Source organism: Stegastes partitus, unplaced genomic scaffold (genome assembly GCF_000690725.1).
Source record: "Stegastes partitus isolate 25-593 unplaced genomic scaffold, Stegastes_partitus-1.0.2 Scaffold351, whole genome shotgun sequence".
Taxonomy (NCBI): Eukaryota; Metazoa; Chordata; class Actinopteri; family Pomacentridae; genus Stegastes; species Stegastes partitus.
In genome coordinates, this window is record NW_007578082.1 from 555,537 (window position 1) to 627,625 (window position 72,089).

The 72,089-nt window shown below is 44.2% G+C and overlaps 1 protein-coding gene across 3 annotated transcripts; it reads right to left on the bottom strand.

The window, feature by feature from the left end:
* Positions 1-8,997: 8,997 nt before the first annotated feature.
* On the bottom strand, positions 8,998-58,674 carry runx3 (RUNX family transcription factor 3). 3 transcript variants are annotated; one of them, XM_008284220.1, is made up of 8 exons: positions 58,416-58,668; positions 57,959-58,069; positions 37,877-38,118; positions 37,016-37,172; positions 35,477-35,581; positions 22,749-22,895; positions 16,797-16,871; positions 8,998-12,293 (listed from the first exon to the last, which is right to left on the bottom strand). In XM_008284220.1, exons 2-8 carry the CDS (start codon positions 58,014-58,016, stop codon positions 11,812-11,814), a joined length of 1,266 nt encoding a protein of 421 aa, XP_008282442.1. In that variant the 5' UTR covers positions 58,017-58,069; positions 58,416-58,668; the 3' UTR covers positions 8,998-11,811. The 3 variants fall into 3 exon arrangements, with proteins under 3 accessions (XP_008282442.1, XP_008282444.1, XP_008282443.1); XM_008284222.1 differs by lacking the exon at positions 22,749-22,895 and having other exon boundaries at positions 58,416-58,674; XM_008284221.1 differs by lacking the exons at positions 57,959-58,069; positions 58,416-58,668 and adding an exon at positions 47,922-47,961.
* Positions 58,675-72,089: the final 13,415 nt, after the last annotated feature.

A 72,089-nucleotide genomic window follows, 5' to 3' on the forward strand; every position in this document is an offset into this window, starting at 1 on the left:
CAGAGTGTCTCCTTTACTCGCCAGCAGCCATGAAGGATGCTATGACATTTAGCTTTAACACTGGAAGAGGAAAGCAGCAGTCGGAGGATGATGAGGGGGGATATATTGATTGCCCTTTGTTGCTCTTTCATAGCCTGTGTGCATGGTTTGTGTTGGCTAAGCCCTCTAGCCTAATGGCTTTTAGACTTCCATTAGGTCGTTGCAGGCAGTGTGGTTTAAGTAAGTAACAAAAGGCTCTGTCAGAATGCTTTAAGCATTAATAAGACAGTCAGTGTTACTTCTCCGGCCTGCCAGCTCATCAGGAACGCACAAGTGGAGATGTCGAAGCCAAAAGACTGGTTTACTGTTGTCGACTTGAGCGTTTCTTTGGCTACGCTGTTCCTGGTAAGCCCTGAGCTGGATTAACTTTTAGACTTGAGGGAATTTGTTTGATTGAGCAGTGAAAGCTGCGGCTCACTCACCCCTTAAACTTGCGGTGTCCTGGACATTTGTGCCGTAAAAGTCCTGTCTTGCACTGACAAACGTGAAAAAGAGCCAGGGGCTCCGAGCATTCGCTTAATGAGGAGAGACCTATGGCTCGATACCGAGAAAGAGGCTCAATAGAACTGGGGTTAGAAGTGCATTGTTTGGTGTTGTATGGCAACAGACCCTGCAGGCCTCGACCGCCGTGAAAGGCAGCATCGGTTGGGTTGGAGGAGTTTTTTTGTCTGTTGTTGAGCTGTTTTCTGGTTCTGCTTTTAAAGCCATCTTGTTTTTATAAAAGTTGTTTATTAGGAGCAAGGTCCTTCTATTTGCGGAGAAAGGCGCTGTGGCCCACACTGTTTCAGATCACTGTATTTATTAAGTAGATCTGGCTTTGATGGTGCACACACTGGCTTTATGATATGCGATGAGACTTGACACAAATTGTCAGATACACTGAAATACATGCGTACATATTACTTTGATTCTTATGCAACAGTCTGTGGCCGCATGCTGTTTCACTGACCCGTCAATCCCAACAAAGCCCTCTACTTTCTGCATATTGTGTGGCGTGTTTTCCCCCTGGTCTGTCTGTCTGTCTGTCTTTTATGCCACGGTGGCTCTGCAATCCCTCAAAGTCCTGGGCTTTAATGCATCAGTTACCATATTTTTCCACCAAGATGACTGTCGCTTGCCGGGAAAGCTGCGCATGGTGTATATGTGCGTGCATGCACTTGTGCCATTTTTGGACCCTGTGTTCTCTCTGCACCAGCTCTACGGAAGCCCCCTGGGTCCATTTCTTCTGCGGCTGGACCACATAGCCCAAAATCCTGCTTTGGTTGGAAATGCGTCTGTCTTTTTCCAGCCATCGTAAAGAAGACAAACTCCCCTGCTGTCTCCCCATCCTATATTAACGGGCTGTGTTTGGCTGCGGACTCACCATAACGGGTTCTTTCTGGGTTGCTGCTGGTTACAGTAAAAATCAACACCTCTTCCACCCCAGACTGAGACGTTTCAACGTGCAGATCCAGTTTCCCCTTCGTCCATTTGGCCTGCTCAGTCATCAGGAGGTGCGTGTGTGCATAGTGCCTATAAGGACCTCTAACTGTCACCTCCAAGGGCAGTTAATTAGCTTGAAATCTTGAGGACCTCAACTTCAGTCGATGCTTTGTAGACAAGATGTAATCTGACTCTTAGATTTTGCAGTATTAAAGTTAATGCCATTATGTTTTGATACTTGCAAAGCTTCCTTACGTTCTATACTTTGATCTTTATCTGCCCTTATACCCGTGCATTGGTTGGCAACTGTTGTCCAAGATTCCCTCTTCGCCAACCGTGCCACTCGAGCCATATTTCAGGGGTGCTCCAAGACAAGGGCATGTCTAGCGTGGCTTCTTGTCGACTTGCTGCTCTCTGGTCTGTCAACCAAGCAGAGAAACAATAGAAGGCCTGAACAATGGGCTGGCTGCAGATCAGTAGAGGCCCACTTGGCCTCTCTGAGACGTTACGTCTTATTTCCTTTTTGATTACTCACGCCTGCCTGATGAGCGCCGCGCTCACACTCCTCTCCGTCTGCCTGACTATAAGAGAATTCACAAAGAAAAGACTTTTTGTAGGAGACTGGTTTTGATTTGGAGGCTGGAATGCCTTTGTGATAATGTTGCAAGATTTGTTGGCAGGGGTGTGATAGATGTGTGTGAGACAAAAAGAGAAAAGTTGTGGTGTTATGACGCGTGCATTTTCCAAATATAGTCAAACTCAGGTATCAGAGATTTCTGAGTGTTGGGTGGTTGTGTGTTGGAGTGTTTTTCTTTGCTGATTTATGTCAGTTTCCACTGATGGGGCTCCAGGATATGCTCATAAACAGCCTTTAAACGAGGGAATAGTAGTGCTGGTCAAACTGTATTGCCACCCAAGCGTGCGGCTCGCCTGCTGCAGGCTGGGTTCCCGTTGCCTTGGCCCTCTCTAGCTCCTGCCACTGCCTGTCCCCCACCCCTCATCACCAGGCCGGAGGTAGGAAATCAAACCAATTACGGGTTGTATTTAAAGAAAATTGGAGCAGGGCCGGAAAAGTGGGGGCATTTCCAAAAACCACAAAAGAAAACTGCAGGGCCACTCTTCGGCAAAATACAGGGCGGCTGGAGCCGAGTGGAATTCAGAGAACTCGAGGGGAAATCTATTGTTTGATGCTTTTATTGTATAGGCACCGTTTGTGTCCTCTATCCATAAAACATTTCAACCCAGTCGTCTACCTCACCAGCCAAACACAAAAAAACTCTAGAATTCCTTTCAATGTCTATCTGTTTCTGTGTCCACCTCGGTGAGAGAGATTGATGGCTTTTGCTCCCTGGTGGATGCGTTTGATGGATGGTTTTTAAGGACCGACTGTGTTTATGTTCAGGTCTGCTGTGCCCTGCTGTGAGTGCCTTGCCAGAAGGCCGCACCTCGTAATGTGGATGAATCTGCCAAGACGTCCCAGAACCCAAATCCTCCTTGGCGTGCTTTGCTGCTGCAGCCCCTGCTGAGGTACAGTACACGGTCTCATAAAGCACAAACACCTGTAGGCTTCACGAATATAGTACATATGTGCGCAATCCTTTGGCCAGCGTGTGTCATAGTCTGAAGAAATCTTTACAGCCCAAAAGCTTGTCTGGGATCAGTTGTGTAATTGCCACCTCCTGATCTGATGCATTCTCTCTGTTTTACCTCTCTCTCTCCCTCTGTCTGTCTCTCTCTGATCCTCCTCCTCACTGTCATCTCTCAGGAAAACCCCCTCATTACCAGGCCCCAAATGTAAATGCTTCATTTTCCATCACCCCACAATCCCTCTTTGTTCCATGGCCCATTTGGCTGTTATATCTCAGCAATTATTCCTAAATCTGAATGCTCCCTAACAGACTTCTCCAGATACTTGAAAGATGTTTTTTCTTCCTTCATCTTCCTTTGTGCCTCATGGGCAAAAACAAAAGCAAAAGAAATCAAGGTGTCTGGTGTCTGCAGGCAGACGTACATGCAGCATTTCATCGCTTCGTTGTGTGTAAACCACACACACACTCATACACCCTCGTACCCAAAGACATGCCCTTTTTCACAGGTGCATGCATAGAAAACAAGAACAGCACACCCACACGCAGACAAACAGTTTACTTCACATGCACAGACCATAAAGAGTGTAAGATGAGCTCCCATTAAGGATGAAAACAAACCAGCGAGTGGGAGGTGTCCCCTGAGGAAGTCCACAGTCGCTATAGTGGAACCATGGAAGCATGGGAACTGGTTAGCAGAGGCCTGCAGGGCAGCCACGGCCAGACACGGGGGTGTGTAACGCTGCCACACACACACTCTGCAGGCAGGAGACAGAAACACCAAAGCAATGGCTTCAGTCACCTCACCTGTCACACAGGAACAGTGGCTCACACTTTATTGGGTGTCAGCAGCAGTTTGATTTGTTCATACCTGGCTTTAATTGACGTGATGATGTTTGGCAATCAAAGTGTCAACACAGAAACAACAATAAAACTGACTGCTAAGGAAAGAGGGATGATATAAGAAGTGTGATGACAGACTCATTTTGTGAAGCTATTGAGTGTAACGAGGAAAATGATGCTTCAATGCTGTCGCTCTCACTGCGAGCTGACAGTTTATAGATTGGAGGCAGTGGCAGGATTGTGACGCTTCAGTGGTTTTCTGTGATTCCTTTACAGGCCTCGCTGGCGAAAGGATATTAGTCATGTAGATTGGTAGCCAGTGCCAGAGCGACATTGACTTTCACTGTGGCAAAGAAGTATCAAACAGAGGTAGGACTTTTCTGCCTCCATAGCAGACAGTGGGAACAAGAAAAAGAAGGGACAGTGCAGCTTTTTATGACCATTCACATTCCCACGTGATCCAAAACAGACTTGAGCAATCTTCCTCGGTTTACTCTCTGCTAGTGCACATGGATGAAAAAAAGTACGGCAGATAGAAAGATACTAAGTGTGTATGTGAACCACCAATTTAGCGAGTTCCCCTGCTCAAGTGAACAGAGACCTGGTCCACAGGGATCCCTGTTTCCCTTTCTCGCCTTCTTGTTTCTCCCCCACCCAGGACCCCACCATGATTTTGGGGGGGGGGGAGTGCCTGGCAGAGAGCTACAGTGTGTTGTATGTGTGTTTTGTGTGTGTGTGTGTTTGCTCTGTGTGCGTGTATGTGTGTATGTTAATTTCCTGTTTTATAGAGGAAACAGTGTTCGCATGTACTGATCGTTATTCTGATTTTCTCTGTGAGAAAAAAGGACAGAAAAAAAAAAAAGGGGATTGTGTCAATTCTCATGAATCTGTATGGGAAACGGCAAGCATTGTTTCTGGAAAGCTGCCCTGCTCTCTTAGTAAAAACATATTCTGGTTCATTGCTATAGTGCAAACGCAATGTCAGAATCTAACTTTGAAAAGCATGTCATTTCATTATTCCAGTCAGCGAAAAATCCTAAAACACTACAAGCTATTATCCTCTCATATCAAATGTTCAGCTTTTCTCCCGAACAAACTAATCAAATTAAAGCCATATTGGTTAGACACAGAACGCTGTGGTTATTATGCAACGAGAAGAATGTAAATCCAAGCCATTAGGACATCTAAATGAAAGCTAGCTGCTGTGGTCTTAGTCAGAATACCCTCTAACCATGGTCTGGGCCACAGGTCCACCATGCAGTGGTCTGTTGGGTTTCTATAAAGGCCTTCTTCTGGTTTTGACTCATTTACATGTCTTGGCTTCCTACGATGAGATAAGTGAGGAAGGACGACTCAGCCGGAGTTTACTCAGAAGATTGTTTGTAGTGCTTCCCTCTTATCAGTATCATCAGGACGCTTTTTTGTCTGAGTACGTCAGTGAATGACTCTGCACGTGAAATTCTTTGAATTGCAGTGGTGAGAAAACATCACATACAGTCATCAGCCACTTCTTCAAAATCTAATGCAACCCCTCTATGTTTATTCATGAAACCACTAAAAACTCATCTCTGGTAACCAAAGGTACGTATTTAAAAGTTGTTGTTGTTGTTGTTGTTGTTGTTTTTGTTTGTTTTTTTAAAAATTAGAAATAATCCTTAAGGCGTAAAATAGTTGCTTAGAATGACAAGGATGTAAATCTACACAGTTATTTCCTTTATAATGTACAGATACATGAAGCCTCTCTCTATATCCACTTCCCCCCATTCAGTGCAGCTCAGGCGCACCAGCTCACCTACGACTTTGCTCAAACACTGTAAAACTACTGGACTCTACACCATGGAGAGTTTTAACGTTGATAATACTGGTGTAATTCAGCCATACATGTTTGAACCAGAAACTAATTCTGAATAAAATAATGATATAGACAGTAGTGTAGTCCCACCCTGCAAAGTTAACTGGATTGGTTCCTTAAGTTTGTTCTACATGAAACTCTAGAGGTCGTAATCCTTGTTTTTGTCATCAGTGCATTGCAATTTCAAGGAAATACTCAGCTATGGTGCTCACTACTCATTTTGCTCATGATTCTAGCATGAAAAACATCATATTGGCATGTTTATAAAATAAAAACAAATTCAACAAAGGGTAAAAAAAACTAATTTTCATAAAATAAAGTGAAAATGTCAGTCCCAAATATTCTAAAACCCAAAGTAAAAACAAAAACACTCTCAACTGAGATGATGGAAACATGAAATATTTGGATTTTTTTGCTGGAAAAAAGTGACGTAGATGATTTAATTCTTTTTATTATATTGTATCATATTTGCAAGTCGTGTTTAATCAAATAGACCAGTTGTTTCATTAGACATTTAAGCGTGGTGAATCTTGCAGCTGCTGAGAAGAAACAGCTGAAATGTACTTCTGCATTTGTTTTTTGGAGATCTGATCACTTAGAGGCCACGCAGCCGTGACCTTCATTTTATGGCGGCAGCTCTGTGGATGGACGTGATAGCGAGTGGGCTCCTCTGGGTCTTAGCGGGAACCCGCTCCGAGCCCCGTGGAGAGGTGTCCCACTGTGGGAACTGGGAGCTGCCTGGTGTATCGTAACGAAGAGCAGTCTCTGAAGACCCGGCATGGATGAGAAACTACCTTCACTGGGATTCCTCTGAACTGGAAGAGCCCTCCTTCTGTCCTTCTTCATCTCTCCCTCCATGTCCCGTTCTGTTTCAGCGAGGCAGCGCGAGTCATCTGTGTGAGAACTGTTGCATCACAGCTCTCGCGGTTTCTTAGCCCCTGGCCCCTGTGTTTCTCGGTCAAACTGTGGGAACCCTGATCTTGGACGGTAGCCTCTGTTCCCACCACCAGGCTGGTTAGAAAATAGACTTCTGGTCATGTACCAGGCACCCAAACCAAGCCGGTTCTAACCCGCTCCTTCTCACGGGTTCGGGGGAGAGGAGGTCAGCGGCTGCAGAAGAGGCCCTAATGGGTTTCGTATGCAGGTACCACAGCAGCGACACGGGATACTGTGTTCATGAGAAATGAGAGGGTTTTAATGATTCTGTGCTCCTTCCAAAACACTCCCTCTCTCCCTTCTGTGTTTCTCGCCGTCTCCTGCTTCTCTGTTTGCTTCTCGCTTTAATCTCTCATCTTTCTGATTGAGTAAAGATAAGTGAGGGATGAAGCTTGATTTTGTCAAACCTAAAGACACTGTGCTGTTTTTCATAACAAACGAACGACAAAGTATTTTCCCTTCAATGATTCTCATTGTTTCAGTTTGTCTTTCCTATGACTTTGACCAATTATGCCTCCGGTTCTTTTTTTTTTTATATTTCATCCACTTAAAAAGCAATTTCGTATGTGGTCCTGTAAACCAATTCATCATGCCTTTGACTGCAATTACATCCAGACAAGAAGCCCCATCCGAGCAAACATTTCCCCTCTTTCCTGGAGAGTTACAATTTTCGGAAGAAGGAAGTCATAGCGGGGAACAGAGAGGAGATGAAAAAAGCAGCTCCGCTCGAGTACGTCCGTGGCAAAGACGGAGCCAGATGAGAGCTCCTCTGCTCCCCACATGTGGACGAGAAAGTCGGGTCTCAGAGAGTGTGTGAAGACAGCTGGAAAATTCCCCTGAGCCTGGCCTAATTGAAAGCTTATCATCTTCTCTTTGTGCTTCCTGAGCGGTGGGGAGGGGAGAGAACGGCGAGGGTGGTGGTGGGGGGGGAGAGCGATGCCGAGAGTAAACTCTGTGATGAGACCTGGAGGTAATACTGACATACACTCGCACTGTAAAGTGGAGCTCAGACTGTCTGGGGTGGAGGCTGGTGTGAGATCTGTCAGCAGGGGGATTGTGTGTGTGCGAGGACTTGTGTGTGCGTTGAAGTGCTTTGAGTGTGCAGAGTTAATTGAATGCAGTGTGTATCGAGGCTGCGTGTGTGCGTCCTGAGGCTTTGTTGTTCTGCCAACGCTGCCCCCATAGAAGGCCTGACGCAGACACACACAGCAGAAGCCATACAGAAGGAAAGAAAAGGAGGGAGCTGAATAGAAGATAAAAGAGACAAAGGAGGCATAGATGCAAGAGAGTATAAACAGGGAAAATAAAAGAGCGAAAATTAGTGAAAAACAAAGTGAAAGCCCTTTCATGGTACATCAACAGGTGGCATTAGTTTAAGAGTCAGGAATATTGTGTTTCAGGTTAACCACATCTGAAATCAGACCACCCCGCAAGGTAGCATCTCAAGTGTTTAATCTTGCGGCTCGCCTTCAGATGGGCCAAGCAGATGCCATCAGCGCGGCATAAATTAACAACCACGTAGCCGGTAAAAAAAGAGGCAGCCGACATTCCAAACCTCTCCTGTATTGTTTTTAACAAGTGACAACTTGCCGACGTGCGCTAACACGGAGGCTGCCAGGGCGGTGTAGGATTCCTGAGCGGCGCTTTATTTACGCTCTGGGTACCACCGTGTTGACAGCCGAGGCATTTTCAAACCTCTGAGAAGTGTGGGGTAATTGCCAGCGAGAGTCTCACTAATGGGAGAGAAGAGGATGATTATCAGGGGGTTATTGGGAGCAAACTACCAATGAGCTGCGAGGGCTGGGAGATCGAGGCGCTGGCATGTTTGGTATTTTCTGTACGAGATGAAGTTTGAAGAACAGAATTTGCTGGATCAGAATGTGCTGGCATTATATTGAGTCCCATGAATGTTTATAGGTTTTTTTTTTTTTTTTTCTTTCTTCCCTGCTCTGTTCATTTCTCAGCTGATGTGATGTGTCTGGGTTTCTGGACGTGAATTATACACTGTGTCTCCATGTTTTCACTCTCAACACCTCCCCCTGTTAAACTATAAAAGACCTCGCGAGCCAGACTTTTGAGCATTGAGTTTCAAAATTAGAGAACTAGTATTGTTTTTATAGTAAGGCGAATAATTTTGAAGGATGTGGCCGTAAATACTCCCGACTAAGTCTAACCTTGGGTGTGATGTTTCTCAGAAGGGACCTTTTTGAGCTAAAAGAAAAATGATGTGTTTTCATAACTCCCTCCTGGAGGTCCTTCAGTTAGAATAAAACATCTCATAATTTTCATGAAATAAAACACCAACTATAAAGACAGAAGTGAGACACATGTTTTTTAATTAAAATGATTAAAAACTACATTATCCGCAAACTTTACAAGCACTCAGTATGGAAGCATTAAGGATATTATTACATACATAGATGAGACTTTTTTAAATTAACATATCCGTTTCAGATGTACATGCTTTGAGCATAAAAGAGAAGTGAAAACAGCAAGATGAATTAACATTTTTGGTATATGAAAATGAGAAAGGGATTCTTTTAAAAAGACACAAAATTAAATGTAACATTGTGCTCTTTCATCAAATAGACAATAAAATACGATTCACTTGTACATTTTTGGCTTCCTAGTTTTGCATAAACAATGATATCAAAGAGTCAAGACACGATTGATCTTTCCCATCGTTAACGTCCAGACAGTATTACAGGCAGTTGTGAAGATCTTTGGTTTTTTTCGTTGAAGGAACCACATAAATATCAGAACACGTGGTTTCTCTAGCTGCATGATGTTTGCCCATAATAAAGTCGGGTTTCAACCATATACAGGTTTCAGAGGCGTGAGCAAGGAAACTAAATATGCTTTTCCTCGAAACCAAAGGCAGATAGGAATGAAACATTGTTTGTCAGTGATTGTTTCAAAAGGAGGAATAAGGCAGACAGTCAGCAAAACACCTTGCATACCTGTTTTTTTTTTTTTTTGGTTTGTTTTTTACCTGAGCTACAAGAGCTAGCTTCTTTGGATCATATTTCACTTTGAAATTAAACCTCACTTGTGTAGCAACTGAACACCCGTCTTCCAGAGTCCTGAATGCTAATCATCTTCCTTCTTGTGAAAGTTTTACCTTGTAAATATTAGACACCTGATACCTAATGTAAATACTTTGGCGCAGATCACGCCGAGACGATCTGTGCAGGCGTATGAACTATTGGCAGAGCCACGAGCCCCTGGCACCCGGCGATCACCGGTAAATTAAAAAAAAAAAAAAAAAGAGTCGACAGAATCAGGGCCACAAAGGCTTCAAAGCGCTCATTGATTATTCAGAACAAAGGGACCTGCGCGCAACAAGGGAAGGTTTTTTGCATAACTGCCCTCGGTGTCGGTAAGAAGACACCACTCTGACCCCACCTCCACCCTCTATCCCTTCATCCTCACCCTCCTCATCCTCCAGGGATCACACGTGTAACTGCAGGGGGAAGGCCCTCAGGACAGGGGGGGAATGTGCACACACACCTGTGGAGCAGGAATGTGCGTGTGTGTCTAATCATGAAATCATGTCTTTGGTAAAAGGACACTTTTAAGTGTGTTCAGCAAACATATGTGCAGGGATATTTGATATTTAGTTCTGCACACTTTCAGATATTTGTAAATACATAACCAAAAAAAAAGAGAGAAATGAAAATTCAAACATAGTGCAAAAATTAAGCAAATGGCTTTTTTTTTTCTTTTCTTTTTTTTAACGCAGGAAGGCAATTTGGAAATAGTTTAAAGGATTATGGCTCTGGATATACCATAACAGAATCTGCTGGGCATGGTTCATTTGGAATAAAGGTTTTTAGTGCATCAAAGCTACATTGGAAGGCAAAATAATTACATTAAAGGTTTGTTTTTTTTATAATTTAGTAGCAATATATTACACAAATTCCAAATTTATACTTAACAACAAAACATGGTATATATACTGTATATATATTTATATAAAAAAAAAGGAAAGTCAGAGAGAAATGCTTAAGGATTCGGGGTATATGCATACATTTCCTCAAAATTTGGCTCAAATAAATATCAAAAGTAAACCGTGTCATCCAGTTCAAAAATACCAGACTAGGACCTTTTTTTTTTTTTTTCTTTAGAAAAGGGCTTGAATAAGAAAATTTAAGGAAAAAGTAAAGAGTAGACACAACAGGACTCCAACATTCCTGCAGAAAACAAACACAATAAACCCCCCTCTGCTTTAGTCTTTTACATTCCTCATAATATCAGCCATTGTCCCGTCGAAACGCGATACACCGATGACACAGCAGAGGAGAATTCATTTCTTAAACATGTGACAGATAAAATGCTTTTTCGCTCGACGATGCGGTGTCGCAACATCCACCGCATACTGTAGCACCAAAGGCTAATGTGTCCATTCTGGATAATAAATTAGGCAATAAGGTACTGCATAAGTACTGTGAGCACGTGAAACAGCCCTGGATGCAACCGATGATGTTTTCACACCAATCATTTTTTTTGCAATGTTCAAATTTTTTTTTTTTTCTTACAGAAATTAAAGCTTAAAAGGACCGATTTGCTACAGCAGTGCAGCCATGCCTCTCGATGTCGGAGTCACTCATCCAGCCCGACTTCTCCTTTCCACTTACCGAGTGAGTCGGATCAGTCTGAACAGTCTGTTTGATGAATGTCTGCTGCGGTTTTTCAGTTCATCAGCTGTACCGATTGATCACACCTGCATTGTCTTTTGTTCGTTCGTCTTTGATGAGTACGTGTTTATACCAGACAAGTGATCCTGAAACATTACTATGGCTTCTCTTGTTTTAACCCTCGCTTCTATTTACAGTCTCCGCCGATCCTTATCTCAACTCTTATGGCTTTTGTAGTTCTTTAAGCATACATGTTTCAGCACAGTGCAGGAGTTCACTCAAAAAAAAAAAAATTACAAAATACATGGAAGTCTTGAGAGAGTCGGTAAAAGCGGAAAGTCTTTAAAGCGAGTGCCGGAGAAATAAAAAGACAAACATGCAGCATTTCTCTTTTTTTGTTTTTTTTCTTTTCTTTCAGTGTTCAGCTTTTTTTTTGTTTTGTTCATCATCCTCTTTACTTTTCCTGCCTCTCTCCTGCACTCTAGCTGTCTGTCAGTCAGTAAGGCCTCCAGACGGACTCATCCAAGCGGCCCGAAGCGCTCATGGCCGTGGGGGAGTTGCTGTGGCTGCCGTCGGCCTCCACCCCCTCGCTCTGGGCGTTCAGGCCAGGATTCATCAGGCTGTTGGTCCCTCCGGCGCCCGCGGCCCCCGAGCAGGACAGCAGGCGGGTGGGGGAGCGCTCGCCCCCGGTATTCCCCGGCGCCACCATGGAGAACTGGTAGGATCCAGAGCCTGTGCCGTAATACAGGTAGGAGTTGGACTGGAAGTTTTGGGACTGGTTGTTTGAGTAGGGCGGTGGCAGGTAGGTGTGGTATCTAGAAGAGGCTGACATGCTGAGGCCGCTGATGCCAGTGCTGGAGGTGTTGGCGGAGTAAGGGAAGGCCCCGGGGTAGTGCATCCGGGGGTCTGAGAAGCGAGGGTCTGTCAGCGGCGACAGAGACGGGAAGGTGGTCCTCTGCGGGAACAGATCCGTAGTCCCTGTTGGCAAAAACCAAGAAACAAAAGGTTGGAGTGAGTCAACAAACATTTCAAGCATGAATGAAAACTGCTGTTGCAATTATGAAACAAGGGACTCGGAGATTTCTCATTTTCTATTATTCTTAAAAAAAAAAAAAAAACGACCCACATTTCCAGAACAGCCAACCTTCCCGAACCCCCAATTCTGAGCTCAGATTTCTTGTGATATAGCGGCCCATGGAAATGTTTGCTCAAAGTAATGAACTGAGACATTTTTTTGCTTAATAACAGTCATCAAGCACTGACAGCACATCATCCCACAGCCCCATGCACAAGACTGAAGTTATGAAAAGGCCCCCTTGCCACAGCCCTCCTACCACTGCTTCAAAAGCAGAGCAACGTACAGTTTTCTGTCTTTCTCGGAGCAATGAAAAGAGGCATTGTCAGTCCTGAGGGGTGCTTTGTATAAACACCGACGGCTTGTTGCGCTGTTGTGCAACTCGTCGTAAATCACAGGCGACTGAGGCAGACGGTCACAATCGGAGACAGTCAGAGAGACAGAGCAGGAAAATGAAGGGTGGTTGGGTGGGTGAGTGGGGGGGAACAACAGAGGAGAAAAAGAGAAAGTGTGTTTCTGTGTAAATATCTAAACTAATGAGTATCACAGTCCAGGACCTGTCAGAGTTAACTGCAAAGTGTAATCTCACAGGTAACAGAGCACGGTCGAACCCAGCTGTTAGGACTTCAGTTTCACTGCACACGTTCTAATTTATTCAGCTGACAAAAAGAAAATAGAAATATTGCTCAAGGGTTTGACTTGGCAGTTTGCTTCTCGGAGATTTGAGGCCGCTACTGTCACCAACTACGTTTCTTAACTCAAATACCACATTTCTGCTTTCCCTTAACTGAGGAGTGTTATTGGCCGAAGGTGTTGTTGCAATCTTGTAAGTATAAAGCCCCTTAGGCCATGCTTAGTAAACCTCTATTATATTTACCCTCCCCATTGATTTCTTTGGGCAGTTTGCCGTTATTTTATGTACATATATACCTTTATTGTCTCCAGCATTTGTAATAATTATCATGTAAATGTGTGAAAAATTAAGTTTCGTCTGACGAGATGAGCATGTCGAGTCTTTGCACTTATGACACTCGCATATTTTGGATGAAAGTGAGGTGGCCAGCAGCCAGGTCAAAATACTCTGAAACTGTAAACGCCCTTAATCTGGTTGTATGCCACAAGGGCTCGAGAGAGTTCCTCATACCTGATGTCAACATGCAGCACGCTCCATCCACACCTGCCACTCGTACACACACTCGTAGAGTCACTCACACACACACACACACCTCACTCGATGGTTATTTGTTTGTCCGCGTGTGGCTTTCATGGGTCCAATGTGGCCACATGACTGCAAGTGTAAAATGTGGATTTGGATGGCAGAGAAAAGAGAGCTTGTATTTGTGAAATAGCAAGCGCTTGCACGCCACAGCCCTGAGGGGGGAGAATGCCAAACTTGCGTGCCATAGTCTTGTTGAAATGTCTTTTCCCTATGTCTGGAGAACTGGGTCCATTTTCAGCTTTAAAAAAAAAAAAAATCTGTTCCTTCGCAATTTCCATGGCCCCTGCTCTACTCTTTGTTCAACAACACATTTCTGCAGTTGAATTTCCTCTTCTTTTCGGGATGAGGGAGTTTGGTGGTGGTGGGGGGGCTGTTTCTTTTTCCAGACTCTACCAGGCACTGGAGTCGGGCTCCATATCTGATTTCACGCGAGGAAAATCCAAGCCTTCAGCTGCTGTTGATTCGGGTGAAGTGGAGTAGGCCTACTAATTCCTACCGGACTCCCAAAAAGCTTTTGCTCTCTCTCTCTCTTTCCTTTTCTCTCTCTCCCTGTCTGTCTGTCTGTCCCTTCATCTCTCCCTGTCTGCGCTAAATTTAGGCACATTGGGGCGAAGCCGAGGAGGGGATCTGTGGCGTGGGGACATGATGGCTCTGGTTGCTGCGGCCCACCCCGCACATGATCTCCATTTAATTGGAGTTGGAGAAACGTGGTGGCTAAACTGCGGTGGGGATCGACTCCTGTGTTCTGTCAGGGGAAACTGAACTGGACACTTATCACAACACCTTAATAGGCTTGTGCAGTCTCAGGGTTTTGGCCGTGAGCCAGTAGTCTGCTACCACCTTAAACTCTCCACAGTACAGTAGCTCCCTCTGGAGGAGAGGGCTAAACAAACTGTCCTGTAATTGAGAAGCAAAGTTTTGCAGTCTGCTTTTTCTCCCTCTTAACTAGGTTGCATACCTTACTGCGTACCCACCCGCCCTCACCCAGGATAAGTACAGGCTTCACTGTTGTGGCTGTGGTAACGGTGGTGTATCTTTGGCAGAGAGGGTCTTCCTAACTGAGCCTTGTAGTAGCTGCCTGTAACCTCTGCGGCACAAAACCACACATGATCTCCATTAGGCTCATCTGAAACGTGTTGACTAAATTGCAGGGACAGGAGAAGGGATGGACCCCAGAGGGCTAGCTGGCACAGTCTGCTGTCTGTGATGTTCCCAGTCTACGAAGCGGGTAGCTGGGAATCGGGGCTTTTATAGAGAACATAGTGTTCCAGCGCTCTCTCTTTCCTCCTCTAGCTCTGAAGCATAGCACCGTGCACTTTTTAAATTCTGCAACACCAAGGGCGGAGTCCTCGTCCTTTCTACTTAGCTCAAGAAGTCCACTAGTCCACACTCAAGCGTGTAACCCAGATATGGCAGGAGGTTTGTCTCATTTGCTTATGGGAGAAACTGATTTTGGTTGTTAACATAAGGGCAGGTTTGAGGCGGTCGTGTGTGTGTGTGTGTGTGTGTGTGAATGTGCGCCGGGGTGTGTGTTTGTGTATGCATGTGTGTCCGAATGTGGTGGCTGGCAGTGTGGAGATGCAAATCCAAGCGCTCACCTGTGAAATGTTTACTCAGGCTTGATGCAAACTGTGACGGCCAGCGCCCAGGGAATGGTGTCTCAGGCAAATAAGTGGAGGGAAGGAAAAGGGAAAGAGAAAACCCCAGACTGGTCCAGCTACGTGGAGGGCCCCCACTGTGCTGTTGGATTATTTTCTGATGTTCTCCTTAACATCACCCCCGAAGAGGCACCGCTGCACCGCATAATGGATTTTTCAGAAAAAGCCCTTCCAGAAGTCGAAGCGGCTTGCTAATTTACTGACTGGTTTGGGCAGATGCCGTACGGATGAGCAGTCACGTTTGATAACAGGGCAATGATGACAATGCAATATAATACCAGGGCAGAGCTGCTGTTGCTGTTGCTGTTGCTGCTGCTGCGCATGGCAAAGAATAGGAGACCCAAATGAACACAAATGATCTCCAGGTGTTTATTTAAGCACCAAGGCTTTGGGGCCAGAGCATCATGTCCAATGCAAATGATAATCACCTCTGGACTGTGGCACCATGGTCGACAGCCCCAAAGCCTCATCCACGTTAGCACTTAATCATGTGAGCGCAGAGGATTTTGCATGTTCCCAACTTGTGACATGCGATACAAGCAAGGGTAAAGGTTGTTTGTGATTACAAAAAAACCTGAGATTTTCCTAATGCATTAACAAACAAGGTGACATGATTAATATGTTTGTTTGTTAAGGAAATCCTTTTCTACGAGCGACATGATACTTCTTTGTAAAGCCACTGGTGTGAGGTGTGCCGGCCAACCCTGGCCTGTGTGTACTGTTACAGGAATGATAAAGGTGTATGAATGAGTGCAGCATTTGTAGATATGCATTTCCACTGTTTAAGTGCTTCAAGGGTCATATATCTGGTTTCTGCTTTAGCCATTATGATGTATATTTTCTTTTTTAGAAAAGAGAGCCAGAGCCAAATCTAAAAGGCTTTATTCTTTGTGTCTGAATGTGGGTCCTCATCACAGTGTGAGTGGATGACTCAGCACGTCTGGTGTGGTGTGGTGGTTTCTGGGTAGGGGACGGATGAGAGACTGAGGGGGCTGTTCGACAGCATCAAAGATCCAAATCTCCAAGAAACAAATGAAAGAAAAAGAAGCGAGTGGGAGGGAGGGAAGAAGAAGAAGAAGAAGAAGAAGAAGGCAGGGTGGTGGCGTTCTAGGAATGTTCTGGGATGTAGTAGGGCCCTACAGGCAAAACGAAACAGACTCCAGAATTGTCACAACAAATGGCATATCCCGCGTTGGGCCCGCCTTTCCAGCTTCACCACCTCATAATGTTTGTTTCAATTTGAAAAAGCTGTTTGCTCACGCTTAGTAATTATGGCCATTGCTTACCAGTGACCTCACTCCTCATGCTGCTTGTTGATTGGACCTCACACTATGATTTTGTCTTAACAACTAACAAACACGCTTGAAAACAATTTTCTCATTAACACGTTCAAAAGCCCAGACATGCACACGCTTTTTTTTTTTTTTAAAAACTCAAATTTCGGGTCAAATCAGGAGAGTCAAGCAACCAAAGGCAGGGTTACAGAAAACTCCAAAGCATTTAGGAAGACAAGTTTTGTAATGTCTCACCAGGCCATGGTCTCAGGTCCTCTTCCACCTTGCAGGTCTTGAGAGCGGGGGTGTCCATTTGCTCCGGCCACAGGGCTAGAGTAACACACAATGTGAACAATAGGTGAGCACTAGGATCTGTGTTTTACAATCAGTGGAGAATTTCTGCTTATACAGGAATGAAAAGTTTTAGAACAGAGAAACGTGTGGGTTGTGTGTATGTCCAGGGAGAGGAAGCATGTTCCATAGGAATATAAAATATTATCCTAAAACCTCTTTGACAGACAGGTCAAAACTATCCTGACATCTGGCAGTTTGGAGATGTGTCTTTCTGTCACAGGTCGGCCTCTGCTGACTGAGCAGTGAGGACTGGGAAGAGGAGGGGTGGTTTTCTCACCACAGTGAGACCAGGCTTGGAAAAACATGCTTGATGGGTGCATACGAGATATTTTTGGGTCTTTCAGGCGAGACACTGGAGGGGCAGCGGAGATCTGTGAAGCGCAGGATACTTGGTAGCCTGTCCAGCAGAGCTGTCAGGAAGCGAAGGAAGGTCGAGGACCTACTGGCCCAACGCGTGGGACCCTGCTTCACACTCACCGGTCACACCGCAGCAGGCCTGACACAAACAGCTGGCTGTTTGCTTTAGGTCTGAGACGGTGCAGTTGTTACAAGACAACTTGCACGGAGCTCTGTGGACATGGGCAGCGGCAGCACACGTGTTGTACAGAAATCTGGCCTGCATGCCTCTCGATAGTGTTGTTGAAAACGTATTTTTATCATACAGACAGGCTGCTGCTTATTATATAGGCACATATTGTCATGCTGTTCCACCTTTTAATGGCGGCAGTAATCAGCCACATAACCCCACTATGACTCTGCTCTCTGCTGCTGAGATACCGCAATATAGTAAACTCCCAACCTCCTGTAGTGGCAATTAGGATGGAGAATGATGCCAGAAGCAGAGAGGGGGGTGGCGCTGGGCTGTTCGCGTATAGCCACAGTGGACTCAGCATGTGTAAGATCTGTGCTTCCCCTGGAGCTCCTCCACTTCCTTTGCAAAGGCCCAAATCAGCACTCAGTCACTGAGAGGTCCTGCACTATGCCTCACAATGGCAAATTCTTACACATAAATGGCCTTATTCAGAAAGGCTTGCAAGCAGCTGGTGCGATTCGCTCAAGAAAATAAACATTTCCTTCAAATATTTTGATTGGCCAGCAGACAACGTCAATACCAGAGGCACAGATTACCCCTGTTAATAAGAGGACCAGCCTCCTGGGTGGAGCCGGGGAGCAGGGAAGGCAGCGGCTGAAATGGGAAGACGCGGCGGCTGCGTCACTAATAAGTGGCTTTGGGGTGGTGCCAGTGTAGTTTTGGGGAGGACACAAATAAACACATGCGCCGCTTTTGAAGTGCACGTGTAGAAGAAAGGGGTGGCTGAGAAGATGTTTGAGCCAAAATGGCGTCCATCCTCGTGACTCCGGATCTAGCAACGCCTCTGAGACATGTAATGCGCCCGCCGTAATGAAGCGTGTCATTGAGACACAGTGAATGCTGGTCCTTGTGCTGGCTTCCTGTTTCGCTTAGGCCTTAGGCGTCGCAACGGGCAGAGAATGTGAGAGAGCAAGCAAGACAGAAAGAAAGACGCCAGCGAGGGAAGGAGAGAGAAAGAGAGCGTGTTAGAGAGGGGAGGAACATGGCCTTGGCTCAGCTATGTGGGACATTTGATATGTCTTTTGAGCCCTCACTTATAACGTGAGCAAAAACAAACACATGGGCTGAAAAATCCTATGTTCTCTTTGAGAGCTCGTCGCCCGCCCGCCCTTCCCCTCTCCCCAGACTCAATAGAGACTGTTCATGGCACACATGTAGTTTCTGTAATTGCTGAAATGTAAAACTCGGCCTGACTCTGATGTGAAATTATAACTTACACAAACAGTTGAGTCTGGTAAAAAACAACTTGCTCTCACTTCTCTTTTTCTTTGTTTTTTTCACCAAAGGAGGCAGCTTCAAAAGATTTTTTTCTTCTTTTTTGTTGAAGAACAGAAACATTTTCAGTTTGAATTATTCATCTCAGGGTCACAAAAAGAGAGTAACCACAAGTGAAGCTTTCAGGCACCATAACAAATAAACTCTGTGGCGGCCATTGACATATTATGTAAATAGTAGAGTGCAGAAGTAAAACAGAGTGTCTAAAGGACTGGTCCAGATTCCTGCTCATTTCGGTTGTATTTGTCTCAGAGGGCCAGCTTCCTGCTTGGGTTTGGCAGAAATCAGCATGAAACCCAACTAGCGTGACGGCTATACTCAAAAGTCCACACCACAGCTACCTGACGGTGCTAATTTCCTGCCGCGCTCTTGCTTCTAATTGGCTGATCATGTCATTCTGGATGTGTGAATTAGTGTGAGCCTCTCAGTTGCGGCGGTAGCAGAGTGCCGCCTCGAACCTGGGGGGCCGGCCAGCTTGTTTATGTGGAGTAAACAGTGTGGTCACTGTGGACGAGGCGGGAGGGGCACGGCCGCAACTGGGCTGGTCCTCCATCAAACAGGACTTTCTCAAGCTAAGTCCAGTCCAGAGGCCACAACCTGAACACAGTGAGCAGGACTGCCAAAGCACAGCTGCAGCCGACGTGTGCCAGTTGTGCAGGACGGAGCCAGAGGTACCAGCGTTCGCAGAAGTGCCATTAGTAGGAGATGTTTACTCCTTTTAAATAGAATTTGCAGGTTAAAAGCTGAACAGTTAAACTGTGTCGTTTATTATTTCTGCAAGATCCCGCGATTCTTTTAAATGAAGTTAAAAAAAAATCACTACACGGGTCACACACACTCACATCACAAAAGCACACACACACTCTTTTGGGCCCTCATCAAAGCACTGAAGCACTTGACTTGATGGTGGAACGTTATGCTAGTATCTGATATTCATCTTCAGAGAGGAACACACAGGTGTTGGAACAAATAACATGTTAAATGATACCACCTTAAATGTGCCAGGACTTTCTTTTTGGATGATTAAATTGGTGCTGCCTTTCTTTTTTTTCCCCCCCCCTTCTCTCACTGTTAAAACACATTTAAGTTAAAAGAGCGTCTTTCTTCTTGGCCGTCTGTTAGAGGCCGTGCCAGAGGCTTGTTGAGTTTTGTCTGCTTTTAAAATGGATTAAGGTAAAACTGGAATCCCTCTTTTCACCTTTCACTTTGAGATAAATTTTCACTCAGCTGTTTGCCTGCCTCAAGCCTGGAAATACCTGTTGGTACATTTGAAAATGCAATGTCACAGTGAGATGTTAAACTACATTTTGTATCAGAGGAAAGGGGAAAAAAAAAAAAAAAAAAAAGCCACCCACAGATACACATAGTATACACATGTACCTCACTTGAGGTTTTGCAAACCAGAATAACAATTTAGTACTTGATTGTCTGAGTGTCAGATTTGCTTGACTGCACTAGCTGAACCACGCATTTTCAAACCACACACACACACACACACACACATTCCCTCCGCCCTAGTCGAGAATCATTCCACATGTCTAGCAGGCTTACCTGTGGCCACAGAAGAACAAAAACAAGCAGCGAATGTAGCGTCTGCCAGCGTGCAGGATTCCTGTCACTGCATGCACTGTAATGAGCTCTTAATTACCCTGTCTGTCTGGGGCACTAGCGGAGAACTTGCAACACTAGCACGGAACTGTATGTCTGTGTGTGTGTGTTGTGTGTATGTGTGTGTGTGTGTACGTGCGTGTTTTTTTTTTATTTTCAATGTGCTTATGGTGCAATCGTGTGTGTCTGTCTGTGTCTGTGTGTGTGTGTGTGTGATTTAAGAATCCACGGCTAGCAGATGTCTGGAGACGTGTCCTGTTGACAACAAAACTGAGACAGTATTTCATTGCTCAGACAACAAAATGAAGCAAGGAGGCTTTAGGAGGAGGTGACACTGTATTTTCTTTTTTTAGCCATCTTCAAGGAGGAAAATGCATGGTTCCAGCCCCGCATAGTGGAAAACATCTTTTGTAACAGCGAGACGGGAATCCATTTAATTATAATGTGTTGATGGGCGATCTATCACCCGGCAATTCTCAAACAAACAGGCCCCAGGATTTAAAGTATCTGCAAAGTACAACAGCGTCTGGCAGGGCCTGTCGAAAGCAGAGACGTGTACGCTGTTGATATGTAAACACCTCCCTGTGTCTCCGAATGGGATTTATTACAACAAGTCTATTTTCGTTTGAGCTTTGCTTGTAATGCTGAAGTGTTGTTGTCTGCGTATGATTCCTACGCGTACGGGAGCGCTCCGTAACATACATCCACGGGCGGCTGCTCAGACACTCCGGCAGATAGACGAGGTGGGAGGGAGAAAGGCCCTCTGCTCTGTTATTTAATTATTTTACCACTCTTGCCCTGCGGTATGCCGTCATGATGGTAATACCACAGATTAAGGTGTGTGGTTTTTACAGCCCTTCCCCTCCTCTGTCTCGCTCACACACACACTCCTTATAGACAGCCTCCAGTCACTGGCAGCTGTAACATGAAGCTCAAGGCCTTTAAACATCTCTGACACTTCCAACTGATGTTGTGTCTGCTCTCAGTGCATGCTCTATACATATGTGTGTGTGTGTTGCGACATCGCAGCCCTTTGAAGCCTGGCAAGCCTGTGATGCTCTAAGTCCTGCCCTAATCCCGAGCGAGGCAGACGAGAGCAGAGCTCCTCGTCTGCTGTCTGGACCATGTCTGTACACCTCTCTCTGCCGATCGGAGCGCACGCCTCCCCCCCCACCGCCTCCCCGCATTCAAGTCAGCCCTCAGAAACTTAAAGCTCCCAGTATAAGCTTAGCTGCAGGGGGCTTTTTATTGGCAGACAACCTACGGAGCTCACGCCAAACTCTGAACCGTCAGAAAATTATCATCACACTGACTGTATTGTGTTGAAGTGCCGCACTGTTTATTCTCAGCACAACCGGTTGTTGGTGTTTCCAAAATGGCTGACATGTTTTCAGCTCGGTACAGGCCGTGCAAAGGGAACAAAATCAATATCAACAGTAGGTAAGGACATGGGGGTAAAAGACCCTGTGTTCTGGGCAGTCAGCTGTTAGATAGGCCCGTTCTGGTGACTCAGCGCTGGCTAAGCTAAGCACAAGGCCAAACAGTGTATGGCTGTGATACACACTGATAGACTTCCACCCACACACGGCTCAGCACTCCCAAACAAGCCCTCCTGTACGCAGCAACATGCTGATACAAAGGTAATGAGATTCATTAGCCGGCATGAGAACCAGAGAGTGGGCGGGAGGGGAGGGCATGTGTGTGTTCAGTCTGCATGCTCCCAGACATGGCATCCTGTTAAAGAGGTTCTGACATATGACGGAGAGTGAAGACTCATCCTTCTCTCCAGCCATCACCCACGCAGCTGTCCACAGCGCTCACACACACACACACACACACACACACACACGTTTGAATAAACCCCCTCCCCTTAATCGCACCACCTCTGTCTGAGTCTTGGCCTTCCCTGCCCCCCCCCACCCCCGCACATTCGACCGGCCTGAGAGTGACGTGATTGCCAAGGTAGCGGACGGCTGTTACATTCCTGAGGCTGTAGTGTGCGGTGTGCGGACGCCAGCCTCGGCACCCGGGCCAAACTGGGCTGGCAGCACCAGCCGTGCCACCTGGCCGCGGGCTCGGCCCTACGAGCTGTGGGGCCCAGACCCACCGACAGGGCATCCGGGGACAGAGCTGACATGAGCCTCCCCTCCGACGGCCAACACATGTAACAGCTCTCAGATTAGTGGAACAGAACTCAAAACCTCCCCGTGGAGAAAAACTCACATGAAGGGGACTTGGCGGCGCTTAAAGCAGAGTGAACTGCTTGTGCTGTGCTGATGTGTAACAGAGTTGTATTAGATTACTTACCCTCTGGCCAATTAAAACAAAACTTTTGGTCGTGTGAAAGGTGGCTGGTTGCGTATGTCAGTGGTCCTCACCTTGTGTGGTGCTGAGGTGGGTTTGGTGGATGGGGCGAGGATTATTGTTCACTGGGCCTATCCGCATAGTCCGCTGGTAGCGCTCAATCTCCGAGAGCCTGTCCGAGAACTGCATCTTCTGGGGGTCTTCTAGCTTCACTCTGTGCCCTGAAAGAGCGACATGAGGAGGAGAGGAATTAAGAACTAACTAGCCAATTTTACCTCCTACACAGCCAGGAAAATGGCACAAAATGGCACTTTATATTTCCAGAGTTGTACAAAAATAGCAACAACAATAACAAGAGTCCTATTAGAAAACGTCTCCTTCTCCCCAATTTCTTAATGGAGCACGGCAGCTTGACACATCCTGGCAAACAACGTCTCTTTGCCTGTTTAAACTGTAATTAGTGTAAAATTGGCCTGGACTGTGAAGAGCATCAACATCCTCCATTGTAATTCGCATGCACTTTTTAAAGGTTATATAAAGGGACCCAGAGACACTGTCACTATGTTTTCAGCTTCCAAACACAAAAATATTATTAGAATGTCACCAGACCTTGAAATACATTGGCCAGACAGAAAATGTTGCTCAAGCTGCACCTGCTGCCACGTCACCAGCAGATAACGATAAGTGGTTGAAAATAATTGCTCGAGGAATGTTGTTTTCCCTGAACCTAAAGTCTTAAGAAATAATAAACTGCGAATTGCTGCATTAGGCATCTCTATGAAGTGATGAAGTCAAGTGATCTTTATCTTTCCACCTTAAAAAACAAGAAGGAACGAGTATATCTGCCCCCAATTACCACCTCTCTCACACACCCACACACACATTCAGGTCTGACTGACACAGCACTTAGTCAGAAGGAAACACCCAGACAAAGCTACCAGACCATATAGTCATCAGTCTTAAACATAACGGAGAGAAAGAGAGCCTTTTGTGTGTGTGAAATAGAGAAAGTAGGTGAGAATTAACTGTGAAAAGAGAAGCATTCTTGCTGCGTCTTTTGTCCAGACGTACAAAACCAACCAACACACTTAGCGCCTCCTTATCACTTTGATGTCCCGTTCAGGGAAATGGTAAGAAGAAAAAAAAAAAACCCTGATCATGCCTTTTATGTAGACACACTCATGTCCAAATACACATGTGTATTTGTACATACTCTACATGTGAACACACCTTAAATGTCAGACGTGAGTCCGGATGAGGGCTCTAATGGGAGGAAGAGATTTTAATGTAACTATCAATGCACCAAAACTGTGTGTGAACAGGCATGTATACATTCTGTGGTTTTCTCCCTGGCATCTCTACAGAGTAGCCTAATGTGAAGTAATGGCTGGATTTGAATATTTTATCACTATATAAAGGGGGCAAGGCAGACGGACCAATATGGATTTTGCCCGTCCTTTCTCTCCACTGACCCATGGGCAATATATCTTCCCTCTGAGGCTGACCCATGGGTAAAGTTTCCTCTCGTTTACCGCTCTGTCCATTTGTTTGTGCCCACCACCTCCCTTCCATCCTCTCTTTACGAACTATATAGAAATATCCAGCTTTGACGCCCCCCCAACACACATGCGTACAGACACGTACAGGGGCTCGCGGTGATGCACAGACACAGTGTCTGAGGGCGGGCGAGCACTCAGATCAAAACCGCTGTTGTCTAAAGCCAAGCTGCAGCACAGAATACTTCAGTACCTCTTTATTCACGCTCAGTGATCACCAGTTACTTTGAACTTTACGTGTGTGAGAAAGAGAAAGACTCAGTCATGACTAATCTGTCTGAGCAGAGACAGCAGTTCTGTTGCTGCTCTGCAGCTGTTTGTTTTCCTGAGCATTAGGACGCCAAAGGAAAAGACAGTGTGTGTGTGTGTGTGTGCATGTGTGATTCCACCCACCGGCCCACCAGTTTGCTCCGTGCCGTTACTCAGGAACATATCCTGGGCAGACTCACGCCCCCTTGCACACTCTGTAATATCTTTTTTATTCATATGCGGCCAGTCTGCCTTTTCTTTAAACTGTGATGGAAGGAATGGAGGCTCGCGCGCGCACACACACACACACACACACTCAGTCACACACACAGCGCCTGGTCCAGGCTCCAACACCCACATAGACACTGTGGCTACTGTCTGTTCCAGGCCAGAGCAGGGGCGGCCAGGGGAAGCAGCCCTCCAAATATAGCCCCTATATGTGTCCTTGTGTAGTTATTAAGAGATTTACACCACCTCAAACGGCTGAGGTCAGGGAAATGATACATCCCACTGCTCTCTGGTTGGAAAAAAAGACAGACAGCAAGTGGAAAAAAATGATAATTGGTCAGTTTTTCTGTGGCCAGTGGTGGTCTAAGATGAATTGGCTGGCTCTTTAGGGATGAAAGTGATCATTCAGCTGCCCACAAATACACACACAGCGTCACACACACACAGTCACGCACACACACACACTTGAGCTGTGGATCCTGTGGCCCAGTTCCAGCTGGCAGCGACGCACAGCGTTTAGCGACACACTGTTCACAGCTTCCAGTAGGGGGTTTAGTGGGCTGAGAGAGAAGGCGATTTTTTTTTTTTTTTTTTGAGGGGAGAGCAGAAGCATCATTACAACACGGCCTGGAGCTCATTAACCCCGAGGCCCACGGTTGCTGTGAACACTGTTAATCAATCGGGAGGTGGCTTGAAACTTTCTTACTCTGCTGCTTTTCTGTTTTTCTCCTCTTCTCACTGCGTCTCTTGGATACTTAAGCCTGTAAGCTATCAGGAGGGCAGCACACTCACACATACTTTGTTTCATCTTTTTAAAGACACATTGATTTTTAGCAGCAGCTATTTTCAACTTTAAAAAAAAAAGCATCTGTGTGTACTTTGCAAGGCACTTTGTGTTTGAAAACTTTGTGACGAGCTTCTTCTACTTAATGTTCTCCTCATAAAGGTCAAGGTTATAGGTGGTTTGAAGTAATTTTAAAAGATGAAATATGTGACAGCCCTCCCTCAAATGTCCAGCCCCTCTATTCCTCTCTTACTCATTGTTTAGAACTGTGCAGGAAAGTTTTAATACCTGCCTAAATCATCAGAAAACAGAATCCAGTTAAACCTTGTGTTAATACGCGCTCTTTGGCCAGTTGACCCCGACTGTAGCCGCAGTACGTTGGGTCCGACCGCCAACATTTGACTTCTACTCTGCAGGGCTGGGGGCCAGAGGGGTGCCGGTGCTCCACACCAGCCCCATTTCAGAGGGGTTTCTGTGGTCAGATGAATATTTAATGTGTCAGGGTGCACTTAGGAGAGAATGCCCTTGTTTTTCTCTCTATGATATCATAACCACAAGATAGAGCTGGGAGATGGGAGCCAATGCACACATGAGGCCTAAACAGCAGCGCTCAATATGCATCCCGAGCTGAAAATGGACGCTAAAGGTTGTAGATTTACTAGCCTCCTCTCAGAGTAGTGGTCGCATCATCTGAAAGCATTATGGAAGTCTATGAAGAACAAATAAAATGCTTGATATAAAATGTCTGGTATTAACGATGTACTGAAAGGCGATGGCTGTGTTTCGAAGAAATGGGTGTGCCACTCCCGGCCCTGCTTTGTTTTGTGTGTGTGTATTTGTGTGTCTTTTTTTTTTAAATTTCCCGATAGTGTTTTATCTTCGCTGCAGAATAACTTGAGATGTTGCTTTGCTCTTTGCGTCGCCCCCCCTGTGCTTTGAAGCGCTCGGAGTGCAAGTGATGTGAAAAGTGCGAAGTTGTTTTTCATGAGATTGCACATGGTGCTCTAAAACCAGACCAGACCACATGAACAGCAAACTCCACCGAGTCTTGCCCAGCCTTCCCTCCACAAAGCCCGTATCAGCTCAACACCGAGACAGTGTTTGCTCAGCGAGGTGACTGCCAGGACTTAAACACGATGCCGCAGCTGAATGATCACCCAATACGACCTGTTTCCTTCCTTCATCCCCCACTTTTTTTTTTTCTCTACTTCTCCTCTCTTTCTCTGTCTGTTTGTCTCCGTCTCCATTGCAAGAAAGAAACATATGTTCCCGTCCGAAGGGAGACGCATTAAACACAAGCTCTTTTTAGTAAAGGGTTGGGTGCTTTTTCAGGGGCAAAGTGAAACTCTATCTGAACGGCAAAGGGCAATACGTGCTTTGGCCCAGTCCCAAGTCTGCACTGAATATATTTGAAGTGTAAATATTTGTATTCAACGTATAAATGGACTTGATAGGCCCCTGATAACAGACTAGAATTAATGCGGAGTGCATGTATCACACTTAACACTGAAAACTATGTCTGGACTGTAAAGTCTATGTATATATGGTATAGGATTACATACAAAAATGTTTGGCCAGCGCAGGGAGCGTTTCTGAGTCTAATGTGAAGGCTACAAAATGGCAGCTGACTGTGATATTTTTCTGTTTGAGTCAGTTATAATATGTTTGTATAAGCTGTTTTATTGCATAGATGAGTCATCTTAATATGACCGCAACTTTAAATGCATCTGGATTTCCTTCTGGGTTGGGGAATCCTTTGCTCTGTGTGTGTGTGTGTGTTGGAAGTACTGAAAGTTAAGCGTTGAAAAGAAACACAAAAGCTGCATCCTTATCTTAAGTTTTCAAACCCGACAGTCAATGTGGGGCGACAGTTGAACGCGCTGCAGTGGGGCCTACTTGCTTGCAAGCAAACTTCCGTTTGCCCTCAACAGACACTGAGAACGTTTCAACATCTGTTGAGCAAAGTCTTGTACACCTGTCTTCCTCTTCCTCCTCTCTAGCGAACCTGAACCCCATACGTTCTGGTTCCCACCCTGCTTCTTTCCGCCACCCTTTTCTTAAACTTCCCTTTTCGTTCTATTACGAGCATCGTCGCGCAGCTCAAAAAGCATCTCTGCAGCAGTGTGTTTGGCACCGCGCTTCCCAAGGCCACCAATCACACCATTGGGTATTTACAGTGGGGCGAAATCTAAGTTCTTGTTTTGAGGCTGACCCTGAAGGATGTGGGTTTTACCCTTGGCTGGTGATTGTGGCTGTCTCGTCTGGGCCTAAATGAGTCGATGCTAGCCACACACAGACATTGCACTGCTTTAAGCTCATTTACATAATACTCTCGTAACACTTTCGGAATGAATGCATTAAGTTTTACGGCTATATCATTATCATGGATTGAAGGCTATTTATTTCTCCAGACATGAACTAAGTGTGAGTTGAAGTCTCAATCACTGAATGCAGTGGCAAGTTTTTTTTTTCTTTTTTTTTGTGTGTGTGTGGAAACATTATTTAGGCTGTTAGCAGGAGGTCAACAAAAGTTTTGGCAGGCTTTTATCTGTAGTTCATCCTCTATGGTCACAGCTGGGGGATCGTCTGGTCCCTCAGGCAGATGCATCAGCGTCTCTTTGGGGACATCAGCAGTGTGAAAATCCCCCTCGCAGGCCTGAAAACAAGCTGCTCGCAGCGGAAGTTGCTACATGAGACTGTTTGAGCAAAGAGTGCAGCCTTCCTTTTCTGATAAGGGGATAAAGTGCTTTGCGTATGTCTCTGCGCGCGCGTGTGTGTGTGTGTGTGTGTGTGTGTGTGTGCGCGTGTAACAGAAGCAGTGCCACACAAGGCCAGCCCTACAGCGAGGCAGGTTGAGGCAGGCCGGGAGGGTGAAGGGGTGCCAAAATAAGGCCCAGTGCACCCGGATTCTCTGACAATACAACAAGGCCCGTAGCACGTTGAGAGCAATCATCCCTCTTTTGTCTCGCCATTCTATACTTCATGTGTGTGTATGTAACTGTCATCCAAAGTGAAGCTGAGCCGAGTTCGTCTGCAGACTTCACAGGCTCCCCCCAGCGCTCGTGCCACTTTGGCCTTTTCGAGCACAGAAGGCCTATTTGGCCCCGGTGACAGATCATATTAAAGCAATAAGCTGCTTTTGAGTGTGTTATTTTAGCCGTGATGGTGAATGAGGTTGTTGTGCGTGTCCGTGTGTGTCTGTATGTGTGTTCATGTTTGCGCGTACGTGGTAGTCAGGTTGTTCGAAGCAGCGAGGTGCCGGGGGAAAGGTGGGGGCCTCGCAGAGCTGTGGGAAAGGAAAGCAAGCTGCCGCTGTCACATACATCAATGCGACGCCAGCAGATGTGTCAAACGGCTTTGCGTTCACACCTCCGTGCATACTAGCACACACACAATAATGTGCAGCAAGCAAGCATTTGCCCCTGAAGACACACACACACGCAGTTCCACTGAATGACAATTGATATTCCAGGTGGGTCAAAGTCAATGTGTGAAAATTTAAATGTGTGAATTTTCCACCGTGTAGGCACGCACACATTTCACTTTCAGTATGTTCTCTGAGGTTATCGTGCTTGTCAGTGGACTGCTGCAGTAGTGTTGAGGTTACAAGACTGACCTCTCCTTTTCTGTGATGATTTCAGGCTGTTTTAAAGAGCCAAGGCTGCGTGTTTACCCAGAGGATTACAACCTTCTCCGCTCCTGGAAGCAAAAGAAAGATCTCGCTACACCTATTATTTGCTCGCTGGTCCTAACCATTAAGGCCTGAAGAAATAAATATCCAAACCGCAGGGTGGTGGTACACAGCGTCTTTTCCAGTAACCAGCAGGTGCCTTCTTCCCACAAACCACCCTCCCTCCTCGCTGCACCCCCGTACTCGCTGCCCCAACACAGAAAAGCGGTTTATTGTCATAATGCAGCAGGGGAGAAAAATATTCCTCCACTCATGGGCCATTTATTTTTCTAAATGCAGATCGGAACTTTTATTGAATTACAGCTGAAAGGTCGTAATGGCTCCCTCCTGTATGGGTCAGTGTAAATAAGGAAGAGTGAGCACACACAGAGTGGGCATTTTACTTCCCTTCATAGGTAAGTAAACAGGAAAGACGCTTGGCCGGTGAGTTTAGAGGGGAGTGGGTAGGTGGAGAGACACAGACGGGGGTAGAGAGAGAGAGAGAGCTGGGTAGCAAGCTTCTCATTTGATACTGAGAAAGCGTCTTCGACTCGCATCAACAGAGTGAGTTAAAAGTGCCTGTCTGTTGTGAATAATTCTGTAGTTCCTGCTGATTTATCTGCTGTCAGTAAATATGGGCTGGAATTTTTTTTGTCTGACTGGAAAAAGAAAGGGCATTTCACCCCGAAGCTATTGTGTGTGTGTGCGTCTGTGTGTGTGTGTGCGTCTCCGATCGTCATCTGCTGGCCTGAGGAGGAGACGTTGCGCTGTTTCAAAACATTAGACAATGTTCTTCTTTTTTCCTGTTTTTAGCCGAGACTTGTGCATTGACGCTGCAGCAACATGCCAAACAGCAAACAGAGACAGAGACAGGGCAGAAGAGGAGGAAAGTGCCAGTAATAGACTAAAGGCTACATTTTCTTTGTTTATGTCGCAGTTTAGTTGAGGTATTTAGACTAATTAGCTCTGCTTTCACAGGAAAGCCTAAGTACAAAAGCTGAAGCAGGATTACCAACAGCTGTGTGTGATTGTGTGTGTGTGTGTAGCCCTTAAAGGCAGTTGGCCTCAAAGTTTCTAGATGTGGTTAAGGTGGCAACAGTGGTCAAAGAGCTTCCATCTTAGGCCTTTATTTACCCTCCCACGACAAAATGTAATCATATTACTGATGCTTTCATGTCTGTCCTGTCATACTTTAATGGCTCTGACAGCAACGCGCCTGCAATCAGTCATTCCTAACAGAAAAAGACATTACAAAATAATTAACCGTGGGGAGCGGGCGGTTGCCTCTAATGCCAAGACATCCTGCAGGACTACTGGAGGATGCTGTCCTCATCTGCCACCCGTCACAAGCCTCAGGCCGTAAAATGAAGTGAATTATTTGTCGCAACATACAGGCTTTTCACTGAAATCAGTCCAAAACTATTCATTATGTGCCACCGCATTCCAGTGGATTTATCAGTTGGCTAATATTTGCTCTACTTCTAATCACCGAGGCTAAGTATGACGCGTCAAGAGTGACCCCAGGGTGGAAGAACGCCACAGTCAGCTGCCTCAAGTCACGACAGACGCCAGACACAGTGCTGTTCCTTTAAAGAAGACATAAAATCTGCCCTTTAGCTCTTTCCATCTGTCTGTAAGTGATGTTGAGGCAGACAATTTTAACCACCAAATCATAAATTAGTTGGTCATGAGTCTGATTGTTGAGGCTAGCCACTATTTATCCGTGTGTGTGTGTGCGTGCGTGTGTGTGTGTAGGCCACTATGTCTTTAGGTTATACATTTAGGGGACATGGCGAGCCATTAGTATCAGGAAAGCACCCAGCGTCACACATGCCACTATTTCTCCCCTCCCCTGGCACTGATACACCTGTAGGCCTTTCTTTCAAAGACACCCATCTCCATTTTCAAACATCAAAGTTGCCTTTGAGAGAGCAATTCGCACTGAGGGTGAGCCTTTCATGTGATTTGTGGAGCATGGGCGTGGCCCTGGTGGAGCCTGACTTAAAGAGATGCACCTGGCAGGTGCATGAGCTGAGCACACGCAAATACATACGCAACAACATTTATGCTATCTTATTGTTTACTTTACAGAGAGACTGCAATATCACAGGAAAAATAACACAGCAAATGTCATTGTTTGTCTATTTGCATACTTTGTACAGTCTGTGTGCCAAATGCAAATAGAATCAACCCGCCAACTCCAACATGCACCCCCGCTGCCCCGACTCTCTCCCCACGCCCGCCATTCTGCTCCTGGAGCTGTGCGAACACACCCAGCCGAGCAAATAGAGGCAACAAAACACGACAATACTTGTGTGATTCTGATGGGTATGTGGGCCTATGGGTGGGAAAGTGTGTCAGCGCTACCTGAATGTATGCAGGTATTGCATGTACACTGTATAATTATGTCAGCGGTTAGGATGTATTCACGTGTATCATTTTCAAGTATCATCAGACAAATTGCCACTGTGACCTCATTGAGGTAGAACAGGTTCCGACATCATCAGCATTTTAGCAAACAACTCTCTCGTCTCGCCGCTCTTCTTATCAGCACATAAACAACGAGGTGTAAAGGGTTTTGATTTTCAGAAAACAAATGCAGAATTATTTTTCATCTTAAATATGGCTTCAGAGGTTTTGCTTTCTGACTTGTCAATCAGATTCAGCTGAAGTATAGTTTTCATCAGAACTATTGACTAATTCTTCTAACAGTGACGCCGTGTTACACACACAGACTTGAACTTTAAAGCCTTGATTTTCACACACAGATAACAGCCACAGCTTCCCTCAGATACTCTGACAAAGTTTGTTTTTTTCCCACCTCAACTTTAAAATCATCTTTGCACATCCCTCCCCCACATTCTGTTCCTAATTTTCAAATCTTTTCTGCATAAATGTAATGTTTGTACTAATCTATTTTAAGCATTTATAACTTTGACTTTCTGTGAGCAACATATTATTAGATGTCCACAGATTCAAACACTGTCATTCTAATTGTTTCTTTAACGCTTAAAAATAGTGACACACGCACTCCGCCGAGCTGCGAAGATTATTTCTGACCAACATTTCGCCAGCTAAAAATATTTCCGACCCTTTTTTGATCTATGCCCGACCCCCAGTAATGTCTTCCTGGGGACCGATGCACGTCAGGTCAAGAGATACAGAAATACAAACGGCCCTTCCCCTGTGGTCGAATACGCAGAAGCTGCCGTGAGGCATCGAGAAAGGCAACGAAAAAATAGTCGAGTTATAAATTGGTGAGAATAACCCCACGCAAGTGTACCAGCTTCTGTGCAGAGGTGTCTGATAGCATGCGAAAATGCAGGGAGGGACTTGACACCTCAGTCATCTGTTTTTCCTTTTTCTTTTTTTCTTTTTCTTTTTGTGGCTTTTCTGTCTTTTTTAAGCTCAGCATGCCCTCTCTTGTTGTTGGATGTTATTGTTAAAGCTGCTTCACAGACAGAAGTGCAGTGAGAAAAAAAATTCATCAGGAGTTGCAACAGTTGTGCTTCCAGCTTGGTCTCAGCAGAAGTTTGATAATAAAGTATGACAGATAGATCAGAGGGGGAGGGGGGGAGGGAAGGGGTATGATGACGAATGCCGGATGTGTGATGAGGAAATCGGCAGCAAGAGAGACAAAAATACTTAACTGAACATACTTTCTGTTCAGGAACAGCGGTACTGTCTGGGCATGTGGAAATATATTAGTATACACAACTGTGCCCGCGCAATAAATGTCTGTTTTATAGCTGAAGCGTTTTCAGCAGGCATGGAGTTCTTTGTTACACCGCCGCAAGGCAAGCCACCGCTGCAGTCCTGTCCATCAGGTTCTCTCTACTGGATCAGTAAACATTATTAAAACCTCCTCCCCCTCGGTGCCAGCTCCTACCGTGGCTCCGCTGGCAGCCATGCAAATGCAGGCCCTGCACAAACAGCCTGCAAAGCCCCGAGCAGGCCGGCCCCCACAGCCTGCCAGTCTGCAGACAGGTGAGCGCAGCGCCGGCCAATTGTGGCTTCGGGCTGTCTGCACCGAAAAAAAAAAACGAACAGGCCGCATTGTGTGGCATTGTTGATGAAAAATAGGAAGAAAAAAAAAGTGGGATCAAAGCAGCACTGGAACATTTAACTGTCTCTGAGGATGACATTTATAATGAAAAAATGCTGTTAGTTTTATATGTTGGCAATAGTGCCTCTCTGCATTGGCTCGGAACGTCGTGCAGCCGATATAATGTGGTGCCTTGTGGTTAGAGAAGAATCTGATTATTTTTATGGTCCTAATAATGTCTGAATGGTAGTGTGTGTTCTTGCTCTTTGACTGTGCCGGGACATGACTGATATTATTCTCTTAGAATGTGCTTCTTGTTTGAATATGAGGGATCTTTCATCTCATCTCGTGTGATTTCTATTTCGGGTCCATGAGCTCTTCGATACACTGAACTCGACCTTAAAAACTCATCTCGGCTTCAAATCTGACAACTCATTCCATCCAAAATAATCAACAATATAAATACACTGCGTTTCAAAACATTTCTTTTATGAGATGCTTGATGTTGAACCTATTTTTCACTGGACCTTTAACTGGATATATTATTCTAATACACATTTGAACATTTCCACAAATCTAGCAATCTCTGTTTCCATCTGTTTCCAGGGGTTTAAACTGAGAGGTTCTAGTTTATACATATTGAAATCATATTCAGATGTATTGAAAAAAAGAAAAAAGGAAAATCAGCCTTTGCAGAGGTTTATTTTCTGTCATTCTGTGAATTCCCTCTCAGCACCGTGTAACAGAGTTTAATGGAGCCCTAAATTCCTCCTGCCCTATATTAAACACTGTCACTTTATAGCACCCAGCGCCAGTGTAAAAGTAGCACGGCCACTCTGACGCCTCAGCCGGAGCCGTAACATGTTGACAGACAGACAGGAGACAACCTTAATGTACACAGTTATTTCAAGCCGAGACACTTGCAGATGCACATGAGAATGCATTTATGCATAGACACACAGCTTCTTTCTTTTTTTTCTTTTAAACAAAAGACCGTCAAATTGAAACCATCCACTCACACACATACACACAGGGGTTTATTATTATCTAGTCCCGCCCTCCTTTGCAGTCACTGTTCTCTTTTATACCTCTGCAAATAGCGTCCAGCTTGGCAGGGGGGAGTGATGCCCCCTCTGCCGGTGCCCCTCGGCTCCCTGTGCCAGCCATATCCCCCCCTCTCATGTGGCACTTGCTACCACTCTCTCCATGTCTCTTCTGTGGTCTGTTTTGACTGTGCTTAAATCCCCCCCCTCCACTACCATCACAGAAATCCACCTCCACAGACATGAGCACGGGCCACAGCTCTAAAACCCTACACTCTAGAACCATTACAAGCACGACCCCACCATAGAAATGATCATGAAATCCTACCCATCTCGTCTATCCCACCTTGAGCTTAGGAGTAAATTTATGCGCACACACACGCAGCTCTCAGCAACTGACTCATCTGAGTAACACTACTCTCCGCCATCCCTCATACCAGCAGCATTAAACCACATGTGAATGTAGCTGTGGCTGAACGATGGCGCTAACAGCTTTAGCACGCCGCGCCTGCCTGCCAGGGCTAACAGTGGCCGGAGTCTGCCCTGTGTTAAATCAACGAGCCACTTATGTGGTCGGGCAGGTACGACCCCTCTGACCAGCACTGAGAAGAGGTAGGGGGTGAGGAGGGCGGGTGAGGAGGAGGAGGAGGAGGAGGAGGAGGAGGGTTCCACTGAGCTGAGCCACCTGCGGCTTGGAGACTCACTCAGCTCCTCTTAGTGGTCTTGGGTTATGCCTTAATATGCTTTACAGTTTCCTCTGACTGGGCCTTTCCCTGTGCCCCTGCTGCACACACACAGACCTGCACTGCTGTTCTAGTGAGGACAATGTGCTGCACTGCATTCATCCTGCAGAGGTTTACCATAACCACGGCATGCCTAACCTGAACTTAATTCTGTTCTTAACCCCAAAAACCAAGTCTTAACCCCTGAATAAGTGGGATTTTTATTTTTTTTTTTGCACATGTGCACACGCATGCTCACATACTACCAGATTTGCTCGGTGTTAGATTTTCATACATCACCTGCATATGACTCATGCAGTCCTTTTAGCATGCAGAGATACTGACACCCACGCTTTCAAAACCAGGAATAGCTGCTCTAACTGGGTGGCTCTGCAGCACATCACACCGCAATGCACGACAGCAATAACAATAGTAGTGTTGGTGGCTCTGTGTGTGCGTGTGGGTGTGAGAGAGAGACGGTGTGCGTGCGTTTGCGTGCACTCACTGCGCGGTTCCCGGGGTCCGTCCACGGTGACTTTGATTGCGCGGTGGTAGGTGGCCACTTGTGGAGGTCCAGTGAACACGGTGATGGTGAGAGTGAAGCTCTTCCCTGCGGCACAGCAACATGTCCGTGATATTTATGAGACACATTTATTTAAAAAAAAAAAAAAAAAAAGTCTATAAAACATTTTTTTCATCCTGTTTGCAACAATACACTGCTTGTTCAACTTCAAATCATCACCGGCTTTTGTCCTGCCGCAGTCTTTGAATTAAAATTGGAAAGAAAAAAAAAGAAAAAGAAAGCCAAGGGCCAGCTCTTTTGACGGCCTGGCTGCGGGTATGATTTAGATTATTGAGAGAATGTCTTCCAGATTGTCTCAAAGAGCTTACAGCAATAGTTTATTGTTCAACAAGGCAGGATCTTGCTCCCATCTGCATCAAAGTCCGTGCAGGGGGAGGAAGGCTGCGCCATGCAGCGGGTCCGGTGCGCGTCCCCGGCTCTGAGAAAAGGCATCTCTTGTTATAAAGAAACTGCGTGGGAGGATAAAGGAGGAGGTGGGGGGGCTGAAATAATCCTCGGGTGGGGTAATTAACCCCAGAAATGAAAGGTATGGGCTACTTTTTAATATTCGGTTTGGAGAGCATTTTCCGTTCATCCAAACCACAGGTCATTTGACAGTGAAGGGTAATAAAAAAGGAGAATCCGAGTAATGTCTCCTCAACCGGAAGACATTTTTGTGAACAATCAGGCTTTTATTTATTTATTTATTTATTTAAATATCTATTTTATTTAGTGGAGGATATGTTGAGACTTATGAATGAGCACTGAGATGGTTTGATTTACGCGATCTAAATGTTGCTGAGCAGACCCAGGCTTCAACCACAACATCCTGCAAACAGGCCTCTTGGTGTTGTGGATTTTTCTCCATCTATTAACCTATGATAAAACAGATCAAAGTACGAGCTGCCCCGGCTGCTGATGGGGATTATTTGACAAATCTCCCCGGGACATACATTGTGAGGTGTGTTTTATTTTTTTTTTTCATCCGACTTTACCCCATGTGGATAATTATTTGTATTCCCGTGGATTAAGAAAATTACACAGTCACATTTCAACCGTGCGCTGTGACGCAGGCCAGATGTTTCGGAGGACACCCGTGGACGTCAGCTGTGGGCACTGGTTGTACCCGCATCTAAACGGTTCCACACTTTTAACATTAAACAAAAAAATACCCCCAAAGCTGACAGAGAATTATTCAAAAGCTATAATTTAAGGAGCATCGTAGATCAGTGTTTAAGGATTTTATTTTCACATTCTCTCAAAAATAATAATATGCTGTCAGCTGTCAGTGGTTCTTCCACTTAGAGCCAGAAATATGATCCATTATTTTAAGTGCGATTCCAAAACGTTGCTGCAAATGGCATTAGAGGCAGTGCCATTCTCTTATTGTTGCTGTGCAGGCCTCAGTGTGTGTGTGTGTGTGTGTGCGTGTGTGTGTGTCAGTGTCAGAGAGAGAGAGAGAGTTTCTGAGGTTGAGCTCACCTCGTCCGCTCCTGCCCACGAAGCGCAGGTCGTTGAAGCGCGCCACCTGGTTCTTCATGACGGCGGAGGCGTTCCTCAGCTCGGCCGAGTAGTTCTCATCGTTGCCGGCCATCACGGTGACCAGAGTCCCGTCGGGAACATCACCGAGAGCCACGACCTGTGCGCAGGAAAGAGAGAGAGAGAGCGAGAGAGAGCAGGGGCGGTCACTCTGGGTCACCAAAACCAAATGTACACAAGTGCGCGCGTAAAAACCGCATCCGGCTCCCATAATATTAAGCACAGATAACTTTACAATTTCACCACAATGTCAACAAAGGAGAGATTTCCCTAAAGTAGACATCCCCCAGTGTCGACGATTAATATCAAAATAAAATAAAAATTAATCTATATTTTGTATGACATGCGTTTTATTGCCACTTTTTTATTTTTTAACTTTATTCATTTATGATTAAGATAGTGTGTCTAAAATACTCCAGTTACAAGTATTCATTCAAATCATTTATACTACAAAATATCTACTAATTAAAAAATGAGTTCAGCTCTGTTTTCTTTTTGTACTTTCAGGTCTGATATCTGCAATAATTCCGGATCCGTTATAATTTCGGAAAGGCGCAGCTTAAAGCCAATAAAAAGCAAAGCGTATTTTTACGTCTACAGTAATTGAATTTGCTGCACAAATGCTTAACCTAAAAGGTACAACTTGCAAAGCCCGCACTATAAATAAATGCAATTGCATTACCTCGTAAATTCCATCTAGTTGGTTTTAAATCTGAGTCTTTACTCTGCGTTTCCCACCGTGAGAGAGCCTCAGTGTGCGTCATTAAAATGAAAATATAATAAATGAAAAGCCATGTGTCTTGCCTTGAAAGCCACGGGGAGCGTCTTGTTGCACCTCCAGTGAGACGGCAGGACGGAGCAGAGGAAGTTGGGGCTGTCGGTCCGCACCAGCTCGCCGGCGTGGTCTGCCAGGACGTCCACAACGTTCCTGGTGTCCGGTCTTGACCTGAGGGGCCCCGGGGTGGCCATGGCCCCGTTGCCGTCTCCAATCTTACTGCAGGGGAAGGACGTGGAGGGCGGCGTGAACCGTCTGGTGGTGGGCGGCTCTACGGGAATATGCATCACAACAGCTTGGGTCAGTGCCACCTGACTGGGTCGTATCAGAGGAGCAGAAGTCTTTTGGAGAGAAAACTTGTTTTTTTGTTGTTGTTTTTTCTCTCTCCAGGCGCCGCTGGTCTCAAAAGTCCACTGTCTGAGCGCGAAGGATGGAGGCGAGAGCGCACAGTGTGAGTGAACAGAGCCTCGCTGCCTTCACAGAAAACAATAAACTCTGATGACTGCGTCGCTAGATCATCTGCACATGATGTGTCAGCTTGAGGAACATCAGGGTTGTTCTGTTTTTTCAGTAACTTCAGCAAAAAAAAGCGTACAAACAAAAAGCTCTCCAAAGTCTCTGACTGTGCTGAACTTGGCTCGTATCGGCGCTCTTATCTGCGCACACTTGGTGGGTACTTTCAGCCGCGTGAAAACACTTTATCAACACCACAAACTACTTGAGCTCTCGCTTGCAAATCAGTGAATGAATCCTCTAAATAATCTACTGGCGATCAGTGACAGCCTGTGGGCAGCAACCAGGTAATCCAGCCGCGTTGTAAAAAAGTGACACAATCCAGCTGACTGACTTTATCGCCTAAACTTTAAAAAAAGAAAAAAAGAAAGCTCTCTGCTAAACAGCGAAATTTTAACAGACGCCTCCTCAGATCTCACCAGAAAACCGCTTTCACCGCTGAAAAAAATCAAAAACTCAACCCCGAATATCTAGAGTAAAACTGCAGTTAAGACACAGCACTGTCCTCTTTCGTGCGTAAAAGTTGTTGCAGCGTTATCCCGGCTTGGATCTTCCCGCAGAAACAGTTCTGGATTAAGAGGAACGGTCCCGACGCTCCAGTTGGATCTCCTTTGAAAGTTATCCTTTAGCGCAGCGTTACTGGGCGCAAGAAGGAGCCGTGAGGCTGAACGGAGTGCAGAGTGCCGCGATATTATTTTACCCTAGTCATTTTAGTGTTTAGTGGTTGGGAGTGCGGAGATGATTTCCACCAATGAATCTGCTGGGTTGGGCTTTCATCAGACCAATCAAACTCTCCGGTGCTCCTTCTGCAACTCTGTGCTGTTGTCACACACGAGCTGAATTATTGATACATATCTGTGCTTTTCTCTCTGCGTGTTTTTTTTTTTTTTTTTTTAAGTCAATGTGTGTGCGTGCTGTAGACAAACGTTACAGAGAGAAATTAGGAGACAGCGCGAGTTAAATGTATTTTGAAGATGGTTTAATGTAGAGCAGCTTAAAGGTGAATTATATTGACAGAAAATTTAGATTTTAAATTATGGCCAACAATTTTTACGCACTGTTTGCGAGATGAGGGAACTATATAAATGTGTTAAATTTAATGGACTTTAACGTGTCAAAATGGATCCTGGTGTTAAGCAAAACCTCTTCTAAGTAGAGGTGATGAATTATTTCTCTTATAGTGCACCGACTTAAATCATGTTATAATAAAAGATCAAATATCTGCTACTCTTTTCCTTCCACACTGGTTTATCACGCCACAATTTCTGGTCTTTTTAAAATTTTATTTATTGGAGCTGATTATATTTTATCTAAAGAAGCACAGACAGTGCACAGTCTTGTGGTTTTAATCTCATTTATTCATTTAGAAGAGCTATATTATATCTGGCGTCTTCACGCGTTCTGTCCAAGTAAATAAAATTTTCATAAAGTAAAATTATGGGTTCAAGACAGATCCGTATCACTTTAATTGACTGAACTGAATTAAATAACAAAATTAAAGCAAACAAGCAAATGTCTTCTTCTTTTTTTTTTTTTTCTTCTTCCACATCAAACGACACAACAGAGTAATCAGGGTTTGTGCCAGAGGCGGAATTCATTAGAAATGTTGGGGGTAACATCAAATGACGGCACACCCTGCGCAGCCGTGCGTCATGCTGCTTTCTGACACTAGTTGGCGCGTTTGGCTTTTCAATCGCTGTCAGCTCAGACGGTCTGAGGCAGACATTTCACATCTGCAGAGAAAAGGAAACTTTTATCTGTTCTCTGAGATAGTCGGAAATCTGAATTAAATTCCACTTTAGCCAAAGCAGTTAAACGAATTCCGTTTGTGAGGTCTGTTTTTGGTGCTGGGAGACGCACAGGCGACGTTTGTTTTTTCCACTTTTAGCTTTTGCGTTTTTTTCCCCCTGAATCACAATAATATTTATTATTGTTGAAAATTGAAATGATTGTGAAAGCACTGGCATTTATTCGTTCAATAACTGCGCGTTGAATCCTTGCGAGGACTCAGAAGGGACATTTTTGTCTGGAAATACAACATTTACAGATTTAATTGCTTCAAATGTTTTACGTCTTTTACTGTAAATGCATGAGCAGTTTCTCACACGTCGCTTTAAATAACCCGTTTAGCCTTGTTGGGTCTGGTCAGCTCTAATGAGGTTCAGTATTGATTACAATATTATTTCGGATTGATGATTGATGCAGAAATAAACTGAGAAATTTGTGGCAGCTTTGGGGAGGAAAAAATGGCACAAAAATGAATGACTCAAATTCATTTATAATTGACAGTGAAATAAATGTTGAACAAGCCATTTGGATTTTCACTGCAGCGCCTTTTAGATCACTCGAGGATTTATTTTAATAATAATATAATAACAGGCTACGATTTTGTTTTCGTGCTGGCGCGCCTCTGCTGTGTGTGTGGCGCTTTTTAAGTTGTTTACTCGCATGAGAATAAATTAAGTGCAGTTAAGTGGTGCGAGGAGTCATCGGAGTGGCTTCAGATTTTCCTTTAATTTCCTCAGTTGCTCTGATCAGAGCTTCAGTTAAGGGGGAGAGAGGGGGGAAAAAAGGATGCAAAGGGGGGGAAATACAAAAGTATAAAAAAAAAAAATTAGACAATTCCTCATTTAAAGAGTCTAAATAACGCCTCAACATTAAATTTAATTTCGCAATAGCTGTTTATGTGGCCACAAACATCACCATGTCAGCGGTGGTGCCTCAGTGGAGCATGCCTAAACATTTAAGTAGAAAACCAGCCTATACAGTTTACACACACACAGCCAATCTGTGTCTCTGTTCTGAGGGGAAAAAAAGCAAAACAGTTGCTCTATAAATCAAACATATATGAAATATTAGCTGTGCTTTGTTTCTTTATTTTTTTTAAAGTGGATTTTTTGGGGGGGCCACAGAAATATTAAGCTGCTTGTTCAACACTCTGACACTCCCTGTTTGTGGTTTTTTGTTATTTTCACAATGTAGGATAGCAGATCAGAGGAGTGTTATGACTCAAGAGGTAACAACATTTAAAAAAAAATCTCACTCTGGAGCTCAGTGGAAATGACACAAAATCAGATAATAAAACAAAAGCGTATTGATCATGATAATAAGCAAGTCTCCATCATCTCAGATAACATATCTTTCATCATAAGAGTCCACATCTGACATTTTGGGTGTTTTTTCACGTGAAAATCCCCCAAATCACAGAAGCAGCTCAATCCTCCCAACAATAACTTCAAAAACATCACCTCTGATCAGATCAGCTATCATGCGAGCCTCTATTTCGAGTGCAGCTCGACTGGGACAATGACAAAGCCGTGATATTTTAGTCGTCCTCCTGCCCCGGTTCATTATTAATACGTGACCGCACGCCCCAGCTATACCCTGCTCAGCCGTAATGTGCGCTCCGGGCGCCTGTCACATTTAGACCTCCACATTTCAACATGCAGTTTCTACAGTTTCAGCCGCACAGGCATTGAGGACAGAGCCCGCCGTGCCCCTGAACGATTTTTAATGATCCGAGTGGGTTGAGCCTGAAATCAAGACACAACTCCTGGAGGACATGTGAAACCTCGGACCCACCTCAAAAAGGCCTCAGCATGTATGGTTCTTACCATTCGGGGATAAAAAGAAAGTGGATCCTTCAGATATAAATCAAGAAATCACATCATTGTTTACTGATGGTTTCTCTGTTCAAACTTGTGACTAAGAAGTTCCCTTCATCTGTGTGTTCCTGACCTGAATCATAACGCAGGCTCATAACAAGAAAGGGTTCCCTGTGGTGTCAGAAAGCAGCTCGCTGGTTACAACGGCGGCATGAAGTGCCTCTTCTGAAGCACCACAGTCGGACGGTTCTAAAGAGGTCGTTTACGACACTTTGGAGATATCTGACTAAAAATCAAAAATGAACTTTTAACTAATCATAAGATCCCTCGGAGTCCGTGCAAAGACACACAACCCTCTGCTGTGTGTTTAAAAAGCAGAGGAAACCCCACTTACTTTGGGTTTTGAGTGTAATGAGTCAGATTGTAAAGGCTAATATGAGTATGATCCCCATTAGCAGAGAAACCAGTGGAAGCCTTTGGGGTTTGTAAACGTATACCTGCCTCTAAATGCCACCCACACTGCTTTCAGTGCCACTTAAAAGTCACTTTGAAGACAGGGACAGTCTCAGATACGTGGAGATCCCTTTAAAGTTTTTCTTTTTTTTTTTTTCTGAATATGATCTATTAGCCTGTGTAAACTCCCGGGCTATTTTCAGACATGCACACATAAGCCTTTGGATGGGTAGCTATTCATTTGGAAAAGGGGGCTATGGGGGCAATTAGAAATAGTTTGAGGTTCGGCGATGACATAAGACAAAGATTTCTATCTTTAGAGGAGCTGTGGCGGTCACACATTTCTGTACATTCACAAATTACAGGGCAAGCTTTGGCCCTCAACCCACCGAATGCATTCCTTCCGAAAAGTGTCTGCTCGAATTTCAGCCGGGGGTTTCTGCTCAGTGGAAATATGAGTGTTCTGAATGGACGACTCCTATGAAATGGAGTTTTATTCCTCTCGGATTAAATTAGCTCTACTTTGGGGCTTGGGGTATTTTTTTGTATGAATGATGAATTCTGTGGTGGCTGTGGAACGCCGAGCTTGTTTACCCTTCCCTCCTTTTTTCTTTCTTTTTTTTTTTCTTTCCTTTTTTTGAAATGTAGCTTGCTATGAAATGGACTTTCTGCTTGATATGACAAGAGTGTCTGTGATTAGACTTCCAAGCATGATGTAAGTCACCAATGCCATTTGTGCCAGTCCCCTCAAAGCCAAATCATATTCTAGCGTCGGAGTGTTTATATACACAAGTATATGGAGAAACTTTTAAACAACAGTGAGTGGGTACAGACTGTTTGGGTTTGGAGCTCTTGCTGCTCTGATGGCTGATTCTTTCTCAAATTTTGATTACATAATGTGTCAGCACATCACAATTGGCGGTCATTTTTGTCCATTTTGATGTTCAGACAAGAAAATAGGAAACACATTGAACAATTTTCAATCATATAAATTTATATGTTACTTTTTCTCCGCCGAGGCCGTCTGTGTTAGTTTTAATGATGCCTGGAATGCGTTTGTATACTTGAACTTTGTTTTTAGCTCTTAATGACCCTCAAATTCTTCGATTTTCAGTTTAATTTCAATAGTCGTCTTCAGTCTTTTACCCCGTGTGGTACAACTCATGAGTGTCAGACCCCAAATCCAGATCCTTGAAGGCATTTAGAGTATATTTCATCCCAGCGATGATGAAGAGGATGGTGACATTTCCAAACCCAGCAGCTAATTACTATGTAAGCGTGATGAGCCGAGATGCGGCAGTCACCAGAGGAGACAATGAGCACATTCATGCATCTTTAATACACTGCTTGGATTTTATAAAAGGTGCAGAGCAGAGCCAAGGGCTTATTAAAGCCTTCTGAATCAATTGAGCAACATAATGGCTGCTGGGGGACGACTCCGACTGTGTTTTTATTTCTGTCTGCTGAATGTAAATGGGCTTCTTAAGAACTACATTCATTTTGAAACATACCAAGCATGTATTTGTCTGTCTCACTATTCATTCCATATTGAATGCATTATGAGTTTGGTAGTGTTTGATGTTCCTCAGTCCTCTAGAGCAACGGTGAAAAAAAAAAAAACCTAAGTACCTTTACTCATGTACTGTGCACAGTTTAAGGAGCTTTACATAAGAACTTCCTCTTTATTCATACTTCACAGGAAAATATTTTACTTTTTGTTTTACTACATTCATTTGTCATCTGCTAGTTATATGTGTATTTATGTTGTATTTCATAGGTCTACAATACAAAGTCGTCGTTTTGAAGCCATTGAATTCAGATGTCTCGTTATTAGCATTTCCACCAAAGTGACAGGTCTCCTCTAGATTTCTCAGATGGCTTTATTTCGCTAACGTTTTAAAGCCCAAAGAAATAAAATTCTGGCATATTTTGTGGCGACCCAATAGCAGAGTGGTTAGGGACCATGCCACGAGGGTACAAATGCTCTGAGTAGCGAGGTTCCACCGTTGTGCTGCATGTCATTCCCCTACTCTCATTCCCCACATTTTATGTCTTTTTCCACTGCCACTGTGAAACAAAGGCATAACAAGTCTCCCAGACACAATCTTTAAAAGAAATGATACAATATTTTTTTTTTTAAAAGCACAGATGAAGAACAGTAAATACAAATTTGTGTAGCAATTTGTTCCTTTTCATATAAATCATCTCACGATCCTCAGATTTATTTTGTAAGTATTTTAAAGAGCCCTTATTATGCTCATTTACACATTCATAATTTGATTGTTGGTGTCCACTAGACTGTATTTACATGGTTTAATGTTTAAAAAGCACATATTTTTTCTCATATTGCACAATGCTGCACCACCTTTTCTCACTCTCTCGCTCTCTCTGACACTCTGTTTTAGCTCCTGTCTCTTTAAGGCCCTCCTCCTGAGAGGCTCAGCCTGCTCTGATTGGTCAGTTGGCCTGACAGAAGCGAGCGCCTCGATCGCTCAGAATAGGGATGTAGCCTGAGCAGAAATGGCTCTAGTCACAAAATAACAGCAGCCTGCAAAGAAGCTGCTCATTGGCTAAGCTAGCCAAGAGGCAGGCGTTATGCAAATGTGTTATATAGTAACATGATAAAGGAAGAAAGCCTGGATTTCATAATTCAGGCAGGTTAGCAGCTGTGGGAGAGAATTTGAACTTTGTGCGTTTGCGCACCTTTTACAAAAATCAAAATACAGGCCCTTCAAAGTCATGCTATGTAATTTAGGAAGCAAATGGAAGTTAAAATTTACTGTCAAGGAAGCACAGTGTTTCTGGGTTAGACGTGTCCGTACAGTGTGAGTGAGCTTTGTTTCTATGAGAACAATTTCTTGACAGCATATCACGTCTCTAACCACCGTTGTGATAGACTAGCATCGCACCTCGTCGTGATAATTTCTATCTGAGTCATCACACAGCCTGGGAGAGACAACCACGACCAGAACAAGTTTCTCCTCCATTTTTTTTTTTTTTGGTTACCAGGGTTACAACTCCCATCTATATGATTGGTTGCTGGAAATAGAGCCACACCAATAGCAGTACAGCGATTTTCAACGAAGCGCATTGAAAAAAAAAAAAAGTTAAGTGCAGGTGGCCACTTGCAGCCGCATGTGGTCTCACCTCATTGGGATCCATTGAAAAAAGGCATTTTAGAAAAAAAGAATCTACTCAGCTTTACTTGTCGGGTATTTTCAAGACCATGGTAGCCAATCATAGCGATCGTACATACATGCTGATGTGGAACTGACATCACGGAATCACTTTGCTGGATTTCCCACTCACACTAGTCTTTGCACTTGTCATATTTTGTGATTTTCCAAATAAACAAGCTGTACAAAGGCCACCGTTCTGCATAGACCCACGTTTGTGCTTTTACTTATGTGGGATAATAAATGCAGAACTTTTGCACGTCATGGCATATTTCAGATTGACGCTTCTAAGGATCTGAATAATTCTTTCACTACTGCTCCATGGGGGGGCTGCTGCAGATCAGATTTGTCGTATGACTGCACAACCGAACACACCTATGTTTTCAAAACCCTTTCCTCTCCTGTTCACAGTAAAGGTCACGACAGGCACAATGAAACACAGTGAAGGTTTCGCTGCGATCGGAGGGGTTGAACGTGGTCGGGGCCCCCTCCCTGTCCTTTCAGTGGCAGTTCAATGGCACACCCCACACCCAAGGCAGCCGAGAGGGGGGGGGAAACTCGCCGTAAACCTCGGTGTCACGGTTGCTCCGCCCTCACATCATCCGTCGGGTACACTCACCCAACGATGACAGTCAGCAGCCTGTGATGTGGTTTGCAGGCCTGTTTATTCTTTGGAAACCCACTAAAAGTAGCATTGGATGGTAAGCTCAGCAAAAGGCCCCAGTGCTATTATAGGAGCACTTTGGGTTGAGTTTTGATCTGGTGGGTTTGTAAATAGGGCCCTGCCTTGCTGCGGGGCACCACTTTTGGGCTATATTGTTTAGCATGACCTGAAGGAAACTTTTTGATATTCAGGGTGATTTGTAACCTGGAACAAAACGTAAAGTCCAAAATTGATAGAACTTGTGGCATTTAGGCTTGTTTACCCAATGAGGACATCAGTGTATGCTGTTCATAATGTCGACGATGATGGACAAAGGCCTACAAAATGTACCCTGCTCTACTTTTCTTCGTTTTCACTGAAAGGACAGATTGTATTTTTTTTTCTTCTTTCCTTTATTTACCCCTGAAAGTCAGTATAACTTTTAAATCTAAATGAGTCCCATAAATACGTCAACTCCCCCATTTTTTTTTTCAGTTGTGGTTTTTAGTGTGAGCTATAATCATTTCTCATCTTTCTTTGTCTCCGTGTCTCTGTCTATTTGTGTGTAACGACGCACACACCAATCCACATACACACACAAGCGCACAGTGTTTCTCCTTTTCTGGCGAGAGCTTCTGATGCAAGGACGGCAATCTGTAATCTGTAGTAATTGCATGTTGCAGAAAAACATTTTTCCGCTGTGGTAATCGCTGCAATATGTGCAGTTGCGTTGCCAAAGTGACAGCACCCCCACCCCCTACAGACACACACACACAACCATACACACACACAACACACACACACACACAGACGATCCTGACTCACTCTGACTTTGCCAAATGTGCCCTGCTGAAATTCTGTAGACTGCTCCTGAGGATGGCTGGGAGGCAGACAGAAGGAGAAAACGCTGTATTGTGACAATATTGCGACGGGTAAGCACACAAGCACACCTGTGGTGCTGCCATGCTGCATTCACTTTCTCCAAAGAAAATGTACAGTTCATGCCAATGACAGTTTAACTGCCATGCTGCTCCGGTGCCAGAGCCCAGCTGCCACACACACACACATCAGCAGACAAATCTTTCACAGGAGCCACATCAAATCACTCTCCCTTCTCCTTTCTAACGGCTATCACACGAGCAGGTGATGATATTAACTGGAATCTGACTCTAATCCCTAAATATCACTTGTAAAGCCGTCTTGGAGAATCGAGTCACTTGTCAGAGTTCCTCCTGATTAGTGGAAGTTGCAGCCACATTAAATGTAGGGAGTGTAGTGACGGTCTGTGGCTGAACCATTGATGCATATTTATCAAACCATCCGCTACCATTTCATCACTCTCACACCAGCAAATACTCAACTCTGGTGGACTGCGGCATGGGTTTATGAGGTCATCACCACCGTGAGACTGAGGGCAAACTGCCGGTTGAAGAAGACGGCACGTTTAGTTACTTCACTTCTCACCCCTCAGCAGATAATATCTCTCTCTCAGTGGCAGCGCCGCACATTTATGATATCATTACCCGCTGCGTCATCAGCCCTTTGCCCAGCAGAGCCCCAAAATATGTCAGCCCAGTTGGGCTGTGTAACCACACACACCTACTAGAAGGACAAGTAATGCTCAGAGACATTTATAGATACACAGCACAGACACCAAGATTGCAACCAGACTGTGTGTGCAAACCTTTTCCTCTCTGGGCTGCTACTCTGACTGCTGAAGCCATCCAACCTCCCAGCAGTTGAACTTCCCTGTGTCTCTAATGGAGTCTCTCTGTCAGATCAAACAGCTCCCACTGACGAGGAGAGGAGACAGATCGCAGCGCTGGAAGCCGTTCAGTCTGACAGCCCAAACACGTTTGACTGGCAACGCAGCCTGTGTCGACTCTTCCATCGCTAGAGATCCCACACAAATATAGTAGCGCCACCAGAGAGGGGAAGAGGGGGTGAAGAGCAGGGAGGGGGTAAAGGAGCCCAAGCTTGTCAGCTCAGAAAATAAGTTGTGAGGCGTCCCTCTCACACAAAAGCAAAGCCCCATAGCTCAGTCTTTTCTTAAAATGAAATCGCATGTGAGCCGAATATTAGGAAGTGCGCATGGCTTCCAGCAACCACCAAGCCATTATAGCAGAGCCTGTAAACCACATTTTCACCAGCAGACAATGCCTCTTTGTGCGTGTTGTGTGGCTGTCCCCACTCGATGGAACCCGAAAAGAAGACCTGTATGTTTAAATACTGTGGAGATCAGCACGAGGAGAAGAAAACTGATGAGGAGGAAGTGTCACTTTTAAAATCAGGTTAATTAGTGGCAGTAATGTCAGGAGGGACAAGCAGGACAGTCTGCCCTCATTTAGCCCCATGGCGAGGGAGAGCTTTGATGTGGTTGCACATGGAATGCTGTTGTTCATTCCTCTCTGCAACAAAAGCCACATGTTTTTACTTTTTGAGACTAGGTCCCTGTTACTTTGAACTGTGAAACTAACATGGTGAGGTATGTAACGTATGACATGAATGGCACGAATGCTAAGCAGCAAAATACAAGTCGGAGAGGACTCTGCCAGCAAGGCACTGGGCCAAACGGATTGTTCTTAGCTGCACTGTGTGTTCAAATGGTTTTAAGCAGCAAAGTTCCTTAGTCATCCCAGCTCTGCATGCATGATACTGCTGCACACACATACACACACACACACACACACATTCAAGCATAGCATTGTGAGGACACACACAAACACACACCATGGACACGTCTCCAACTTTTCAACCATTGTCATCAGTGTTTGTGCCTTCCCTTTCATCGCTGTTAAGGCGCTCATTCAATGGGGTCATTCCAGGTTCTGTCACATTCATTCAAGTGCAAATGCACTTCAAAGAGCCCCCAAATATTGAATTTGCATTTATTTCCCTCTTCAGAGGGTCAGCCTCCCGAGCACCATCTGACTCACCGCACAATCCATCCAGATTTGAGCAGGAACCCGGCGCTGGTTTCCTGACAAGTGTCCGTGCCACTTTCCTCTGCAGACGTGAGACAACTCTTGGAAAGTACTCGACTGGCCCTCTGGGCTTTTCAGCGTAAGGAAACAAGGGTGTGGTGGCTCTCAGCCTGCAAGCCAAGTCGCTTTGGAAAGCACTTAGACACATAATATTGTCATCCCTCATAAATCTAATGTTTTGCACAGTAAGTGATTATTGTCAATCATTTCAATTGATTACAAATTAAATCAAAAGGAAATTAATCATCGCCAAATGTCACTCAGGCTTTCTCCAGTGGCTGCAGAAGGTCTCTGTATTGCATGCAATGCTGTGTCTGTGTTGTTTTTGGGCTTGATTCCCAGTTCTAGATTAAGCAAACCTAATTGGAGACTAAAACTTATTTTCAATGGAGTCCCTCCATTCAAATCACTGCTGCAGTCAAGGACTTGGCTTAATTGGAGTCCGGGAAACCACCCGTGTGTCCGAAGTGACTGAATGTTTCCTCTCATCATCTCCATTGCTAATCAGTAGTGGCGTTGCCCATGTACAGTTAGCACCCTGGCCACGTGGAGCTCACATTGTAAGGCAGGACTTTCCTCTCTTTGACTCAGAGCCTGAGGCGTCCATTGAGGCTTTGCTGTAACTGCACTCTAATCCCCTGATTGCTGTGTTTAGGCCCAGCATGTCGCTGCTCCACGTCAAGGCGGCCACAGCTAACGACGAGCTAATGACACAACGATGACAAGGAGCGTTTGTAAACCCAATCAGTAGCCTCGAGTCTGGCTGCCTGGTGATTAGGTTAATCAAACTCTATACTGACTGAATGACTGGCTCGCTGTCTGCCTCTTATGTCATCACGCTGATTAAAGGGGAAAAGTTGTGCTCAAGTCCGTCAGGCTCTTCTGACACCAACGTCTTTCTGCCAGGTTGGCAGGGTTAGCACATCTAGCTGTCATACTATAAAGTGGAGAGCAGAAGGGCTCCCTGTTTTTTCAGAACTAACTTAGTTTTCTCATTTCGGATGTGTAAGGATATAATTTTTCCAGAACTGCAGCGGCTATATTATCCTGCAACATTTCATGTCGAACAGCAAAAAAAGTCAAGCTGCTCAGAGAAACGGATGTTCCTTTAACATGCAAAGGTTTGTGAGTCCCTGCCTGGGTCACACTTCTGGACAGTGAAGGTCAACAAGGTTGGATTTCACAGTTGGAGCTCACTGGTCAGAGACTCACAGTCCTGTTAGTACAGGAGTAACCACAGTACACAGCCGTCAGTTAAATATTTTTTTTTAAGACACTTCACAATATCAAGAAAGATGATATTTTTCAGTGAAGTCTTCTGCTGTTTAGTCACCGTGTGGGTAATTCTGCTGGACTAAGGCATCGGGAGACCATATGTTAGTCCTGACCAGCTATTATGGTGAGGTCAGACAGCATTTAGAGGGGGAAAACGTCACGGTCATCATGTTGACATGCACTGCTCCTCTCTGACTCAGCACGGGGAAAACTCAGGCGGCCGACTTCTGTGTGCATGCAGCCTATATGTGCCAGTAGCAGTTTGCGTGTGTGCGCCATAAAGTTCCCTGTGCGTTCGTGTTGGACCGTGAGAACAGCATTCGCAGCAGACGGAGTGACCTCACTGCAGACAGACTATGGAGAAGAAATGGAGGGGCCACTTCTGCTGCACAGCTGAGGGGGAATCCCTGGCATGGTGTTTCCTACTGAGTCCATACAGAAGTGAGCAGCTGCAGAGAAAGTACAAACTCTAAAGTTTACTTTAGGGCAAAACCTGCTACAGTGCAGGAATAATGGATCATTTTGGAAATTCTGCATGAAGGTTTATGATGTAAAACAGACCAGACCAGAATTTGCGTATGGAGATTTGGACGACGTTCGAGGAGGAAGTAGATTTATTTATTTCCTTTTTTTCGAAAAGTGGTTTAACATTTAGCAGTTTGGTAAAAACGAATATTTAGGGGGAAACGAGTTGCGAGTTGTTAAGAGCGGGACTGTTTCTTATCCCGATACTGTGACTTTCTGTGATCTTAAATAGACATTGCATCTAACCACAAAATAGTCCCATGACAACGGTTATTTTTGCTCTTCAGTTTAATCTTAAATCTTTATTGATTTTGTGTACTTCTCCAAATAACTCATATAGTGACAATACACACTTTAACTCCAATACTTCAGCTCTAGCACTTCTAATCATGCACTTTGTATTAGGGATTGATTAATTGTGTTGTATTTGTGTATTTTAAAGCCTTGTGAGTTAATTTTTTTAGTCTATGACCCACCAACGGACAACAGATGCATTTATGTGAACTCTGGCGCATTTACAATATGTATATTTTTTATGTTTGTTCATTGATGTGCACTGTCCCTTTTAAATAAAGTTTTTTTTGTGTATTAAACAAATAGAACATGACATCAGGTGAGCTTCGTAACAGGGGGGTACTCATATGTCTGTCAGGGCAGATTTTGATAGAGTTCTTTTTAGTTATCAAGGATAACCAATGTGCATTTGGAGTAAAAATAAAAACCTTTGTGTCAAAATTGAGAATAACACAAGTTCTAACACAAAACTCTTAAAATGCGTTTGTTTAATAAAGTTTTCATTGAAAGAGCTAAAGCATGATGACTGACCGGCCAGAGTAGAGCAATTTTAAATTCATTTATTTGGTCAAAAATTTGCTTAAAAAAAACAATAGTACAGATTTAAAAAAAAAAAAATGGAATAGTACTGGATATTGGATCTGATATTCACCCAAGGTGATAATCGGTCGAGCTTTAGAGGTGCTAACAGGCAGATTTGTCCCCTTTGGACAGAACCAGGATAGCTATGTCCCCCTGTGTTTGCAGCTTTTATGCTAAACTAAGCTTAGTAGCGTTCTGGTGTTTCAGATTTAACTGCAGATACCATTTCAGAATCATCATCAGTCTTCCCATCTACCTCTCAGCAAGAAAGCAAATACGCTTGTTTCCCACCAAATCAAATGGTCACAACATAAATAATAATGATGAACGTTCCGATTTTCATCCTCTCTCTGCCGTGCTGGGGAGAAAAGCACAATTAGGTGGCCCATTACTGGTGCAGTCTCTAGCGCTGTCAGTTATTTGTTCCCCCCAATGAGTAGTCCAAGAGAAAAGTAAAATCCCATTTTTGAAATGCTGTCTCCACAAAAATCAATTCCCTGTGGTTAAAATTATGTTTGAGGGGAGGGAAGAAGCAACCCAAAAACATGTTTTATTGCTGCAGCGACAATTAGCTGTATGTAAACAAGTTGAGAAAAAAAAATTCTGGGAAAATAGCGAATCAGAAAACATTTCATAGCCTGCAGCATCTCACATCCTATCATTATCTGCATTTTTCCTCCACCGTAATTAAGTTTTTTCTTTATTGCTTATGGGAAGAAGGGTAGGCTATAAGGATGTTTTGAGCATGATTAAAGTTGCTCATATTGAAGTGAAGATCCAGTCTGGAGGAAGGATTTTTTTTGTCTGTGAAAAACATTCCTTTTAATCCTTTGATGGTGACAGAATGAGTTCCCCTGGGCCTCAGATCTCTGCTAAACTTTCACACATGATAAAGTAAAAACCCTCCGTTCCTCCTGTCGTCCGTCTCATTTAAAAAAAGAAGTTAGTGTGTGCTGATATGTTTCTGCACATGTGGGATCTCCATAAGTTTGAGTCATTTTATGTGCTGCCGACCAGACCCATGCCCGCCCATTAAAGTAATTTGTGGGTTAGAATGCAACTGTAATGTTAAAAACAAAAGTGCACAGCAATCGACGTTGTGCTTAGTCACAGGCACTTTTTTCCTTTTCCTCCTCCTTGCTGCTGCAGAAAGGATGTTGTTGACAACATCTGGTTAACGATACAGGGAGGGGTCTAAACAATAAGTCTTCTTCATCTGAGTCAAGCTCAGGTCACAGCTCTCTAATTGTAGTTACTGAAAACAAACTAAACCTGAGATGAAACAAATGCTTATTTCAGGTCTTACTTTGAATTGTTTATGTTATTTCCAGCTTTGCTGACAATTGCAAACAAATTCCATACACCAGAATAATTTGCTGCATAAATTTAGGTTAATAATATATAAATTAGCTTACAAGAACACTCCTGTTTTTTTTTTTTTCTACAATCCCAGCCTCACCATGTAATAAGCTGTGGGGCCGGCCTGTGGTTTAGGGCGTAGGTTTAAAACAAAATTAAGAATCAGAAAATTGCGAGAAAGGCTTTTCCTTAATTTAGTCGTCCGCCGTGCAGGACGAATGAGATCATGAAGAGTCTAATAACAGTGATGTGGATTTAATCATTTTAAGGGTTTATATGAAATATTATCAGCTCGTAAGGGAAGCAAATTAACCATAAAGAAATGACTCATAGAGATTGAATAGCCTCATCCGGAATGGGCATTACTTTTTAGAAATCAAGCTCAAAGAATTTTATATTTTGATCATTTCCACCTCGTTATCCAATTATACAAGCGTTTTCAAAGTCTGCATATTTTCCTCCCGAGATATAGTTTGTTCCACTTAAAGAAGCTGGTCTAGACATTATGAATTCCTCTGACATCACTTGCATCCTATCAGGACATTTTTCTGTCCCCTCGTACCAATTATTTTTAACCGCCGCTCTTTAATTATCATGTAAGACTATAGTACATATTCAGTCCTTTTTGTGTTTCATCTGAGAGTAACCTCAGATTGAATGCGTTCAGCATACATGCGCTGAGTTCAGGGCTCTCGCAGCTGCCAGGCGCAATCAAATCGCAGAGTTTAACATGCAGACTAACTCTGGATGAACCGTGTTCAGGGGGCTGAGACCGCCGAGCTGCGCTGCTCTTCCTGCCTTCTTGGCCCGACACCAGCCTCAGATCACATCCACCGCTCGCTGGGTGCTGCTTCGGCGTCGACGCACCTCCACTTTACTCCTTAGTAGGATTACAAAAACATGCCCCCCTGCTGGAATGTTTATTGAAAGAAGTTGCTCAACCTTTTTTTTTTTTTTTAGCTGGAGAAACCTTTACAACACAAATCTATATTATCAGATTGGCTGCAGAGAAACCTGGCCTCTGTGGTTTCTTGCCAACCACCAGAAAATTGTATTTACTACTACACTTAGCACAACTTTAACCTTGACCGATGCGGGGCCGAGCATCGGCGTTTCGAGCCAAAAGTGTGCAAGGGCGGAGGCAGGTTTAGGATTAGTCGACCACATAATCAGCTCGCTCCTCTGCAAACTCTACCTGGAAGCCATCTTACTGGCAACCCCTGAAAGTGTTCCCCATAAAGTCGTGTTGACAGACGGTGAAAGCGCCGAGACGGACCAAAAAGTAAATAACTACCTCCAAAAACGTTTACAGCCCTAATCAAGTCCAGAACGTTTCTTCTATCCAATATGCCTTCAGAGTTTTATAAATAGATATTATGCTCGGCTAAATTGGAGACAGGATTTCGCTGCTCCGTGGCTGTCATGCGTTTTCTATTATTTGCTTTCACTTTAAAATATTGAAACTCTTAATATCTGGTTACAGATTTCAGCCCCCGCTCAGCCGGTCTTCATGTTTTGGCGTCACTCAGGGGCCTCACACTCAGCAGGATTTTGAATGTGCTCCAATCAGGCATGTTAATTTAAGAGAATGAGGGGAAAAAAATCTTCACCATATGACTTTGTTATTAATAAAGTCACCATGTGTTCTGTTGAATTTATAGCTTTTTATTTCTTTTTTGGGCTACTGTATAAAATTGTATTTTATTTGTCAGTCGCTCTAAGGTATCGTGAATATTTTCCCTTTTGAATCACGCATTTTGATGCATATAAAGTGTCTTTTTGTCACTCTGTGCATGTGCCTCTCAGGAGTTTCCCTCCCTAAACACTTGTAGCATAAACCAGACCACCTCTCAGAATCCTCCAAAATAACCTTCCTACAACTGCGGTGAGGCACGGCGCGTTTCTCACACACAAGCCCTCACTTCCATTCATGCAGCGCAATAAGCCAAACATATAAAACCATTCCCACCCTAATAAACCGAGGCCTTTTTCTCTGCCACAAAGGGAGCTGGCTCTCGAGAGCGTAACACTCTAAAAAACGGACCCTTGAATATAAAACACCCTACAGAGGGAACACGGCGGCCCTTCCAAGCGGAGGGGAAATGTGGTGACAGAAACCGAGCCAAGCAATATGACCCACCACACACAGATGCTGGAAACCAGGTAACCCCACCTGATGCAACCACTGGCAACACGTCAGGATCCCAAAAAAACTCAGTGAAGATTATAAAATCCTGCTTTACAAGGGGGAAAGTCCGGTGCTTTTTTATTTTTATTTTTTTCAAGCTTGCAGCCTTTTTTTTTTTTTTGTAAAGAAGGTGTCTCAGAAATGCTTCCCTCTGATTAAATAGCAGTGCTGCTGTGTGAGGGTTAGCAGGTGTAGCCTCATTGTGGTTATTATCAGTAAACTGCAGCAGCTCAATGAGTCTGCATCAGATTAACGCTACAGCGATGCAAAGCCCTGCATCTTTCTTTCCGCCACGACATAGTAACTGTCTGTTAGCTTTTTCTTGTGCTTTATGCTAAGTTAAACGGCATGAGAACTACCCCGTCTCTTCCCTTTGTGACTTTGTGTGCATGTGTAGTATGTTTTATGTGTGTGTGTGTCTGTGTGTGTGTGTGTGTGTGTGTGTCTCATTGAACTTCAGCAGAAAGACTGAGGTTTCTGAGGTGAGGCGTCCTCTCGCTTCTCACGCGAAGTGCATCTGATGTTGCACATCACATGCTTACATGTGTTCTCTGTCTGCACTGTGAGATAAGTTGAAATATATGAAAGTTGCCGATAAAACACCTCCAGACTGATATGTTTGAGTTGTGCCGATATATTTGTCAGTCTTTTTTTTTTTTCCTCTTTAGCTCCGTTGAAATTACAAGGAGGCGTGACTCGAAAAAACACGTTAGAGATCAAAATCGTTTTCAGTGACTGCGTTTTTCGTAAGATGTTGCTAACAGCAGTGTTTCCTGACTTCTGAGGGCCTGAATACAGTATTTCCATAAGCTTCATGTCACACTGTGTTAAAGTCAGAGCTGGAGAAGCCAGACATTTAACAGTCTCCTTGATTTTCTCGAACCGTTCCTCTTAATTTCAATTTGATTCGAGTCTAAAAAAGAGAACATTGGGCCAAATTGCTTCGCCTGTGTAATGCAACTTGTTAAACTAACCGCTGGGGTATTTTGCTTACATGAGGTAGTCACAAATTGAAATGGTTTCAGATTGAACGGGAAGATTTAATGACTCTTGGTCTTTGTTCTCTTCCAGTTCGGTTTCACTCACCGGACAGAATTGTAAAAGGATATCGCGTATTCGCTAATGATTTCCAATGGATGATTACAGTTTTAAACGATTGTCTCTTTTTTTTTTCCCCCCTCTTGACCTTGCTGTCTCCCATCCCGCCTCTTTTGCTCTGGTGGGGTTGAAAATCAAAATCAGGTCCCCCCCCCCCACTCCCAAAGCACAAAAGCCTGATGCGTGAAACCTGAAGTTGGTGACACACTGATCTGTAAACAGAGGGGAGATAAAGCGATGCAGATCCGGCGGTTATAGGGAAGGAAAGGGGGGGCCTGAGCCGTGTCATGAGGAAACTATAAATGCCTGAGTGTCTGTAGAAGCTGTGAGAACATTGGAACATCATCTCCTGTCAGTGCGGTTCCACTGAGGATATCAGAGGATTGTTCTCATGTGAGACCCAGATGTACAGAGTGTGTGTCTGACTGTATGTGTGAGGCTCCAGAGATTTTAAGATATACTCTGCAAACAATTACAAACTGGTAGTGCTTCTCCCGTGGCTGTCTCTAATTAACACTGCAACAAGGCCTTAATTGGGAAGGGGGGGTTTTGTTTTTTTCTGCTGCCTTTCGGTGGCTGTCTCGGCGGTTATGCGAGGAACACTGGGAACGACTGAGTCCCTTGGCCGCCATCACATTAACAACTTCATTTCATTTTTTTTTTTTTTTTGCGTTTGTCATCGCCGGCAGAAATAAACTCAACAAGTGTTCTTATTAAAATCAGGAAAAAAAAGTCTCAATCTTTTCTTCTTCTCGCACACACAAGAGCCGAACTGTTTGAAAGTAAAAGCCGCCTGATTGGAATTACCATGGCAACAAATGGCTTCTTCGTTGAGGCCAGCGTTAAGCGTCGCCAAGTATAGTGCACTCACCTCACCACACAGACCAAAAGTACCTCCTGGAAGTAAAGCAGAGTGAGAGAGCCTAATATGTTTTTTTTTTTTTTTTCCTTTCCCCCTCTTCGCTCCTTTATTGTATTGCCATGTTCCAGTAAAGGGCCCAGTCACATGGAGCCTCTGAGCTCGTATTCTCACAGAGAGAGCGCCGAGTTTCGCTTGATAATGAATGTCTGTGGTGAGTTTCCCATTATGGTGCTACTCCATCAAGCCTACAGAAAACACAGGAGCGGAGAGCACAAGGCCTTTATGGGCCATATCAGTCAACTAGATGAGGGCTACTGTGCAGATTCCTCCTCGTGAAACTATCTGAGCACATGTGTGGGTGTGTGTGGACGGATGAATGCATTCACGCGCCAGAAGAAGCATCAGGCTCTTCAACGTGTTAATGCCTTTCTTTTTTTTTGGTCAAAAGAAACAAGTTGTCAAAGTTGCACATTTCAAACAAGTGGACAGAGGGTGGGATAGCGTTGGGAGGGAGAAGGGGTGAGTGGAGTGGAGAGGGGAGGATCAGCACTCACCTCTTAGTAGACTGCTGCTGTAGTTGGAGAAGGAGTCAAAGATGCTGTTGGATGCCATGACAGGGAAGCCAGAACGGTGTGGAGCCCTCGCTGCAGTCAATCTCCACCGACCTCAGAGAGAGAAAAAGGAGGATTGAAACCCAGAAATGAAAGAGCACCATAGCAGAGAAGCGAGAGAAGGAAGGAGAGTACGAGAGGACAAAACTCCTGGAGCTCGGAGCCTGTTTGCAACCAAGAATCTCGGGTTTGTGACTACCACAGGAATCCCAAGCCACAAGCTTGCAGAGAGAGCAGCAGCATGTGTTAGCAGCAGCACCAGAAGACATTTGAGAGAGAAGAGGGTCCGAGGGAGAAAGAAAAGAAAAAAGGCAGAGAGCGTGGTGGAGATAGAAGCGGTTTAAAACAGAAGCAGCAACAACAACAACATTGGTGTCTCCAGGTGTGGAGGTGGACTCACCAGGGCTGGAGATGAGAGGGGGCCCACCTAACGGAGCCCGGCTGGTGGAAGCTGGTGGACGGGGAGGGCCGGGTTTGTGGTGGTCCGTCACGCAGCCGGTTGAGGGTCTGAGGTTAGCCAGCTAGCCTGACAGCGTGGTCTGTCTCTTTGTTTCTCTTCCACGATGGTGGCGGCCTCACTGGAGCGTCAGTGCTAGTAAAAGGCTAAAAGCCACAGTCTATCTGCATCCTCCTCGCCATCCTCCACACACACATACACACACACACGCACACACAAACACACACTCCCCTCCGTGAGTGGTGGAGCCCACGTCACATGTCACGTGAGGTCACCGGGCCTCTCCCTCCCACCCTCCTCCCCCTCCCTCCCTTCTTCTCCTATCGTCTTCGCCTTTTCTCTGGTTTCTTCTGTTTCGGGTTGTACTTTCCAAGCTTCTTCTCTGACTCGCCGTCTTCACTCTCACTTTTCATTGGCCGTCCAAGTTTTGGAAACATTCTATTTTCTTTTGAGTTCAAACCAGGCAGCGGCCTGCGCCACTGAGGCTCACTGAGGTTTGCAGAGAGCTCCGAAACCACTGCAGAGGAGCTGGAGAGACATTAAAATGTATTAAGCCCAACACAAACACGGGGAGAGAGCAAGACGCGAATGAATCGGATGAAGAGAAAGAGAAAATGAGAGATAGCTGTGGCTTCAAGCAGACAGGAAAGCGTTGTCTGTAACTGCCGAACAACACTGAGCATGTTGTTCTTGACTGTGTATGTATGTCCTGTGCTAGTTTTATGTTCGTCTGACTCACAGCACATCTGTGTTTGTAAGAACCGGTGGTTTTGGGCCTGCAAAACCTCCACCCTCACTTACCACTTGATAGTATCATAATCTTAGTCTCATCAGAGGCAGTGCTGCCAGTTGCTCAACTCTGACTGGGTCCTTTCAAGTTATACCTTCAGTCCCTTTTTTCTCTTTATTTTGCCCTTTTTTCAGCCTCCTTTATATTCATTGCTGCCACATCTTAACATAAACCTCCATAATGAAAATATTTAAGTACAAGTGTTTACATTTGCACTATATGCACGCTGTATGTTTCTGCTTTTTTTTTTTTTTTTAATTGAGCTTCCTTGTACCATATGAGAGATCATTTCAAACGAACGTTAGTTATTTGTGGGCTGCTGTAGTCTCTTTCCCCCTGTGAAAGCGCAAAGCGATTTAACCTGATTGTGGTTTTCACACTTTTTCATTTTCTAGGTTGAATTTAGGAACGGAACCGTTTTCACTGATGTGGCTGCTTGTACTACTTGTACAGTGACTGCCGGAGATGTGATACCAATATTGCCTTTTCTTTTTCTGTGCATTTCAAGCTATTTATTGAAAAAGTTACTTAAGCAGTTATGAGAAAAACAGGAAATGATTCACGTTGCATCGCGTTCATGCAGAAATTTAAGATGAGCAGGGTGAGAAACGGTGCTGTTATGCTGAGAGCCCGGCTGTTTGTCGGGCAGACAGTGTTGCAGGACTACATGTGTGCATTTATGCCTGTTTGTGTGTAAGCACATAAATCACTGGCATTTGCAAACCTGTGGTATCCACACTTCCTCTCTCCTTTCTCCTGTCTCTGAGTGACACACTGACCATGTCTGGCCACGGGACAGCAGACCCAAACCACCGTCTGGTCATTCATGTGACCCACTAGCTTTCCCTGGAAACCTGTGTGTGTGTGTGTGTGTGCGTACGTGCGTATGAAGCTGTGTGCACGTTTCACTTCTGTTTCACTTTCACACTGCTTTGTGTATGGATGTCAGCCCACGGTGTCCTCTGCTAATTGCTGGACAAAACTGCTGCATGGACCACAGCATGTGTTTGCATGTGTATATACAGTACCATGTTCTGAGTGTGTGTGTGTGTGTGTGTGTGTGTGTGAGAGAGAGGGAGCTTGCCGCTCTTCCTGGTAGCCCGCACTGCCCTGTAAATGAGCAGTTGCCGTTGAGTTAGGCGGCAGCGCGGGCTAAATGACACGGCGTGTCAGCGAGTGTGGCCGAACGCTGAGGCCACAGCCGCGGCCCCAGGGCTTTTATCAGTCCGTCCACGCGGCCACTACAGGCCTCTGACTTAACCTCACACACAGCGAGGCTTCCTCTTCTAACACCTCTGTTGCCTCCCGACATGGCCTCGGCCCCGGCCTGCCAGCCCGGGGACAGATTACAGCTCTATGTCTCTGTGCTGAACAAGAGGTAGTGCTGTCACACAGGCCCAGAGGGAAACTCTGCTCCCTGCACCGACGTAAACCCGGTGACTTCACCTTTGAGCTGGATGATGTTTGACTTAAATAAGCTTAGCAGGAAGCTGTAAACATTTGCTGCTTTGTTTTTTTTCGTTTTTCCTCAGGTCTGGTACATTTGGATCAGGAGTTCTGGTCCGGTCTCATCTGTCTTTGTTTTGAAACGGGAGATGCTCGACAGCGCAGGTCTCACAGCGCAGGCCCTCGTGGTTGTTTCCATTTCTAATCACTTTACGTGCGTGTATTTGTGCAAGTGAGACATGTTGCTGGTAATAAGTCATGTTGTTTTGTTTTTCAGATTTCATTTAAGTGAGAAATATATTTTTCTGCTAGTTGTTACCACAAGGGCGGACTGTTTCCGATTATTGTCAATTTCCTTATTTTTGTGCACTTGTGGAAACAAAGACTTTGCATCTGGATTTTCAATGAGGAATAGAGAAAAGCTAAACAAATATAGGACCATCCCACAGCATTGTGCAAGAATGGGAACTGGCTCCATTGTAGCGTCGTCCAAACTTGACATTTGAAGAAAGCGCTGGAGTCAAGGCCTTTTCCTCGGTCTTCACTGTGTTTTTTCTTCTTTGTCTAGGTAAACATCTGCTTCATGTTTTGAAATGTATCTCATGGCTTTGCACTGCCCATGACCGTGAGGGGAAAATAGTCTGAAGATCATTGTGGCCGTCTTTCACTCGATTCTTTTTTTCCCCTGCCCAGGCCTTGTTTATCAAGCCCCTGTATTTAAGCTTAATATAACTCCTGTTTTGCTGAGAAAACTGTGGTGGTTTAATCACTGTCAGTGGTCCTACGCCTCTCGGGTGTGGCTCGCGAGGCAAAAAGGACCCAGTGCGGTCGTGCGTCCAGCTGCAAAGGGGCTTATTTTGTGGTCTAAAAATTGCAGGCTTCCCCATATGTTCCCCATAAACGTGGAATGCAGCGTGGGACTTGAGGAGGCTTTTATAATGAAGTGGCCGTCATTGCATCAAACACCATGGTCCTGCCTGCCTCGAGGATAGGCCATGGGAGCCCGATTCTGGGCTGCGTACAGGTCCAACGTCCTGACTTCTCACTCACACCTCATACTGGCGATTTTCTTCTAATTATATTACTCCGCTCATTCTGCTGACCAGCGTTCCCGCTGACTTTCACAGCATTCTCATCGTCTATTTTTATGATTTATTAAAGTGCACAGATTTGACGTGTAAACAGATCGAGTCCCCGTTGACCTCACATGATAAAACAAAGAGATGTCTTCTGGAAATTCACAAGCATTGGGATGAAAATTCTGGCACAAGATAGTTTTAAAAAACAAAAATTTAAGACATGCAAAAATTCACAACGTCCCACATTTTAACTCACTAAACCTGAGCGTTTTGTTGTTGTTGTTGTTTTTTTTTGCTCCTGTCGCATTTTTCCTCTCAGTGGGTTCATTTTTCACTGCAATATAAAGTTCTGCACCTCTATGGAAACAACACAACCATGACTGGAAGACGAGAGGATTGAAAAATGTCTTTTTTTTTGGCATGTAACAGAATTACAATGACATAAATCGTTTTTTTAAATTAAAATGTTTTTGATGATGTATTTTACAAAAAAATTAAAGAACCTGAAATCAACACAGTTTTCTGAGTGCCCCCGGCTGTCGCTAATATTGTAAAAATGTGACTCTACATATTCTAGATAGTTTGCTACATAAATTTAAGTTGTTTCCAAAGTTCAACCGAGCTCTGCAGAATAATCCCTCAATTTTTGTCACAAGACTGTTGGTTGGAACTGATCCACACGTGGCTTCTCGGTTCTGCGCAGAATTTGAAGTCTTTCACAGAATCCATGTTCAGCAAATTAGTAAATAAGACACAATCTGACGCTTTGATTTGGTCAATTTTCCAGACGAAATCAACAGTCACACACGATTAGCTCGATGACTGTTGGAAGATTGAAAGTCGGACAATTCTTCGCGTTCTTACAGTTTCTTGCTCTGGTAAACGGCGTAATGTGATGATCGCCTAAAGATAACGCGACTTTCAAACCCGCCTGAAGGTCTTGGGGTTCAGAGGGTTAAATAAACCGGTTAAAAACACAGCAGCAGCCGAGCAGTTCAAACCATTACTCTAAAGAGATCCGAGTTCTTGGAAAAGTAAGTTGCAGCTGTATGAGAAATTAGTTGAGTGTTACCAGCTCAGCATTAATCTGTGTGGTGCGGCTGTGTGTGTCCACATGTGTGTGCTTGTGTTGTTGTTTTCATTGTCAGCGAGGCACTCCCAGATGCGGTGGTTTTTAGTGTGCAGTATCACCGTTGGAAGTGATCACCGGGCCCATTATTTATTTATTGGCTCCAGCAGACATGGAGACTGTGGTAACCACACTGAGAGGAGGGGAGCGGGGGCGCCGTGTCGCCACACACTGTGCAGGCCGCATCCCAGAGAGCCCGGGCAGCGCTACATGCATACAGTAACCTGTGGCAGCGCAGAAGATCTGTCATGTAGCGGAGAAAGTTGACACGCCACAGATCAGTGATAGCGTCAGTTATCACTAAAACGAGCTATGTGAGGACAGATTAGATTCAGGATCCAGATTGGGTGCAGAGCTTCGTGACAGCTGCCCGGTGAAGGACGGAGCTGTGCTGCTTCAGTGCAGTTCTGTACCTCTGCCACCTGCTGCGACTCTTTAAGTCAAATGTTTACATGCAGTAAACTCTCCATCCGACCCCCTTCACCCAAGCTCTTCCTGTTATTCAGAAACTGTGCCAACACAAAGACCGAGCATCCAGCTTCCTCTACAGCAGGTTGATTCAAAAGCCTCACACGACTACTGGCAGCGAGCCGTGTGGCTTAATTTGACCATTTCTGGCCGTCGGTCTGGAAGTTCCTCCTGTGTGTTCAATGAAACGCAGTACAAAATAAATACATTTTAAACCATAAATCTCGTGGCATGAGATGATAATGATTTAAATGTTCAGATCAAGAGGAACAAGGTAAGGTTGAAGTTCTAATCTGTGTTGGCCTAATTAGGATCTATATTTTGCAGTGATGTGGTGGTAGCTGCAAAATGAATTCACTATGAATGTGAACTAACCCACTGAACCCCAAAACCCGTGGTGGTTCTGAAAGTCACCAGAATTTTGCAGTTAATCTGCCAGACTCTGTAAAAACAGAAAAAAAATCATCCACTTTAGAAACTACTCTTTTTTAACTTGCTATCTCTAAGCTTAGAATTATGATATTTCATCAAAACTGCTTTTTGCTGCATGCCTCGTTTAAATTTTTGCCAAAAATAAACTGTTCTATAATCACTTTCTGTTAAAAACCACAAATGTTCGCCCCTCTGGGCCACCAGGAAGCCATTTATGTTTAACCAACAGTCATGTGACAAATATTCAGGGACTTTTTTTTTAGCTAAAATAGGTTGCACTGCAGGCTGTGCTGACACAAGACAGAGAGAAGACAAGTATGCAAACCAATTAAAATGTTAAAATATCTGTGATATGTAGCATCACCATTTTTCCATTATTAGTAACACTTGTGAACACTTTGAAAAATGTTGTACATGTTGATTTTTATTTTTGTAAAATAAGTGTTCAAAGAAATGCAACTTTTTTTCTATGATTTATGACATTATAGCTGGGTCATACAGCACAAAAGACGTTTTTGAGTTCTCTCTACTTGTAACCATGTTGGTGCCATTTACACGGCGGTGCAGGACTTTATATCACGTTGAAAAAAAAAATGAGGCCACAGTGAAAAAAAAGTTCTTTCTAATCTGTTGCTCAAACCTTGAAATAGACTATCTGAGGTCATGCTGGTTTTTGCATATATTGTTTCATGTTAGCACCGTAGCTAATGCTGAGAAACCAGTTCCACAAATATACAATAGATATTTTAACTTAACTATTTTACAGTCTAAGAGTATAGAGTTAAAAGTTTGATCACATATTTTTTCTTTTATTTTTTTTTATTCAAACCTAATAGGTGTGATGAAAGAAATGATGGTGATAATTTAAATCAAATTTAAATATAAGAAAAAGCAACACAAATATTCACAACACTAAACAGGGGTTTGTTTTTATTTCACAACAGTATTTTTGAATTGGGTTCATTTGTAGTTTTAGTAGTCTGGAAGCCGTTTCCTTTGTCTGGTTTTTATAAGCTGATGCTGCTTTCAAGTGACACATGTGACATGCTGGCTGTTAGACGTGCATCATGGCCTGTTGCTGTTACTTTGAAAATCAAATCAGGAAGAGGAGCGATAAAGCAAAACTAAACACTCCACCGAGCGTCTTCTAGTTTTATTATGTTTTGGTTCGCAGTGCTTATCACATTGTGCCTGTGTGTTTTGTGAACCGCTTGTCTTCACCAGAGTGGTAAATTTACACTCGGCTTTGAGGTACACAGAGGCACCACATCATGGCAACAGAGCAGCTGGAGGGTGAAGTGCTGCAGCCTCACATAAAAGCACCCGTAAACCCGAGACCTCAGTTACCCCAAATGCCCCAACGCTCAACACACACACACATCTCAGTCCCAGCCAGACCAGAATAGAGCAGACCATGGTCTTGCCACAAACCCGACTGATCCCATTGACCTCAATGCATCGTCAGGATCTTCTGAGCTAACACAGGTGGAATGCTTCAGCGCCTTTTTTTTTTTCCTTCTTGTGTCACTTTTTGATTGTAACCGCTGAAATATAACTCCTATGAAAATGCACATTTTATACATAGCTGAGGGCTCCACTTTGCAGAGCTGCAGTCAATATGTCAGAATGCTCCCACCATGCTTTATTACCTGTGCGTGTATGCACGCATGTGTTTGTGTCTACGTGTGTGCGCATACGTATTTCCTGTGGTTCAGACAAGGGTTTTGGATGTGACAGACGAGCTTGCAAGCATGCTGTAGTCTGTGTGGGGCAGGATGTTCCTCTTGAGCAGATGCACGGCGGTTTGCGTCGCCTCGGTGTGCGTGTGAGCACGATTCCCTGCACTGCTGCATCAAACAGCCACTTCAATCCTACAACTTGTTTAAGAAAAGTTCAAAGGGGAAATAAGTCCCGCGTGCACGTCAAAGCCTTTTCTTCACACTATAAAACGTGACACTGAGTTTCATCTCAATTAAAGCACTTGTGTCAGATGTACATTAAGCTCTCAGTTCCCTCCGTACAAAATGGTGGAAGAAGAACTGAGCACGTTTGCTGGAGGAGAAATTGCAGCTGCAGAGTGTTAACGTGCTGCATTGCAGGTTCACATTTAGAAGAAGTGTACAAGCATTATCAGCTAAATGTAAATAAATTGGTTTTGTGTTATAAAGTGTACATTTTTAGCTTTTGTGTGTTCTTGCATATAAAAGCTGGACTATGTAAGCTTTACTGTTGGGTGGTTTTATCTGAAAAAAAAAAATGTAGATTTTATAAGCTGATTGTATGTTTTGAGTGGAAAGTAGATAATAACTGTAGCTGTCAGATGAATGAAAAAGTACAATATTATATTTCCTGTCTCTCTCTCTCCACTTTCAACTATAATAAAGGCTAAAGAAAAAGGCCAAACAAAACAAAGAAAGTACAATATTTAACTCTGAGATGTAGTAAAGTAAAAAAGTTTAATAGCATACCGTCAGATATACTCAGAATAAGCACCTGAAGCTCGTGCTTGATGTTTATTTGTACCTGATGTTGTTCAGTAACCGGAGACATGTGAGAGACAACATGAGCGTCTGCAGCATGATGACACATGACTCGCCGTTTGCTCATAAGCGATGGTTTAACCAAGTCGAGTGTGATTTATTATTTTCCCCACATGTGAAACTAAAAACAAATAATTTTTCAGATTATTGTTGTTTCCAGTTATTCCCTTTACTCAAAGCCCTGTTGTGGTTGTTCTCATGGGCGTTTGACCTTTTACCGGTCTGAGTCATGCACAGTTTCACAATCAACAGCTGTTTTCCAATTTGGAAGTAGCTCCCTCCCAATATTAATAATTTGAATTTGAGATGTGTTTACCTGCGTGTATGATTTGTGATGTTTACAACTAACTTAGAGGTCGATTTTCAACTTATACTAGTGTGATGTGAAAACTTAACTTTATTTTTTTTATTGTACTTTGTGGTTGTTACAAACTTAGAAGTGTAAAATGTGTAGACAGGGTGTTCTCTCTGAAGAACAGCAGCAGCTTATTGGTCGTCAGAGCAAAACAACTTGTTTAGAAAAGCCCTAAAACTAGCGATTATAGAGTCATGGTGAAGTGAACCATCTTTGCAGTATTTTAAGCTGAAAAACTGAAAACCACCGTGGAGACGAGTGAGACATGGATTCATATAAAGGAAAGGGACACAACATGGGACTTTTGAAACCTGTGCTACATGTACTGTAAAATACATAATTGCATGTTGCGACGGTTGATATGTTTAGAATTATTTGTCATCATATTTGAAGAATACCGTAATTTCCAGACTATAAGCCGCTACTTTTTTCACACGCTTTGAACACTGCGGCTTATACGATGATGCGGCTAATTTATGGATTTTTACGAATTTGTCTCGAGACAAAAGTAAAGAAGACGACTTTAGTGGTTTTAGGAAGATGAAGATAGCGATCAATGACTTTTCCTGGTAGGTGACTGTATTTTTCCTTTTTTCAACCAGCCATGTTACAGGTACTGTTTGGAAAAAAGCATTTACGTATTTCTGTACGTTACCGGTACGTATTTAATTAAAAGTTAAAAAAATCTTTCTGTGTAAATATCTCAAGTTAAACGTGGACACCTGCGGCTTATAGACAAGTGCATCCTATATATCTAGAATAATTTTTTTCTTTTTAAAGTTAATGGGTGCGGCTTATCTTCAGGTGCGCTCAATAGTCTGAAAATTACAGTATATACATTTTATTTGCTCAGGTTAAAGTGAATCATGCGAGCATGTTTGTCCCTGGCATTCGAGAGTCCAGTTTGACTGTGTCAGTAACAACATAGGAGCCATGATCAACTGTTTTCTTCATATGTAATAGTAACTAAGCTAGGAAGCATTAACAGACATCACAGTATTTGTCAACTCAGTGACCGCTGGTGAAAGTAACTAATTGGTAGGGCTGTACCCGCTACTGGAATTCTGTACCCAGAATGTTGTCAGTCGAGTTGTTCAGCAGGATTGGTCTACTTTTATATTTCTTTGTAAACATAAAAACTTAGTATGAAAACAAGAATAGAAAACCTAACTTGAAGTTGGTTAAACAGTGGGGTTAAAGGGCTTCAGTTGTGTATTAAAGTCCATAAAACTTTCTTCCAGGGGAGAATATTAATCAGACGTTTCTCCCTAACTTGATTTTCATATCTTGTCACTTTTTTATATTTTTTAAATCATGCACAGATCTGAGTGATGTCCAAGAAATGAAATGATTTTGCTTTTTGTCTTGTGTTTTGTGTTTTAGTTACAAACGTTGCACATATTGCATGACTTAGCTCAACATTGCACAACTTCGGGATAACGTATAGCACAGTTGCTCAACTTTACAAGGTTCCTTTAAGTACTGTGACCCCTGCAGTACAAACTGTGACCTTACCGCTTATCATATGAACAGAAGGAGAAAAAAAATGTTTTTTGTTTTTAAGTTGGCACTTAAGAACTCCGGATTGTCTGCCAGAGGCTCATACTGAGAGTGAAGGACATGTGAAGGCTCTGCCAGTATTCTCTGCTCATCTGAAGTTTGAAGGGACTGTTTTACTTCCCTCTGGCCTTCATGGCAGTCTGAGCAAGAGAGGCGAGCTTTGACTTTGAATTTACTGAAAGGTCACCATGCAAATCTTAACTCTATACCTGATTAGGCTCTCCAAGACTGCCTGACTGAACAGATGGGTTCAGTGCTGTGAAATAGTATTTACCCCTTTCAGGAATTCTTTTTTAAAAAATTTTTTTTAATGAATATTTCCCCTACTTAAATATTTAATACCATAAAACAAAGTTAAATATTAGACAAAGATAAGCAAACTAAACACAAAATGCAGTTTTTAAATGATGATTTAATGTTTTAATTGAAAAAGCTATCTAAACCTACCTGGCCCGATGTGAAAGTAATTGCCCTCTTGTTAAATCATGAATTAACTAATCACATTTTTTTTTAGAAAGCTGCATTCACTTTCACTGACTACACCCAAGCCTTATTACCTCCGAACCTGTCCAATCCAGAAATGGCTTAAATAGAACCTGTCTGACAAAATGAAAATGGCCAAAAGGTCTCAAAAAGCTGCAACAAAATGCTGCGATCCGAAGAACTTCAAGAACAGTTGAGACATAAACTAATTGACATCTGTCAGTCTGGAAAGGGTTATAAAGCCATTTCTAAAGTTTTAGGACTCCAGCGAACCACAGTGGGAGCCATTATCCACAAATGGAGAAAACATGGAACAGTGGTGAGCCTTACCAGGAGTCGGTAGACCAAAATGACCCCAAGAGCACAGCGACGACTCATCCAGGAGGTCACAAAGGAACCCAGGGCAACATCTGAAGAACTGTAGGCCTCCCTCGCCTCAGTTAAGGTCAGTGTTCATGACTCAGCAATAAGGAAGAGACTGCAGGGAAAAAATGAGATGAGACCAAAGCTGAACTTTTTGGAAGGTGTGTGTCTCATTACATCTGGCGTAAAAGTAAAACATCATTTCAGAAAAAGATCATCATACAACAGTCAAACGTGGTGGTGATAGTGTGATGGTCTGGGGCTGCTTTGCTGCTTCAGGACCTGGACCACTTGCTGTGATTAATGGAACCATGAATTCTGCTCTCTACCAGAAACTCCTGAAGGAGAGTGTTCGACCATCAGTCCGTGACCTCAAGCTGAAGCGTACTTGGGTTCTGCAGCAGGACAACGATCCAAAACACAGCAGCAAGTCGACTTCTGAATGACTTTCAGAAAACTAAATGAAGGTTTGGAGTGGCCGAGTTAAAGTTCGGACTTGAATCCGATTAAAACGTTGTGGCAGGACCTTCAAAAGGCCGTTCATGCTCGAAAACCCTCCAGTGTTGCTGAATTCAAACAATTCTGCAAACAAGAGTGGGCCAAAATGTCTCCACAGAGATGTGAAAGACTCTCTGCCAGCTATAGAAAACACTTGAGTTCAGTTGTTGCTGCTGAACGTGGTCCAACCAGTTATTCGGTTTAGGGGGCAATTAGTTTTTCACACAGAGCCAGGTAGCTTTGGATAGTTTTCTTTCCTTAATTAATAAAATCATCATTTAAAAGTGTGTTTACTTGGGTTGTCTTTGTCTGATATTTACATTTGTTTGATGACCTTAAACATTAAAGTGGGAAAAATATGCAAAAAAATAAGAATTTGAGGAGGCGATGAATACTTTTTCACGGCACTGTACGTCACGGGTCAATCCCACACACTCAAGCATAGGCTGTCAACACCAGTTTTCCAGGTAAACATATTGTTATCGTGTTTTTGTTTATTTTCCGAGGATGTCTAGGGGGGACCTCATGATGGCAAAAGCTTACACATTAGAAAAAATGATAAATATAAAACTTTATCAGCATAATGGATATGCAATTTCTTTTTAATCAAACTAAAATGCAAAGGTTCTACTTTTTTTATATTTATAACTCAAAAATCTGTGTGCTGTTCAATGTATTAAAAAGCAGTTAGAGTGGCTCTAAAGCTTCTGTCATCACATTTGGCTTTATGCTTTATGTAAAGCACAAGACCACATTCATACACCAAAGTGTTCATCTGCGTCCGTATTGGTATGTGTAAAAACTCCAATTTAAAAGGGCATGTTAATCTTATCAACAATCCTGTGACTCAGTGTGTTGGGCATCGTGTAAACCAAACCCTTCCCATCACTCTGCCACTGATTTTGTACATGTGAATGTTTTTTTGTGTGTGTTTGCAGCAGTGACCTCCTTTCATGTAGCAGCCCACACATTTCAGAAACTCAGTGGTTTTTACTGACCTAGAACAAGGGGAAGGGGGCTCAGGAAATCCATGGCTGCGTGCGTGCTTGCATCTGTGTGTGTGTGCCTGTGTAACTGTAAATGTAGGCATATGTGCGTAAGCCTTTTATAGTCTTTTTGAAAGCCAGTAACATAATAGCGCACACCATTTTTCTCCAAAAACGTCGTTCTCACTTTCTCTTTCTCCCCTCCCTCACGCTGCCTCTCTTTCATTTGTCTCTCGCTTTGACAAATAGGGCCGACGTCCATTAGGATGCTTTATGAGGTGATGGTGACACAGGGCACTCTTGACGGCCCCATAACACTGTCTCAACTCCCCAAACACACACACACACACACACACACACATACACACTCTCAAGTCTCCCTGTCTCTCTCCGCCTCCTCGTTCATCCTTTGTGCTCTTTAATATCGGAGCTCATTGCTCTTTGTCATCCGTTGCAATGCATCCCTCTGCTGTCTTGTGTAGATGTGTGTGTGTGGCTGAATCCCTTGGCTCTCCTCGCTAGTCGAGAACCAGGCGCTACACACGTCTGATCTATGATCCAGGGCTGGCTTTTATTCTGAGGGTAACATACAGTGTTTCCTCTGTGGGCGGGGAGTGTGTGTGTGTGTGTGTGTGTGTGGGGAGAGAGTAGGGGGGCGTCCTAATGAAGGCCACTCAGGGCGGCCTCTCTCCCGGCCTCTAATGCATCCCAGGCCCCCCGGACTGGCTGGCAGGCTGGATGACTGGTAGGTAGGGCTCAAGGGTGCACAACAGGAAAGTAGGTGTACTGCATAAGCCTGCTTCGCTCGACCCATCCACCCCCCACACACCCCGTTCTACAGACCCACACTCCAAACGGTGCCCGTGGTGTCAAAGAGCACCTTGAGACCGCCTCTAATGAATCTCCTGCCCACAGCGACGTTCGATATGAAAGCAGCACCTCGACCAAAGTGTGCTACTATTCAAAAACTGACGGAACGGGTCACTAGTAGGTCTAAATTTCTTGCCTCGCGGATGCCGTACAGTCAAAACCACCGCGGAGGACTGGTTGGGATTTACGTGAAGAAGTGTCTCACCTTTTAATGTCAAACACTTCCCACAAAATGTCACTCATTGTACTCGTGCGTATCAGCATGGAGAAGTCAGACTAAAACAAAACTGTTGCACTCTGGGAGTTGACTCAACTTCTGTCACCACAGATACAACCTACACACCCACAGCAGAGACTCAAAAGTGACGTTTGCGATATTCTTTGTTCTTATATTGGTGGAAAAAGTCCATGAAAAGACCGTTGGTGCTACTACAAGTGTGTATCGGTCTGATACAGATTAGTCATTTCTCTCCCTGAGCTCCGCTGTTGTCCAAAAGCTATTAAAATCATAGCAATGAGCCCCACTGTTGCACTGAACAGCCTGTTGCCTTTTTTATCATGCATGTTATTATAGCTGCTTTTTTATGAATCCCACATAAACCATCCTGGTGCTGTAAA

Bases quoted from the DNA above. Each gene is read 5' to 3' on its own strand.
- runx3 (XM_008284220.1), bottom strand. From the start codon at position 58,016: ATGGCATCCAACAGCATCTTTGACTCCTTCTCCAACTACAGCAGCAGT. The intron at 38,119-57,958 runs GTGAGTGCTGAT...ATATTCCCGTAG, and splicing joins CAGCAGCAGTCTACTAAGAG to AGCCGCCCACCACCAGACGG. The intron at 16,872-22,748 runs GTGAGGACCACT...GTGTTACTCTAG, and splicing joins CCACCTCAGCACCACACAAG to CCCTGTGGCCGGAGCAAATG.